Raw genomic sequence first — 67,510 nt, 5'->3', positions numbered from 1 at the left:
TTTTTTTTTTTTTTTTCTATATAGCAATGCTTTTTTCCAAAGTTAATGCAATTTAATAACTAGATCAAGATTTTTCTTGACTGTAAATCATTTGTAATAGTGAATTTTAGAAGAACATATGGTTTAAAAGTATAGAAAAGTTTTTAGTATATATATAAGATATTTTATTATGTGGATGTGTGATTAAAAATAATCCGGTAGAAAAGTATAAAATAAAGTAATGTATGTCAAACAGGCACGTGTAGTTGTGTCTGGCTCGGTGAAGCACGTGTCACCTACAATATCGAGACACCATGACTTATTCTTACTTGGATCTCTATTTAGATTCCGAGCAATTATCTCTGTGTCACTATCTTTTTATAGAGAAACAACATTACAAGAATGATGAATACTTGGATACTGTGAATGACTTGAAAATCTGAATAGACGATTTTGTTTGATTTGAAATTGCCATGACATAATTTGCTAGCGGAGCCATAAAAAATGACAAATGATTGTGGATAGAGTTATGCTACATTACGAAAGAAGTTGACAAAATTGGATGATAAAATTACATCCACACCAATCATTTCAAAAATAAATTTTTAAATAATTTGAAATCAATGGCCTGGATTTTGTCAACACACTTTGTAATCCAACTTTGTACAAATAACTTTATTGTTGTAGATATACATGTCCAAAATGAAAACAAGCTTTCCATTAGATATAAGTTTTAAGGTTTGAGATCACGTGAATGCTCCAACATGGCTGCAAGAATGGACAAAAACAGTTTTGCAAAGTGATTTCTTCAATTTCACAAATAAGATTGAAAGAAAGAGCTAAGGATATTAGGATTCAAAACACGACAAATTTACCAACCGGCAAAATATTCGAGTTACTTTTAGTTTATTTGTTTGAAAAGTTGAAGCTCAATATTAATTAGAAACTACTTTTACATTTTCAAAGGTTTAAGAGTTTTCAAAAGTTTTGATTTTTGACAAGGTATTAGAAACACGAATACTAGCATTTTAAAGGTTGACAAGGCAATGGAGTCGGCTACCGAAGTTTATCAAGGTACGAGAAAGCCGGGCTCTATAAGCAAAGCCCAGCCACAAGAAGGGTCGATAAGAGGCCAAGCTAAAGAGCTCGATCGCGTTAGAAGATTACTAGCGACTGGATATGCTGTCTAATTTTCAGCTGTTATATCATAGACATGTCCAATAAACAAGAGTTATACAATTTATTTTTCTCTTTTGCGTATATTCGAATATGTATTGTAATAAATATTTATTTATTTTACTTGCAACTATTAAGTCGAACAAAAGTAAAAAGAAAAAAGAAATGCTACAATGCCGGGGGAAAATTTCACAGGCTTCTTACAGGCCTTTCACAAACAGGTGGATCCCACCTCATTAAAAAAATACCCCAAAAATCATGGGACCCTCGTGTTTGTGAGAGGCCTGTATTCTCCCTGTGAAATTTTCCCCTGGTATTGTGGCATTTCTTATCCAAATTTGAGTCTCAAATCATACTCAAAGTCTGCCATTTTGAGGCAAATTCTTGTTTCTTGGATGGCTATGATGGCATGTTGATGCATGGTACTAACGCAAAATGTGCTTTTGAAGCCATAATCAATTTTGGTGACTCGAATTCTGATACGGGTGGTCTTTATGCATCCTTTCCTGCGCAGAAGCCTCCCAATGGCATGGCCTACTTTAAGAAACCAACTTGTCGACCCACAGATGGGTCACTCTACATCGTATTCTTGGATAACTTCTTAGAATAATTCCATAGGTACAGAAAACTATTGACAAAAATGATATAGGTGTTGTACTGGCAACATCTGTATGATGCAATTTCTGTGTTTGTTGTGTCAAGAACCAATGAAAATCTGCCAAGTGTTTTTCTGTACTTGTAGCAAAATTGTACTTCTTACTCTTACCATGTCTCAATGAATCCATGAAAGGGTTCGACTAGGTCCCTGGACATTCTTTCATAACGTAATGTTAAAGATCTTTATCTGACAGACTGTTTACAAGTTTCTTCCATTGACATTTCTTAGCACTTATCTCCAATCGATTGAATCTGATTCTAGACATGGTGCGAACTTCGCCACATCAGGATCCTCAGTACTGCTGCCTAATACTTCTGTATTTGTAAGTAGAACTAGTCCATTCTCTTTGGCTATTCAACTCAATCAAATGAGGCAATTGAGTCAGAGTTGATGAACTCAACTCCAGTGGTAATCGAGTTACTCCTCATCGACACACTCATTTTTTTCTTTCATGGACCTAAGTAAATGACTGATTTTTTTCCAAATACTCATGGAGTCTGTTGGGTTTTTTTGATGTGGAATTTTGTTCTAGACGTAACAATCTTCCTCCACTGGACATATTCTGAAAAGCCCTCTAAACAATCTACATTGGTCATAATGACTTCACCTCAAGCTTATCAGCTATTGGAATCAGTGGAGTTAAGCAAATGCCATTCTCAATGGCTCATATTTTGATCCTCCTTTCAGCTTAATAAGTTTTTTGATATTCAATCTATTGGTTGGGACGATCCTATCGTTGTAATGAGCGAAGAAGAAATCAAGAGGAAAACAAACAAACACTTGGTGACGCCACTTTTGACTTTCATAATTGAGTTTTTTTGTCTTAAATTCTAAAAAATGTATATGCTGATGACACTTGACAAGGCGTGAGAATATTTGTGGTTGTTTTGTGACTTTTGCATGCAATGGACGTTCAAATTAATTGGATACGAGAGAAAAATTAAGTAGAGTAATTAAATTTAGTCCATGACTTCCACACTTAAAATTACGTAATTTCTTGTCCAACACGTAATCCTTGGCCATTCTCTCCTTGAATTTTGTTGCCTATATGTCACATGGTAGATCTTATTTTCGCCTTACAGTGCATTCTTGTTTAATTTAACTTATAGATCGCTTTGGTGATTCATCTAATCTTAAAATAAAAAGTGCCTCTCCAATCTCCTTTTTTCACCGAAGGTTTGATGTGGAGGATTTACACTCAGGATACCAGCTACTCCTATACCATGTTCAATGAACACCTTCGTTGAAAAACTTAAGTGATTTAACTATTTGGCTCTTGTTAGTAAACACTCGAGCTTAATTTTTATTCACACGTGTCGAGGGACTTACATGTATTACCCTTTTATTTACCACTCATTTTTATTTATTTATAATTTAAAACGTTTGTAAATACTTTCTAAATATGCTCTCTAAGTAAAAAATAATATTTATTTTATATTATAGCACATGACATTCTAAAAGATTCTTATTTTGAAATTTTCTATCCTTGTTTCTCACTTCATAATTTGTCATGTTTTGTTGACATTTTCTTTCTTTCTATCAATTTTTTGTTGACATAACCTTTCTTTGAGCCAATTACGGCACATGCCATTCACAAGGATTCTTATTGTAGACATTTTTATTCTGCATAGCTACATGAAAAGTATCAAAATTCATCGTCGAGGGAATCATAGAAACATTTGCTGGACCATGCAAAATCAAATCATACTATACGTTTATGACTAATTCTTCACAGAACACTTTTAAAATACTCACATGAGTGGACCCCATTTGAGTAGAATATTGCAAATCACCCCCCCTCCCCCCCACATTGTGAGTATTTCGTAGGCCCTGTACATCAAGCATTTTTCATACACTTATTCCCACACAATGGAGCCCACAAGAAATTTTTTGAAGGATTTTATTTTGGGTATTTCATATGTATTTTAGATTGTCATAATATTCATATTTCCTACTGTATGAGGGTATACATTTGTTCTCCAATCTGCAACATCAAGCAAGCAGGCGTAACACTTATATTGATAACGAACAATTACAAATCTGTGTTTATTATTTTCACATTTCATTCAATTTATTATTGCTCTTGTAAAAAGAGTATGTGGATTAATCTCGAATGGTATATCCATTATTCATAAACAACAAGATGAGACCAGAGCAGTCTAGCAGTGTTTTGGTGAAGTGACTTCCCTGTCGATACTGTTGAATTCGTCAATTTCCGCTTATAATTAATTATTTATTGTTTTGTTCACAATGGTCATTCACATGGTTTGTATTGACACAGAAGACTAATAAATTAACATATGAATTTTTATTTTTTTCGATATTTTTTGCTTCGAATCAATAGCAACAAACTATGTCTTAGTTTCATAAATTTGAAAGTTAGCTACATGAATACTTTTTCATCATTTCATATGATTCCTTTCTTCAATCTTGAATAAAGTACAAGGATTGCAGTCAATAGTTAGTGCAAAATTTGTCATATTTTACGATATGCATCTTATACGAATAATTAAGAACTCCACATGTTTTCATAGTCGGCCCATTCTTGAATAAAAGGTTTGATAAGTTGACAGTCAAGATAGAATTCTGTTACATCTTATGACATGAATCTTTACCGTATTTATATTTTCATAGTCCATCGCAAATTCGAAAAAATTTAACGAGTGTGACACGTAAACAACCAGGTTAAAACTTTATCATATACTATATAAGATCAATCCCTTTTTGGCAGTTTTCATCCAATTATAGAAGAGAAAACCTTTAAACATACACTAATTGGTAGTTCAAGTGGGAATCTTTTCATATCTAATCATCTACACATTATTTTTTCAAGAAAGCAATATCTTAACCAACAAATTGAACTACTGACTTTTTTTTTTTTGAAGTTGATTATTTAATTTGTTTTCTACTTATGCGAACCCAATCATAGAGGTTAAGTTTTCTAGTCAATCAATTTAGATTATTGTGTATTAGCAGGCTTGCAATTTCTGTTGTTTTCCACTGGACAAAGTTTATTCAAGTTGGACCAACTGGCTGGCTACCTTTAAATTAGAAAATTAATTTTCTAGAGCATATTTGATACACATTATTAAATTGTACTAAAAGAAGATAATATGTCGATCAGGGTAGAGAACGGAAAATTCCGTATGACTCGATATATTGTGCATAATCTCAAATATTATTGCTTTAAGTGAACATTATAATTTTATTCTTATTTAATGTTGTCGTGAATAATCTATACCACTTTACAGAATATGTAGCTAAAATACAACGACGGTAAATATAATCTTTGGCTATACAATTCACGTACTATGTAATCTTAATGATCGAATAAATACACGAAATTTAGAATGCATGACCAAAAAATATTCATTTTCTCACAACTTCTGTTGCACCCTACGTATAATCTTAGATCGTAGTTTGGTAATGTCTAATTAATCCACAGTTACTAAAGAAAAGCAATGGCAAGAGATAATCTTTGTTTAAACAATTCAGATACTATGTAATCCTAATAATCGAATAAATACATGAAATTTAAAACTTACGATAAAAAAATATGTTCAATTTTTCAATAAAATGAATCAAGAACCATTATCAATGTGAAAAAGAAAAAAAGAGGAAAAGAGGAAATCCAGGCTAAGGAATATAAGAACTTTCAAGTTCTGGTTGAGTTCTGATACCTGAAGCTGAAGGCATTCTACTTCTCCCAATCCAAATAGTATCCAAAACCTCATTTCTTTCAGATTGTCTCTCCATTTTCTTGATTTTTCCCCCTTTAATCAATTTGTATACCATAATCACAACCACAAGAAGCAAGATCAATCCCACAATTCCTCCTGCAAATCCAATCACCCACCACCTCCAAACGCGCTCTTTCGTCATTTCATCAGATGGTCGAGATGGAACGACAATAGAGAAATGCCCGTGTCCACGAGCCATACATGAATTATTCCCGGTAACATTGCTTAATTGCACCGTGCCATTAGTACTAAACCGAACGCATTTCATCCCCACACTTAAAGAAACATTAGGAAAACGAACTACGATTGGATTATCCCCCATGAGATTTAGCTCTATCAGGTCATAATGTGGTGACCTAGTACTCGAATCATAGGCCAACAACCCCAACACAGGAGCAACAAAAGTATAATTCGACACGTTATAATACAAAGTCGACCAATTACCTAGATTTTGATAGACTAAATCAACTCTCCTAGAAAATGGCCATGGTAAAATCCTTGTTGGGATATCAAAAAAACTGAAATTAGCTCCCTTCATCCATAAACTGCGAGTTCTTGTACGAAGAATTGAAACTTTCATGCCCGAATAATTCAAAGGAAGAGAAATATCATACAATTTTCCAGTACGAAACCTTGAAATTTTCTTGAATGAATAATCATAAACAAAAGAATTCAATGAATCCCTGCTATAAACTTTTGATCCTTGAACATTTTGCAGTAAACAAGAACAACAAAACATTATTAAAATGATATCCCAAATTCTTTGAGAACCCATCAAACACTTACAGTATTGCCTCTTCTGTCTTTCATTCGACCTCGAAAATCTTGTACATTAAGATCTGATTTTTAAAACAGTTTGATATTTGGACTTGATCTTCTCGGAGAAAAACAAAACCCTTTCAGTGATTAATCTAGCAATGCCACGGGGTTGAATGACAGTTTTTCCTAATTATTATGCAAACTGGGATGTCATTAAAAAGAGATTGCAGCAACGAATGATTCAAGATTTACACGATTTTGCGGTTGTGATCCCATTGGCATTGCCTAGAATTTGAAGGGATATGATTATAGAATGGAAAAATGGATAATATATTTGGTCATGGGAGGGGTGCTTTGGGATATTCTATAGGAAGACAGGGCGCCACCTTAACGTGGCACAAGGAGCTCTTTTGAGTTGTACTAAGTTTGTTTAATCACAATTCACATATAGCCTGTGTTGGCTATGTCGTTGAATAATATATGTATAAATTTATATATAAATTCTTGAAAAAATTGGCACGAAAATAGGCCCATCAATACAATTCTTATCCAGGTATATATATATATATATATATATATATATATATATATATGCACGCGCGCGCGCACGTGCGTGTGGATCCTCAATACAATATGATAAGTCTGATCAAACCTTGAGTTTCAATTTAGATTCTTAAATAAATGTCATAAAAGTAGGCTCCTTAATATGCCGAGTTTAAACTCTAACCTCACTATGGTCTTTGGACATTGTGATTGGTTAGGGAATAGGGATAGTGTTTGATAAATCTAGACAAGCTCTTGCTTAATTCAATTAGGATAGAAAGAGTTGAATTTAGATCCAAACGATATTTTGTGTTCAATTAGTTGTTTTATTTTTCTTATTCTTGTGAGAAAAACATATGAGTCTTAGAATTTTTATTTTTATTTTTTGAAATGAACATGTGCTAGCTGAAGATAAAGTTTGAAGTAGAACACTTTATCCTTTATTATCGTGAACTCATGCATGTTCCAATGGTTGATTATAGAATCTAGAGTAAGATTGCCTCCTAGAGGATGCAAGGAAGAAGTAAATGTTCTATTTTCATTTTATGTAAAAAGAAAAAAAGAAAAGAAAAGAAAAGGGTTAGTCTTGTTCAAATTCAACGTTGAATTTAGATCCAAACGATATTTTGTGTTCAATTAGTTGTTTTATTTTTTCTTATTCTTGTGAGAAAAACATATGAGTCTTAGAATTTTTATTTTTATTTTTTGAAATGAACATGTGCTGGCTGAAGATAAAGTTTGAAGTAGAACACTTTATCCTTTATTATCGTGAACTCATGCATGTTCCAATGGTTGATTATAGAATCTAGAGTAAGATTGCCTCCTAGAGGATGCACGGAAGAAGTAAATGTTCTATTTTCATTTTATGTAAAAAGAAAAAAAGAAAAGAAAAGAAAAGGGTTAGTCTTGTTCAAATTCAATAGATTTGGGACCTTTGCATATTTTCAACTTTATTTGAAGAGAAAAACAATAACAAAAAAATCATGCCCACTAGTTATAGGCTACTTCCAAGAGTAGAGAAATAGACTTATCAACAACCCCTATTGTTTCATTGAACAAGTAAAACATATTATTATAAAATTAAAATATTTCCTTCTTTTATATTTGTTTTTACAATAGAAAGTTTAATCTTTTATTAACAAATTACTATGGAGGAATTGTTGACAAGAACCTAGAGGACTTTTTAAATCATATTTCCCTTGTCATTTTGTAGGTAATTTTTATATATAAAATTGGATGTTCCAAATGGAAGTCATGTAATTAGCATTTAGGTAATGTTTTGTCCAGTTGACACGTGGAGACTATTATTGAGCTTGTTTATGTAAATATTTATTCACGCTTGACTTTCTTTAATCTATGAATATATTGATATATATTTTTTCAAGGAACATATGAAACGAAAAGCAGGCAAAGGCACCAAGTGAGCGAAGAGCCACTATGTTAGAACGCATTAGGCCTGTAATTCTATTGTATCTATAACACATCAATTTGAATGTCGTAAAGAAGTCATGAGAAAATGAATTGATACCCTCTACACGATTGATCTTTTTGAGTGTGAAACTTTAAATAAAATTTGCATCGTGTGTCCGAAATGGCTGGGGACAAAATATTGGATTGTCAATACGTAATTTTACTATAAAATGGTCGAATATAAACAATGGTAAAGTAACGATCATTTTGTGTTATGGCTAACACTTTCATTACGTATAATATATATTTGATACAAATTTTTTCTTTCCCTATTGAAACTCTCGACCTAATATCTTCCACGTTAACATAGAACAATATTCTAATAGTGACTTTCCAAATCAAAGAGCAGAAGTAACCCCTAGAAAGAACTTGTGATTTGTAGCTCTAATAATCTGAACAAGTTGACTATGATAATAATCTATAAATGCCCTTTACAAATATTATAAATTATAATGGAGAAAGAGGTCTTCAGATTTTTGTCTAATATATTTATTTTTAATGGATTATCTGCAGAATGTCAAGAACATATTTAAAAGAAATGTCTTATAGAGTTTTGTCTATAATATTTAATTTCTACGTAGTATCAAGCAGAATGTCAAAAATATATTTACTAAATAAATATTGGATCATCTATTAAATTAAGTCGACTATCTAGTATCAAGTTTAATTGAGTATTTGGCGTGTGTGATTCTTAAGTGTTTAAGATTAACCCTGTGCAAACCTCTAGAACCAATTAAGCAAAGGCTAATTTTCTTGGAGATATGCTAGAGCCCTGTTTGAATTGCAAAACTCGAAGAAAAATCCATTTTCTTGTGGTTGAACCGAACTTTATTCAAAATCCTTTTAAAGGTCAACAATCGGGTCAAGTTGACAGCTTTGCTTGAATGTGCTGGAAAAAAGGTGAAGTTGAGAAAAAGAGGATAAAATCAATCAATCTGGAATCTTCAAATTTCCACAAGTCATGCAATGAAACCATTTGGGTTCATGTGTCCAATTATTGTATTGAGTTAACAACTTTCTTGAACGCAGAGGTGTAGTGAGGCGAGTCGAGTAGCTTGACTCGTCTACTTTTGGGCTCAACTTGACTAGCCCTGCGAGTTGGCTCATCTCATGAACATTGGGGTTCAAGGGATGAGTATCGAAGCGGGAAAGACGTTGCTTTCTCAGCGAAAAAAAAAAACAAATGTCAACAGAGTGCCAAACCTTGGAACATGTTGGAATACACATGCACCATACATCAACATATTCCTTCCATCAGTTCAGTTCCAGCCAAGAATCAAGAATCTTTCAGCTCATTCCAAATTCCATCTTAACAGAACGTCAATCTCTATAGCTGTTAGTTAGTTAGATGATTAGCTTGTTAATCAATCAATTAGTTAGTTAATTACTCTAGCCATTTTACTCTATAAATACAGCACCGTGTAAGAATTTTTAGATCATTGGAGTGTAGTATCTTCCAATCCCTCCTTCCATGGAGGTTTCTCTCCTCCTTCATGGAGTGTTTTTCTTCCTCCAATTATGGAGTGTATTTCCTTCTTTAGTGGAGTGTTCCATTGTAATTCCCCTTCTCCTTTAATGAAGTTTAATAAATTGTTTTTCATTCAATGATTTCTAATATGGCATCAGAGCAGAGTGCTTCTTGTTGCTGTTTTTTTTTTTTTTTTTTCCAAGATTTAATTCCTCTCATTTTCTATGTTTTTGCTCAAGTGAAAGCAGATTTATGATCTCTTCTATTTTGGCATTTTACTGGTATAAAAGTTGATGAAATTTGAAGATAAATTTGGCTTTAGATCATCCACTAGTTCAACACATCTTCTTCAGTTTGATACCAACAACATGGTTTGCCTTCGTTGTTTCGTATTCTGGTGTTTCAGAATCCACCGAGCCATTTGTAGCGGCACCAACATCCTCGTTTGAGCTAAACTCATCTTCCGAGCCAGAATCATCACTTGACTCATTTCTCTTCTTATCTATAACATCTTCTTCATTAGAACTGCTCTCATTGTCAGAGTCAAACTTTTCTTTCTTCTTGGAAACAACAACATTACCGCTCTTAGCAGCAAATGAAGAAGGCTTCTTAAGTGCACTTGCACTTGCATCCATGTTTCACACTTTAATCTTCAAGATGGACTATTGTTGATCTTTATAGTCCATCTTCAGGAGGGGCGTGTTGGAATACATGTGCACCATACATCAGCAGAGTCCCTCCATCAGTTCAGTTCCAGCCAAGAATCCAGAAGCTTTTAGCTCATTTTAGATTCCATCTTAATAGAACGTCAATCTCCAGTTGTAGTTGTTAGCCTGTTACTTAGTTAGATGATTAGCTTGTTAATCAGTCAATTAGTTAGTTAATTAATCTAGCCATTTTACTCTATAAATACAACACCGTGTAGGCAATTTTAGATCATTGGAGTGTAGTATCTTCCAATCCCTCCTTCCATGGAGGTTTCTTTCCTCCTTCATGGAGTGTTTTCTTCCTCTAATTATGAAGTGTATTTCCTCCTTTAATAGAGTGTTCCATTGTAATTCCCCTTCTCCTTTAATGGAGTTTTATAAATTGTTTTTCATTCAATGATTTCTAATAGAATAAAAAGTAGTGGGGCTGTGGTTGGTTTGACATATTGTTTTGGCTCGGTGGAAACAAAATCCTCTTCCTTAAGATCCTCTCTAGCCAACTCAAAAGTTACTTGTGACTTGTCTTTTTTGGTCGAAAATTACATTTTGTAGCTAAATATGAATCGTTCGCTAGCGGACAAGTAGGTTGCATAAGTGATTCGCTGTTCGCTTTCCTTCGCTTTCTGCCTAGGACATGAGTCGAGCCAGTTCACCTCGTTAGTGAGACGAGTTTGCTGTTAGAATTGTGACTCAAATAGGAGTCTAATTGAATTATATATTTCTACATTTTTGGGACTTTTTTAGGGTTAGACCAAGTGTACTATAAATACAAGGCTCCTCTGTCAGTTTTATTGAAGTATCATTGCTGTCCAATTGTAATTCTCTCCATATTAATAAAATTCGTCGTTCATCTGCGTAATTCATCTTTTACTTTAATGTTGTTCGTGGTATTTTACGATCTTGTATTATACTTCAAGAAAGATTGGGACAAGTTTTAGGGTAAAGGTGATTTACATGCAAATCATGCGGGGCAATCAGGTAATTCGAATGAGACTAATATTGCTGAAAATTATTATGATGATGGAGATGTGATGTTGGCTGTGTCTGACGGGAATCCAAACCCGAGGAGTGGATTCTGGATTCTGCTTGTTCGTATCATGTGTCCCAATAAGACTTTGTTTCAAATATATGAGACGGTGAAATAAGGTGGAGTTGTCATGGGAAACAACCAATCTTGTCGGGTTGCAGAAATTGGTTGGGTTAGATTGAGGCTAAAGGATGGAATAGTGAGGACATTTGATCATGTTCGCCATGTTCCAGACTTGACAAAGAATCTCATATCACCGAATACCTTGGATGAAAAAGGGGTACAAATTTTCTGGTGGAGATGGAGTCTTGAAGGTTCGAAGGGGTGTCCGGGTTGTACTGGAGGGATGGAGAAATTCCCAGTTATACATCTTACAAGGGAGCTTAGAACCAGTTCAGAGACATTTGGACAAGTTCAGTATCGCGGTAGACATTCAATTTGATACAGTACCTCTCGGGTTTGGCTCTGGATCAGTTAAGAACTTTGCTCAAGGGAGTGTTAGTGATTCTACTTTGCCACCAATTTTAGAGGACACACTGTGTTCTTGTGATGTCAATGGACTCATGGAGCGTAGGTACAGTTTTGAAGATGTATGTAATGCTTTAGAAATCATTGAAGGTGACAATATTGGTAAGGGACCTTCTGATCCAGCATGTCGTATGGTTTCTGCTACAGGGTGTGCTTCGACCCTATTTGGTCAATAGTAATTCCTTGGTGGAATTTCGGGAACCCGGGTTTTGGGTTCGGGTGCCGCTTGTGGACATCGTGCAGCGGACGATGGTTTGGTGATGGAGAGTTTGGTTATTGCGTTGAGGAGATTGATTAGTTCATTTTGTTGCAGACGAATTTGAAATCTAGGAGTTTTGTTCGTTGTACCGAAATTTGAGTCAAGGTGGAGATTGTTAGAAGTGTGACTCAAATTGGAGTCTAATTGAATTATATATTTCTATCTTTTTGAGAATTTTTTAGGTCTAGACCACGTGTACTATAAATACAAAGTTCCTCTATCAGTTTTATTGAAGTATGTTGCTGTTCAGTTGTAATTCTCTCCATATTAATAAAATTCGTTGTTCATCTGCTTAATTCAACTTTTATTTTAATTTTGTTAGTGGTATTTTACGATCTTGTATTATACTTTAAATTGGTGTTCATTAAATCTCAATTTTTGCAGTCCGTTTCCACTGTTACTAACACTTGCAAGCCGCTCGCAGCACATGGTACCCCGTGTCGATTGTGTTCGAAATTGGGGAAGTTAAGACAAAGAAGATTATGAGGATAGAAAATCATCCAATCAAGAATCTGCAAATTTCCACATGTCACGCAACGAAATCATATGGGTATTGTATCCGGGAAAGACAGAAATCATTGTGGATAACAATAATTTACAAAGAAAATCTTTGCACCAAATGGGATTTTTGCATCAAAAGAGATAGAAAAGGAGAGGCTAAGCAAAAAAGAGAGGAGTTTCGTTGGTCGTTAGCCGTCAAATGGCAGCGGCAGCTTCCACTTCCATGGCGGCGACAGCCGTCTCGCTACATTGTCTCCCCACCAAAACCACCGTCCACAGCTCCCCCTTGCCGTGTCTGCCTCCCCGTTTCTCTTCTTCAGCTTTCTCCACTTCCTTCAGGCCAATTTCAGGTAAAGTTCGACTTTTTCTTTATTTATTCTCTTTGGGTCAATAGCTCCGGGATAATCCTTTGTTCCATAGTTCTCGGATATTTAATGTATACATTTCAATTAGGTCGTACTCTGTTCTTATAATTCTACCATATGTGTCTTTTTAATTCTGTCCAAATCGAAACATTTTCTTGTCCTAATTTGTCTGTGTGAAATCTTCTCAATAAATATGGTCGATCCCCATTGATTTCTTGAATACTGGATTTTGATCCTTAAGTTTTACGTAGTAAATTTCGGCATTGATTCTATTTTTTTGACTCATGAACTTTTATATTGTTTCTTGGTTAGGTAGAAACATTTTTGATAAATATGTCATATAATCAGCAAGAGCTAACAATCTAGACCAATAGTTCTTTATGATGGACGAGTTTTCACATTTTTGTGACAGAGGGATTTTGGATTGTTGGGGGAGTTCTAATAAAATCTTGGAGTTATTACAATTGTGCTTAAATGTGAGTGTCCAAAGCCACACTGCATAGGTTCTGAAATTGTGTTATGCTCCGCATAGTCTCGTCACTTAGGTTTCTACTTTTCAGGAATATCTTAAAAGATGAATTAGTAATAATTGTTATTGTTTCTTTAGTATATTCAGTGGTTTTTTTTTTTGTTGTTTTTTTTTTTTTTTTAATCCCTGTCAATGTTATGCTCTGCATAATCCTCTTTTCTTGTGCGTACTTGATAAACCAGCATTTATAATTGTAATAATTTCAGTGGCGTGGAAAGGGCTGATATGATGGATTGCAGAATTTGAAACCAATAAGACGAGTCTACGATAGTTATAAGTAGCAATGCACGAATTAATTCTCACAGATTCTTCTTCTCATGAACGAGATTAATTTGCCAAAGACCTTGAAGTTTTCTTTTTTGAGAGCTACATACGATAAGATAGTTCTCATATGATTCGTATTGATATTGAGAATTCAAAATGATTGACATTCACTGGCATTGAGAGAAATGAAGACTATGATCAGGATTAAGTTCTTTTGTTATAAATTATGATACTTTGGCTATTTATACAAGAGTTTTCCCTGTCGATCAAATCATAATGTGTAATTTTGATCCGAGAAATTGAAACTTTAAACTCCATTGTCCGAAGATAATTCCCTATTGGGAAGTTTCATGTGCTTTGAGTAAGAATTTTAATACTTGTTTAGGTGATTGTATACTGAGAGTTTCTCTAAACACCACTTTAGGCTCTGATCCTGCACAATCAGAGTGAAATTATTTAATAAAAAGGGAAAATTGCAGTAGAGGTACCAAACCTTTCGTTTATTAGCAGACTTTATTCAAACCTTTAGTTTGTGCCACCATGAGTGCCAAACTTTTCAAAAATATGTAGCTCAAGTCCGTACTAACGGTTTCCGTCAGTTTGAGCTTAAAAATTGTCAGCTGACTTCAAAAATTAAAAATATAATAATTTTGACCACATAAGGTAAGGGTAAAATTGTAACTCTATAATTTTAATATTAAAAAAAAATTAAAAAGGGGGAAAAAAAAAACCATCTCCTCCTTCATCTTCCCCAATCCCCTCACCCCAGAATCAAAACCATCCGCCCACACCACCACCCTCGGGTCTTACCTGATTTTCTAACAATGGCCAAAACTCAAGTGCTCGATCCTTCAATTCATTTTTAATCAACACTAGGAATTTCTTCAAATCCATTCTGTCAGAGGATTCAGATTCTCCAAAACTAAAACGCGGAAACCCCCCATGACCCGGAATTCGAATCCCCACCGCAGAGGAATAAGGATCCCGATGATGTTGATCAGGATCCAGTTCACACAGACCCGCCACCCAAAAGCCTGTCTGATTCATCTGGTAATAGTGGCGATGGGTGGAGTTTTGGGGGTCTGATCAAGACTTTTGCGACGCAATCCGAGTCGGTGCTAGAGGCATATAGGCGGGATCTTAGGGAATTCGGATTGGGTCTTAGGAAGGAGTCAGAGGTCATCCGCAAGCCGTGCTGTGAAGGAACTCCCGGCTTCGCTCGAGTCTGGTGCGTCGGCTACTCAAGGTTCGCTTGAATCCATTGGACAGGTCCTTGATGGGGTGCTCAAATCGACTGCCGATGTAATTTCACAAGGGAAAGAAAGCCCTGGCTTGGATGGGGAGTCTGAAATGGGGAAAATGAAGGAGGAGATGGTTTTTTTTTTTTTTTTCCCTTTTTAATTGTTTTTTTAATATTAAAATTATAGAGTTACAATTTTACCCTTACCTTATGTGGTCAAAATTATTATATTTTTAATTTTTGAAGTCAACTGACAATTTTTCGGGTCAAACTGACGGAAACCATTAATACGGACTTGAGCTGCATATTTTTTAAAGGTTTGGTACTCACGGTGGCACAAACTAAATGTTTGGGCAAAGTCTGCTAATAAACGAAAGGTTTGGTACCTCGGCTGCAATTTTCCCTAATAAAAATGAATGCGAATGTCTCTCCGTATTGTTCTCCTTTTCATTATCCCTTGGATTAAGATAATCAGTGAATGTCAAGTGTTTAATGTTCAAATCACATACTTCCATTTACAAAGGTCATATTTTGCTTGCTCTCTAAATAGGCCTTTCACTTCTTGATATTTCTGTGGTTATGTAGCTTAGTTTTATTTTTAAACAGAGTCGAGGAGGTCTTCTTGTCTCCTGGTCAAAGCCTCATCATCAGACGAGACATCTGCAGTTGATGCTAATGAATTACTAACAGACCTAAAAGAAAAGGTAACTACACGTCATTTTTGCAAAAACAGTTTTTTGGCTTCCTCTTCAATTTGTTTATTCTCAGATTTATGTTCCTGTTGTTCGATGACTCTTCTCTTGACATCGCGTTTTGAAGTGGGATGCTGTTGAAAACAAGTCTACAGTACTTCTTTATGGAGTAGGGGCAATTTTGGCAACTTGGTTAGCTTCCATTATTGTTGGCGCAGTTAACTCGGTCCCTTTGGTGGGTTCTTCTCCTATGTTACCATTTTAACTAGCAAAGTGATTGTATAAAAAATGGAGCATGTTATATGTATAGAAAAACTTAAGTAAATTTTGACTGAATGCTGGCATTCTGTCATTGGATGTCAGCTGCAAAAAACAGTTTTTGCTGCCACCACAGCATCTGTAAACAATTATGGCAAAAAATTCTGTACAAATAGTAAATCCGAGAAAAATTCAGTTACTTTTTGGTTGATATTCTTTTAATAATCTGAGGTATCATATTGTCTGTTAAAATTTATTTCAGCTTCCAAAGATCATGGAGTTGGTTGGTCTCGGATACACTGGATGGTTTGTGTACCGTTACCTTCTTTTCAAGGTATGATTTCTCCATTCGTGTGGGCTATAATGCATAAAAAATGCTTTTTTAGTTAGCGGCCATAAACCTTCTGCAAACTTATTGGCTTCTATGAATATAAAATAAAAACAGATATCTTTCTCGTCTCTCTCTTGTGTATCTCAAGCTGGATTCTAAGATAAAAAAGATATAGTGCATGTTCAGCTAAGCCTTAAAAAAAGTGAAAGTGCATAAAAAGTAAAGACTTCACTTTTGAAAAAGCTAGTCCTTCAACTAAACTCCCAAAGAACTTCTGTAAAACCTCAGAAATGTTGGCTAATAAAGTTGGATAAAATTAACTTTAATCTTTTTTAGGCTTAGAGCATGTTTAAATCAGCTTAAAATTTCAGTACACCCTTGTATCAGATTCCTTCCTTGCCTCCACCTCTCCCCAGATCTGTGTCCTTTCCCTGCCCTTATTTGTTTCACCTCTCCCATCCCCGTTCACCCCTCCCCTCATTGTTGCCTTAACCAGGAGCACTCGATTAGCTCTCCTGGCTGTGAGTAAGAAGCGAAAGGAGGCAGGCAGTGGAGGACGATAAAAGTGACTTTTGAAAGGAAAAAAGGGCTTTTTAGACAAAATTTGACTGGGGGGATATATTTCGCCTTGACTATTATAAAAAGGATCTTTTGAAAAATTAATAATTATCAGTTTCTGTGATCCGAAGAATTTCTTTTTGCTAACATATATTTTCATTCCCAATTTTGGCACACCATTTCCACATGGACACTTATTCTTATTCTGTAAATGCCTCTCCTCATTCAGATTCTAAATCCCATAATTTGGAAAAACGCATAGATTTCTAATGCTAATTCGTCATATTTTATTTTTGCAGTCGAGTAGAAAAGAACTGGCAGAAGACATTGAAGTTTTGAAGAAGAAGATTGCTGGAACTGAGTGATTGTATGCTATCTAGTGCCAAATTCATCATATAATCATCATTCCAACAGTTGCGTATTCTGTACAAGAGGCATGTGTTGTTGTGATGAAGTGTAGGCCTATGTATTTCTAATGCACTTGATTTTGTTTATATTTGAATAAATATTCAGTAAGTTATTCACGGTTATTTTTGGCCTTCAATGGAAACTTTTTGAAAGTATTAACATAGTGGCCACTCTTACATGTAAAATGTCAAATTTACTTAAAAAAAATGCTATATAAACCATTGGTTGTTAGGTGCACTGGACAAGCTGTCAATGAACATTCTATTATCCACATAACAAAATAAACAACAAATAATCAAATACATGCAACGTTAGATACGTCGAAACTAATCTAAAAACAATTATGCTTCCTTGTAATAAAAAGTCACAGCTCTAAAGTGTTAGTCTAGGATGGACTTTTCATACAATCTCCTAATCCCTACCTCTCATTATCTATGTCGAAGATAAGTTGCTCCGTTAGTACAAACTTCTTTATTCTTTTACTAGTCTATCGCACGGGCAGGATTATTTTGAACGTCATATTAACGTTTTTAATTTTAATATGAGTTTGGTGTTTAAAAAAGAAGCGATTCAATTAATTAAAAAAATAATCATTTGAGGTAAGCTATTTGTGATATTAATTTTGAAATTGAATGATTCAATATAGTATTGATAAAAATGAAGAGTTAAGCTTTGTGCAAAAAAAAAAAAAAAAGCAATAATTTTTACTAGTAGAAGAAAATTGAAATAATTTTAAATCATACAAATTTATATTGAAAAAATTTTAAATAGAAGAAAATTTCTCCTTTGAAGGAGAGAAAAGCAGTAATTAAAAAAATTAAATTCAATCATAAAGAGAAAAGAATTTAAAAAAAAATTTAAATAGAAAAAAATTATATATAACACCAACAAAAAAATTAAAAAATAAATTAATCAGTAATTTAAAAAATAAATAATTTTACATTGAATAAATTTATATTGAAAAAATTTTAAATAGAAAAAAATTGTCCTTTGAAAAAGAGAAAAGCAATAATTAAAAAAATTAAATTCAATAAGAGAAAATTTTTTTAAAATTTAAATAGAAAAAAATTTATCTACAATATAAACAAAAAATTTAAAAATTAAATAGACAAATAAAATAAATTTTCATCTATTGAAACACTCATTTCAAAAGGAGAGATTCCTTCGTCCACGAAGAGTTTTATTCCTTATTTTTTATTTAAATTTATTTTGTTCATATTATAATTTTTTTTAATTTTGGACTTAAAAAATTCTTTTTAATTCTTTTCTCTTTATGATAATTTTTTTTTTCAATTTTAATCAAATAATATTAATATATTCTTTGTTTCATTTTCTAACTTTAATTTGTTTAACTTTTTTTAATTACATAATTTTTTTTTTAATTTTGTTTTGTTCATATTATAAATTTCTTTTTCACTTCTTAAAGAAATTACAAATGGGCAATATATACGTCTTTAAACAACTGAACAAATCAACAATCCTTTTTATAAATGCAAACGACAACAGAACTGTAAACACTACTATCTGGACCAAAAAGATTCCAAACATACCTAAAGCAAACTCTTGTAAGCCTCATTATATGTAAAAAATAATGATAAAAAAATTTAAGCTTCTCAAGTAGATAAGTGTAAAAAAAAAAAGACCTAACTAACTTTCATGCACTCAACAAAACCAAAAAAAAAAAAAAAAAAAAAAAAAAAAAAACATATATTACATTACATAAAGCTGAAGAAAATAAGAAATAAATCCACAAGAAAGCAAACATCAAACAAAAACATAAACTTCATGGCCATATCAAAGAAAAAATAAAACTCCAGTTAAATTTTCATGTATATACAGAGACAAGAACATACCTCACATCTAGGTAGAGGAAGATGAGACAAGCTAGATTTTCATCTATACATAAAAATATAAACTACATACCTTAAATAAATCTTAAAAAACTAAAAAAAGGAAATACAAACAAAAATAATAATTTTGCAAGAACATACCCAAAGATAATCATCACAAATTCTACGATTTTCTTCCCTACAATTGAGATGAGGATTGCGCAATATTTTTTCCCACAAAAAGAAATAAGAATTTGGAGTGTTTTTTTTTTTTTTTTTTTTTTTTTTTTTTTTTTTAAAAAAAAAAAAAAAAATTTGGGGTGTTTTTTTTTTTTTTTTTTTTTTTTTTTTGTTCATGAAAACTAAACGATTGAATTGAATGATGGAGAATGAGTGACTTGAAAGAGTGATAAATGGTAAATTACTTTATATTTTTTATAATATAATAAAAAACCAAACCAATTTTACCAAATCTATTTCAAAACAGTTGAATGTGAAAACGTATGTGACAAAAATAAACAATCCAGCTTTGTGCAAAAAAATCAGTAATTTCCACCTTCACTAATAGAAAAAATTTGAAAAAATTTTAAATATAAAAAAATTAATATTGAAAAAATTTTAAATAGAAAAAAAATTCTCATTTCACAAAGAGATAAAAATAATTGAAAAAATTAACTTCAATCATAAAAAAAAGAGAAAAGAATTCATAAAAATTTTAAATAAAAAAAAATTATCTATAACATCAACAAAACAAATTACAAAATAAATAAATAAGAAAAAATTCCAAAACATAATATTTTTTTTCGCTTCACTCTATGCACGGATTTTTAAGTAAATATTTTGATGTATTTAATTTTTTTAAATTAAATATTTATAAAAAGATTACATTATCTAGAATGTAAAAAGTTACTTATAAATAAAATAATCACTTCAAATTATTTAAAAGTAATAAAAAAATTATAATTGTAAAAGCTATTTATAGATTAAAAAAATATTAACTTCAACATTTTTAAGTAAATATTTAGATATATTTAATTTTTTAAAATTAAATATTAATAAAAAATTTACTATAATTAAAAAAAGTAAAAATCAAAAATTTTATATAGACAAAATTATCTATAATATCAACAAAACAAATAAATAAGAAATTTTTTTTTTCACCTATTTGAGAGGAAACTCTATGAAAGCAGAGGTTTCACTCCTTCTAAAAGGAATGAGAGACTATCTTTTTGTGGAGAGTTTTTTTTTTTTTTTTTTTTTTTTTTTTTTTTTTTTTTTTTTTTTTTTTAGGGGGGGTTTTTTTTTTTATAGTGATTTTTTGGAGTACGTGATGTTATAAGGTAGGAAAATGTTTTGAATTTACATGCAAAAATATTTTATTACGAGAATGTTCGGTTTTTTTAATTTTTAGGAGGGATAATTTTGTTCATATTATATTTCGATATAAAATTATTCTTAATTCTTTTATGGTAAAAAAAATTAATTTTTTTCAATTTTAATAAATAATTAAATAGTATTTATATATTATTTATTTAACTTTTGTAACTTTCTTTTATTTTATTTGCTTAATTTGGTTTAATAAAATAATATTTATACATTCTTTATGATAGAACAACATTTGTTAACTTTAAATTAAATAATATTTATTTTAAATTTTATTTAAAAACTTTATAATAAATTTTTGCTATTTTTGTAATGGAAGTGACATTGTAGTGAAAGGCTTGTGAAAGTGTGATTGAATATAATAATTCACTGTTGTCAAACTAATTTAATGTAAAAAATTATGTAATAAAAATGAACAATAAACTTTACATTCTCTCTTTTAAGATAAAAAGGGATTTATTTATATTTTCCGAAACGATATACCCAAAAAATTTACCAACGGGACGGGCCGTTTTAGATTTAGGTGCAAACCCCTTTTATTCTTTTGTTTTTAAAGGATAGGCCCCCCAAAAAATAATAATAATAATAAAATAAAGAACTTTTGCTCAAGAGGATTAGAAAAGAATACTTCACACTTTTTTGAATATTACAATTTTGTGAAATATAGAGGGGGAAAAGGCAAATGTGCAAAATTAACCCTAATTCATAGAAAAACCCTGCTAGAATTGAAGTTTCACGTTTCAAAAGAGTCATCACTACACTAAAATTCGCCGCCGCCACCGGTACCGGTACCTCTGCGGCCTTCCCAGATATTGATATATATATATATATACGTATGGTCACTTCTTACATTTCTTGTTTTAGGTTTTCTGTATGATTATTTACGATTTTCTTTATATTGTCTTTTATGTTTTTTTCAGCTTTTTTGAGAAAAGGATGGATGTTTACAGCTGATATTAATTCATCTACTTGCACATGATGCTGAATATTGATATATGTATAGATACAGTTTTTGTTCCATCTATATGAAATAAATTTGTTCGTCTAATTGGAATCGGGTTCAAAATTCTACCTTTTTGTGTTGTACCAACAGAAATTTGACTACCTGCATTGTTTCTGCCCAAGAGAGAAAATAGGGGCTATAGGATTGGGTCGATTTAGTGAAAGATGATGCGAATTACTGAAATCAAGAAATTATTGCCCTTGCAATCATCTTTGGAGTCGTTAAGCTATCAATATTTTCAAAGATGCTCCGTCAGTGGAACAGCAAAGGGGAAGGGCAAAATCAAAGCCGGACAGGCATTGAAGCGATCAAAGGTCACTATTAAAAAAGGCTCAGCAGTTTCTTCTCCAACAGAAGGACCTAGAAGGAGAAGTGAATTTGACGAAATGGTTGATAAATGCTTGAGTGCAACTTCGCCAGTCAGATTCTTGAAGCCTAAAGAAAAGGCGAGGGAAACTGAGAGAGAGAAAATGGGGCTCATAAGCAAAGCCCGTGAGCAGGAGATTCAGAAGCTGAAGAAGAAAGGAAAGGATTATGATTCACCAATGATACTTGGGACTCCAGGTATGGATTTGATAACCTTAGGTGCAGTTGACGCTGATAAAATTCCAAAGTATGAGCTGACTGTTGAGGACGGGCGGAGGCTTGCAAAAGAGTATAGTAGAATTTTGATGAGGAAACACAGAGCAAGACAGGCAGCAGAGTCAACACTCTTAAGGTTGAAGAAGGAAGCAATTGAGGCATTGCCTGAGAACTTGAAGGCAGCTGCTTTGGTACCAGATTTGACACCTTTTCCTGTGAACAGGTTTATGGCGACATTGACGCCACCTATTGAAGGCTATATTGAAAAGATTAACGAGGCAGCTAGGAAGAGTGCTGGGAAAGAGAAGCTCAGATAATGCGAGGTCAGGGATTTCTATTTAACTTCTCTTTGCGCATTGAGAGTTTGTTTTTTGTTTTTTTGTTTTTTTTTTCCCAGAACGCATTTAGTATAGTGTCAATTTCAGTTGCTTTAGACCATGGTACAAGAATATTGTCACATCATAAGATTTTCCCATTTAAATATGTGTTTATTGATATCGTATTGTCCTTGACGTCCTACATTTTTTGCTGTTATTCCATTAGTTAACGGTATCAAGTCTTTTGCTTAGTGAATTGCGGAGACACGATTGAGCAATATTTTTCTCTGTGATTTGAAGCTCAACTCTTTATCATTTTCCAATTCACAGCATGCTTGGAAGCCTTGCTAACTGTATTATCTCTAAGTATAAAATTTTGCATTATCATATGCACTTCTTTTAGTTGTAAGAATATATATTTTTTTATGTTATGACATGGCAACTGTCAAGTTTTAAAGTTACATGGACCATAAATAAGACAAATCAATAAGTCTCATTTGGGTCTAAGATATTAGATGTGGTTTGTGAATCTACAATTTAAAATTTATTTACTGCTAGCCAACGTGCTGAGTGGAGTTGTACCTCGAATTGTACTTGATAATGTTTGATGTTGTGCATATATGTTCATTCCCAGCCAGTTTGAGCCCAAGTTTCAAATTTGAATCTAAATTGAAAGCTTTACCAAGGATAGGCTTGGTGTGAATCAGGCTTGTTTTTGATAATGTTGTTCTGTAATTTATATTTACGGTTGTTGAGGCTTGCACTCCCTCGTCGGGCTGTTTCTTTCTTTCATTTTCCTGAAGAAAGGAAAGGCGTAAGGGTGGGGGGTTTGAACCCTCAAAATTGATAGCAAGTGAACCTTAGAAAGGATACAGAAATGACAGTTTGGGAGTTCAATATGTTTTATGTAAATAATTCTCAAATTTACTTCAAATGATATGGTACTAATTTTAGTATAGTGATTTGTGAGTCCTCTGAAGCCTTTCGTTTGTTGGTTTAAGCAGATACTATAGGCATAACCCCCCACCCCCCTCTCTCTCTCTCTCTCTCTCTCTCTAGAGAAGCTATTAATATAAAATTCCTTTTTTGAACGGACAAAATAAGGAACTTGAGTAAGGAAATCAAAGTTGTAGTTTCAGCACGTTTTAGCTATTTTCTGATAGTTCTGAGGATTTGTAGGTCCTCTGCAATACCAAAAATCGTCATACTATTCATTGATTTGTAATGTTTAATGATAATGCGAACTGCTGAAAGTCCTGATTGTGAAGTGCCACTGGATGTGTGTTGCACAGTGCACTTCAAATTTGAGATTTTTAATGACTTCAAAGTGATAAAAGCAAAATGTTCGAGCCGCAGAATCTAAGAGTTCAGTGTGCTATTTGACAAATTGACCCTGGAGAAATAGAAGCACTTGGGACCTTCACATGAAATATACATATGCACAATATGACTTAATAGTCTATCCTAATCATCTGTATTGCTCTCGTAACTTTATACAAGAGTCATTGCATTGGAAGTCAATTTTATAGATATGCCCGTAGCTGTTTATTATACCATAAGAGCATCTCCATAGGCTTTTTGTTGGCTTAATCTCTTTATTTTAGGAAGTCAACACCTTTTTCTTGGAAGAGTCCAACAAACTCTCCAATTTTAAAATTTAAATTAGAGAGTGAATTTGACTCTTCAAATTTAGGAAGACTGTGTAATATTTTAGTGCTTTCATTTGTTATTTTTATAACTTTTCATACACTTCTTTTAAAATAAAGGAAAAATGACAAAATAAAATAGGGATAAGCTAAGTAAAAAAAGGAGGGAAAATTTATGAAAAGTTTTATGTGCTCTCAACATTTGGAGAGTCAATTCCACTCTCTAATCCTTTTTCTTCTTAACTAGACAGTTTGTAGGACTTTACAATTGAAGACCGACTCTCTGGTGCTCCTTGTCTGATGCGGGGAGTTTCTTATCAGGAATATCATCATGAGTCGTGTTGATGAGGGGACGCGTGAATGGAAATGTAACATGGAAAATTCAATACATTAACAAATTCTAATTTTTGTTGATCCACTCATGAATATCAAGAAATAGGCATTAAAAACTTTTTGTTTCACACATAATATTGGGAATACAGACTTGTTGATTGACATAGAATACCAAGAATTTGAAGACAATTGAGGAAGACAAAAATGTTTATCCAATAAGTCTCCCTCTCATCAGACCCTAGCTTTGCTTTTACAATAATACCTCAGTTTTAGTGCTTGGAAATCTTTGAAATACCATGAGAACTATAGTTCGAAAACCAAAGCTCAAGGTTCCTTTTATACAATTCTAACATGAGAAGGAAATTTCAAAACTACCATAAGAATATTCAAATCACAAAAAATTCAAAATAAAACTTGTGGGCTGCATCAACTGCAGTACAGTAGATGGCACAAGTGAAATATAGTAGTTTTCCTTGTCGTTCTTGTTTACTAGATGTATTGAAATGTGGTTATCGTACTGATATCCAGAGTTGTATAGCATCGTTCATTATGTAACGTCATTTCATTCCTACTATGTGGAGGAACACGAAGCTTTTAGAGGCCAGAGGTAGATTTTCTGGTGTTTTATGTTATATTATGTTTCTTGCTTGTTTTGTGTGCAAAGAACATGGTTAATTACTTGTTGATGATCCTCTGAGGTTCACTTTATTGATGAGTTCAATATTGGCGATGCAGATGATCTCCCGTTTCAGCAGTGCTGTTTATGAATGAACTTGAAATCTTTGCTGGGTAGTGAACGAGACCTAGTCTCCTATTTAACATACTCAACCCCCTGCTTAGATGGACAAAAGTAAACTAAGTTCTACTGAATAATGTTTGCAGCTCTGTAGAATGATATATACTCTTCAGGTTGGGTTTTGATGGCCATGGCTTGTGCATTTACGCTGTCTTCTGCCATGACTAAATGAACTAGGTGTGAGTTTGCACAAATGCATGTTTGTTATGTAGTACTAGATTGCACTAAGTTTTAAATGTCTTTTTCTTCTTTAACCGTGTTCGGTGTGGTCCAATTCACCCAAGCTCGTTTATATTCCTGTTTTAATTCTCATCCTCAACAATGTAAGCTTATAGCCGATACTGAAGCAAGTGACACAACTCATCTATACGAACTGGCGCTTCTCAAGGAAAGCAAAAGATTCTAGTCCCCAAAATCTTGTTTCTAGTCTTCACTTTTACAGTCACTACCGTTCTTGAACAAGGCATAATAGTACTCGATAAGCATGGACAGCTGCTATCCTGTGAGCGATTACACCATCTATCAGGGGCAACAGTGTTGTTTGTCCTGATGATACAAGGTCTATCTCGTTGCCTCTTTAAGGCCGGCTAAATCCTGGTCGAGTACTAGCCCTTGACAAAGCCCACAGACCTCCTTTACGTGTTGTTCTCTTCCAACAATTAGCTGTTAAGGCCAACGCAGATCTAAATTCTCACTAGCTATGACCATGTTTTGCAAAGCCAGAGACACTTGGTACAGGACATAACCATTTGTTAGTTACACAACCGACACACACATGCCGACCCACAAAAAATTCCCTAATGGGTTGGAATGCGGAGACAATCAAGACGTTTGTCCATAAGTAACCATCCTTGAAAATGTGTGTCATAGCTCACTAATCAAGTGCTCTTGTACCAAAGATGAATAGGGCTGAGCGATTTGACCAGCAATTCAAAAAACTAAACATGAAAATGAAAAAAAAAAGAAGCTCGATATTATTGCATCAATGTCACATAAATTATAATACATCACTTGAAACATTACACGTAAGATGTATATCACTCTATATTTGTATTTGGATTTTAAGCATCGAAAGTATATTATAAATTGGAAGGACAAAGTCACTAAATTTTGTCAATGTCTTCATCCTCAAATTCAATGTAATCGTCACCAGCACCATCCTCCTCCTCGTCAAGTCCACCAGCAATACCCTCGTTGAGCCTCGTGCTCTCTGGCAGCTCACCATAGGCCTTCAACAACCGGGCTTCATCTGGCATGTACTTCAGGATTACATCAGCCTTGTCGTCCTAGGGGAATCAAAGAAGTGGTTAAATAGAATGCTGTACCCAATCCTCCACCCAAATTGAAACATATAAGCCTCAGTATTTGAATTCGGAAAAATCTTTCATTCAGATTTGAAGCCATGTAACAAATTCCGACGAAAACAGTGCAGAAATACAATTAAGGAGTTGAAATATTTCTCCAGTTTCTTCAAACATGTACTTTTATTTGCATAAGTTTTTCTACTTTCCTTCTTTGATCGCTCATGGAAAAACTAAAGCAAATGGTTGCGGTATTTAGAAAATTCAGAAAATCCATTAGCAATTTTTCCCAAATATAATTTTGAACTCACAAAACAATAAAAGATTGATAACTTCATTTTGCAAAATCTATACATACAATAGAATTCCCCGATACTTTTGAACTCAGAAAACAATAATTAAAAGATTAATAAAGCTGGAATATTCCAATAAGAACACGCAGAGAAATTATATGAATTCAAAAGTGCATTTTTATTTTCACAACCACTTAACTGTTGAGCTCTATAGAAGTAGAAAACTCAGTTTGAAACTGCAAAAAAATTAATGAACAAAATGAAAAGAAAAATTGGGAAAAAAGGAAACTATATTTATGTAAATGTAAACGTGAGGCTAAGCTGACTAGGACACACACGGTCATTTTTAAAAAAAAAAATTCACCCTAACTCCACCAATTGATCCATACACAGAGCCAAAATTAAATTAACCTAAGATCTCAATTTCTTCAAAATAGAAAAATCAAAACAGTAATAATAATAATAATAATAATAATAATAATAATAATAATAATAATACCTGGTAGTCACGGAGGCCGACAAGAATGATATCACCGGCGGCGATCCAGACCTTTTTATGCATTTTACCACGGATATGGCAGAGACGCTTGACGCCGTCGATGCACATGGCTTCACATCGGCCATTCCCCAACATCCTCAAAACCTGAGCGTATTCCTGACCATCTTCTTTGAACACAAGTTCACGCTTCTCATCATCAGCCTCGTTCTTCCCTCTCTTGCGATTCTTACCTCCCTTTCCCTTGTTCTTCGGCATCTCGTATGAACCCTAAATCGTACGGCTCTGGTTCGTTTCGCTTTTTGCCTCTTTTCCGTTTGATGAATTTTTTTCAGAGAGAGAAAGGAGAGTACGTATTCTTTGTTTATTCAACTTACGTGATTTGCAAGACCTTGAGATATGGTCTCAATTGGGCCTGAGTGGTCAGTTTTAACCCTCTCTTGGGATTTCTTTCGGTTTTGGATACATATTTGTGAAACTACACCCATCACTACAATTTTCATTTCAACTTTTTTAATTTCAAAATTACTATTATATATATAGTAATACTACTCATTCACTTGATGTCAATATATGCAATTTCATTAATTTCTTCCATTATCATACACATGCATCACAATAGGGATGACATCAGAATTTTGTAATTTAGTGTTGTTCAATGAATTTGAATATGGCTGACTTGATCCCAACATACCGCTATCTATTATCTAACAATAGCATGTGTTGATCATTGGAGGCATAGCACTACATGGTCGTGTGATTTCATAATATTCGGATTCAATTTGTATGCAGGCACGACTACAATTTATTTATGAAAAACACAGATCATTCGTTCTAGATACTGCCAGAACGCACATGGTGTGCCAGCTGTACAAATTTGGAAATGAAAAAAGATCCAAAAATTATGAAATGGATTCAGATCTCGTCAAGGAACTTGAGAAAGAAAGGAAGAGGAAGTAATGGATAATGCATAGGAGTAGAACAAGGACCCAAATTATTACGTTTAGATGTCATCCAAATGTTTACCACCGGTTTTTACACACTATTTGTAGTAATTCTGGAAAATTTTAGTATTCTGGGTTGGCTAATTCATTAAATAACAAGGGCCCCAGACACAGTTTCGTAATGCCTTTTTGGAAGATTTCTTTTTAAAATTGAATGTTGAATCTGTTTTCTTATGATATGTCAATGTTTGATTTGTTCTTGTTCAGTAGGTGTTATTCTTTAAATTGCAAGTTGTTCACATTAGACTTTTCAAATTTATTTTTTTGCTTCATAACGTTACAGTAATATAATAACAATACCAAAACTTTCAACTGTTTCTTTTTTGTGACAAAGATCAACTTATTTCATGTACGCCATGCAAGAGTTCTGTTGTATGCAATAACATCATATTCTGTGTCATACTCTACACGTGCATCCCTATGCCATTTCATACTTTTGTATCACCAGAACTTAAATGCAAATCGGGATATTGCCCAGAAATAAATTTCATCACCAACCCCATCTGCAATATAAAAGCCAACTTTGATCAAATATAAAAGATTAGTAGCTGACGTAGTACAGCATTCAACTGGGAAACCTGTTTCTCAAACAATAAACATAAAGTTCAGAGAACAAAAATATAGTAAAAGACTATGCAATTCAATATTGGATTGAATTCCATCTGTTTGGGTTGTGATGCCAATTTTGGTTGAACCCAAAAACAATTCAATCTTACTACATGTACACTTTTTTGACATTAAGTTTGACATTGTGCCACTTCTTGTAACACGAATGACCAGTTTTGAAATGAAAAATACTTTTCCACTCATTCAATTTTGAATTTGCAAGCAATGTCAAACTCCATGTACAACATGGAGTGTACAAGGAGCATTATTCAAAACAATTTGGGCTATGATGAAAAATTGGGTTAGACCCAAATTTTAGATACTACACCCCATTGCTCGATAACGCATTTGTTGAAGCCCAAAAACCCGAGCCCAACTATAGGCCACGTGTACTGCACCGAGGCCGTTGGATCCTCTAAATGATATCAACGGTTGATGAGCTTTTATATATGTGTGTGTATGTGTCTTATGGGTTGCCCTAGCTGATCTATTCATTTTTTCTTCCGTCTCTTGAACTCTCTAGAACCCAGACTTTCTGGTTGCTTTCTTCTTCGTCTTCTTCGTGTCTTCCTTGAAGTCTTCTATGATTTGGGGCTATTCTTTCTGTGTGATTGAATGATTCTTTGAGAGGGAAAAAGGTTGATATATGTTTTGGGGTTTTCTATTTGGTCCCGTCGAAGTAGTTGCGTCCGATTTTCCTTTTTGGGTCTTGGGGTTTCTTGGGTGCTTTACAAATGTACAGAAGGGTACAATGAGTTTTCTGAGCCCAAGAGTTGATGAAATCTTGTGTCAGATGTTTGATTTATTTCTGTAATATTTCACAGTGAAATCTCGTTTATACTTTGTGTATCTTCAGTTTCTTAGTATAATAGTGGTATCAGAGCCCTCAGTGGCGTTAGGGCTTCGTTCGACGGTGACTTAGTTGTGAGAAATCCATTCTTACAGTCAGATATGAAGAGTTCATTTATGTTCGATTTTTTTGGAGAAACCCTAGATCTGTTCTTTGTCAACGGATCTTACATACTTTTGTTCATATTTTGTGTTGATGTTACACTAACGATTGGTTATTTTGGATGACTGGTTAGTTTCTCACAGGGCTGTTTTTTTTTATGCAAACTAAGTGTTCGAGACTTGATTCTTGGGTGACCAACATCATTCTTGAGGCTTTCTTGGTTATTGGTAACCTTAACTCACGACTACTACTTTGGTTTGACACTAGTTTTCCTTTATTACATCCAATATGTTTTCAGTTGTATATGTTACATGTATATTGTTGTTGCTGTAAATTGCTATACAACTTGATAGATCTTCCTGTGTATTATAATATACGTCTGTAGTTAAAATTTTGTGAACTGCATTCGTTTATTGGTTCAGTGTGATACACTCATAATATCCCTCTTTGCTTCTGGTTTTGATGTCCCAAATTGAGCCTTGACCTGAAGGCATGATCTTCACGAAAGAATTTGGGCATTTAGGGCCTGAAGTGTATTGCATTGATCATATTGTCATTTCTTGATATTTTGAATACTTTGTGTGTTATTATTTTCTTGATTCTTGAAACTTCTTGATACTGAATAACTTGTCTGAGTCTTAGTGTTGTCAAATTTTATTCTGTATCCACCTTTTTAGTTGAACATTGAACCTCAAATAACTTTCTTGTGTTGATTAAGAACTCCCAGTGTCAACTACTAAGTTTGAACTTGGGATTTTTAATGGAAAATGGGACTTCCCCATTTGACAGCAAAAAATGAAAGGCGTCCTTGTTCAACAGAAAGTCTCAAAAGCTATTACTACTGAATTTCCTACTACTATGACTAAAGAACAAAAAACTGAAATTGATGAACGTGCTTATACCTCTATCATATTGCATTTATCTGACCAAGTGTTGAGAAGGTTGGGAAACTTAGTAATGCAAAAGTTTTGTGGGATAAACTAAAAGAACTTTATCTAGTAAAGTCAATACCAAATAAAATATTTTTTCTGGAAAGACTCTTCAGTTTTAAATTAGACCATTCCAATGATTTAGAAGATAACCTTGACGTTTTTAATAAATTAGTTCAAGATATAACCATCGATGGAGAGAAAGTCTCTAAGGAGTACAAGGCTATCATTCTTCTAAACTCACCACCTGAAGATTATAAAGATGTTAAAACTGCCATTATGGTAGGGATGCCTTGACCCCTGAGTTCTTGTAGATTCTTTAAGAAGTAAAGAATTATAACTTAAATTTGAAAGGCAGGGAAGGGAATCTGAGAATCTGTAGATCTCTTACTAGGCAAAGTAATAGTCATGAAAATCAGAGTTATTAAGGAAATAACAATAACAAGAAGAGGGGGAAAGGAAGACCCAGATCAAATTCTAGGACTGACAATAGGAAGTGCTATGGATGTGGAAAACTGGTCACTTTATTAAAGATTGCTACAAGAAAAAGAATGAAGATAGAGATAAGAAGGTGGACGAGGGTAACGTAGTAAAGCCCCTAGGAGATAAAACTGTGGATGTTTATGTTGTTACATAACCCATTACTGACCTTAATACTGTTAATTTTTCTGAAAATAATGACCAGAGTCAAGAGTGGATACTTGACTCTGGCTGCACTTTTCATTTGACTTCAAAAAGTTCTTGGTTAGAAAATTTTAGAGAAATAAATAGTGGTAAGGTAATAATGGGTAATAATACAGCCTGTAGAGTTTTAGAAATTGGTGGTATGACTTTGAAATTTGAAAATAGATATATCTTTACCTTAGAAAGAGTAAGATATGTCCCTGATTTAAATAGAAATTTAATTTCAATAGGAAATCTAGATGACATTGGCCTACAAACTAAGCTTGGTAATGGACTGTTAAAAGTAATTAAAGGTTCACTTGTAATATTCAAGGGTGCCAGAGCTAAGGTAATTTCAAGTCACACTGATGAGTCCTCAACTGCTGAAGTTGATGCCACCTTAAAATGGCATGACAGGTTAGCACATGTAAGTGAAAAAGGTCTGCACATTTTAAGTAAAAAAAGTGTTTTTGGAAAAGATAATATTTCAAAAATCCCATTTTGTGAGCATTGTACTCTAGGTAAATAACATAGAGTTCACTTTAATACTAGAAAGCATGAGACTACTTCTGTGTTAGAGTATGTACATGCTGACTTGTGTAGACCCTCATCTACCATTCCTCAAGGAAGAAAATAAATTTTTTCTATCTTTTATTGATGATTTTTCAAGGAAGGTTTGGATTTTTTTTGTTAAAACAAAAGTTAGATACTTTTGAAAAATTTAAAGCTTGGAAAACCTTGATGGAAAATCAGACTAGGAAGAAAATCAAAATATTAAGAACTGATAACGGTCTAGAATTCTGTAATACTGATTTTGATCAATTATACAAGGCTAGTGGGTCCTTAGGCATAAAAATGTTCCCTATACCCCTCAGTAAAATGGAGTTGCTGAGAGGATGAATATGATCATTCTAGACAAGGTTAGATGCATGATGATCAATTTCAGTGTCCCTAAAGTGTTGTGGGGAGAAGCTACTATGACAGCAGTATATCATAAATAGAACACCGTTTAGTGCCTTAGATGGTAGAACCCCTGAGAAGGTGTGGTCTGGAAAAATCCTAGATTATGTTCACCTTAAAACTTTTGGTTGTGCAGCATTTTCCCATCAAAATATTGGTAAACTTGAACCTAGATCCATAAAATGTGTTTTTATGGGGTATCCTGAGGGTGTAAAAGGCTATTGTGGGATAGGAGTGTCAAGGGGTTTAGAATGATGAATAAGACCATTCTAGACAAGATTAGATGTATGATGATCAGTTCTGGTGTCCTTAGAGTGCAGTGGGGAGAAGCTAATATGACAGGAGTGTATATCATAAATAGAACCCCTTCTAGTGCCTTAGATGGTAGAATCCCTGAAGAGGTGTGGTCCGGAAAAATCCCAGATTATGTTCACCTTAAAACTTTTGGTTATGCAGCCTTTTCCCATTAAAGTGTTGGTAAACTTGAACCTAGATCCATAAAATGTGTTCTTATGGGGTATCCTGAGGGTGTAAAAGGCTACATGTTGTGGGATAGGAATGTCAAGGGGTTTAGAATGATCACAACTAGGAATGTGACCTTTAATAAGTGTGACATGCCCTGCATGTCTGAGAAACATCAAGAAACTGAATGTGTGAGAGATAAAAATGAAGAGACTAGGCTGCATGTGGAGCTTAGAACACCCGCTGAACCTACTGATGAAGTTCAGACTGAAAATGAAGATGTTTCAAAAGCTGAAATAGAGGAAGAAATGCCTGTTCAAGAAGTGGGTTGGGTAGAAAATCCTTTAAAATACTATCAATTAGCTAGGGATAGAGTTAAAAGAGATATAAGGGAACCTCTTAGGATGGGAGACTACCTGTCTCTTGCCTTATTGTCATTTCAAGATCTGGCCTTTAAAGAACCTAAAACATATAAAGAGGCTATGAATTGTCGGTTGTCAAAAGAGTGGCCATTAGCTATGGACGAAGAAATGAACTTTTTGTTGAAAAATGACGCTTTGACTTTGGTTCCTAAGCCTAAAGATAAATTCATAGTTGACTGTAAGTGGATTTATAACATAAAAGAGAGAAATAATTTGAAACAGCCTATCAGGTATAAAGCTAGATTAGTGGCAAAGGGATTTACACAAAACCTAGGGTTGATTATAATGAAATTTTCCTACCTGTGGTTAAATATACAACCATAAGAGTCATGCTTGCTTTAGTGGCACATTTTGACTTAGAACTTGAACAAATGAATGTAAAAACTGCATTTTTACATGGAGACTTGGATAAAACCATTTATATGTGTCAGCCACATGGTTTTTATTGATGCTTAAAAATCTGAATATGCGTGCCTGTTAAAAAGATCTTTGTATGGGCTTAAACAATCACCAAGACACTGGTATAAATATTTTGATAACTTTATGTCATCAGTTGGTTTTCTTAGAACCTCATTTGATCATTGTTTGTACTTTAAAAGAATTAAAATGAATTTGTGATTGTTTACATGCTTATGTATGTGGATGATATGCTATTTATAGGCCAACATATGAGTGATATTAATGACATTAAAAGTTCTTTATGCTCTGAATTTGAGATCAAAGACTTGGGCCATGTTAGAAGAATTTTAGGTATGGATATTAAGAGAAATAGATCCCAACAAGTTCTTTTTCTTTCACAATTTGCCTATGTGGAAAAAGTGTTATCTAAATTTGTTATGCATGAATCAAAGTCTGTCACTATACTACTTGCAAGTCATTTTAACTTGAGTAAAGATCAGTTCCCTGTTAATGAACCTGATGTGGAATATATGCAAAAGTCCCTTATGCTAATGTTGTGGGGTCTGTTATGTACACTATAGTGTGTACCAGACCTGATGTTGCTCATGCTATCAATACCTTAAGTAGATTTATGGCCAATCCTGACCTGAACACTGGACTGCCTTAAAATGGTTACTTAGATATTTAAAGGGGTCCTCTAACACGGGTTCTTGTTTTAATCTCTGTAAGAAAGGTATTATGTTAAAGGGTTTTGTTGATTCTGATTATGTGGGAGACAAGGACAATAGAAAATCAACCATATCTTACATGTTTACTTTATTATAGTCTATTGTTGCATTATCTACTATTGAAGCAGAATATGTGGCTGCCACTGAAGCCATAAAAGAAGCATTATGGCTTAAAGGTTTGTTATGTGAATTAAATGTCCTTTCACTCACATTAGTTGTTTACTTAGATAGCCAGAGTGCTATACATTTGTGTAAAAATCCTGTATTTCATGAAAGGACTAAGCATATAAATGTTAGAATGCATTTTATTTGAGATATAATTCACAAAAATACTATTATACTTGAAAAGATCCCAATTGAATTTAATCCAGCAAATATGGGAACCAAGGTACTCCCTCTTAACAAGTTTAAATCTTGTTTGAAAATTCTAAAAACTGATACTGGGTAATTCCGTGTGAATTGCAGGTGCTATTTGGTCCATCTTGATACAGTGAACTAAGGAACCTAAATGAAAGATGTGCTGAAATTATTATTTTTCTTTATTTTGGGCCATGTTTGTGTCTTTGGCATCAAGGTGAAGATTGTTCGGATTGTGATGCCAATTTTGGTTGAACCCAAAACAATTTGAGCTATGATGAAAAATTGGGTTAGGCCCTAATTTTAGATACTACACCCAATGCCTGATGACGCATTCATTGAAACCCAAGAATCTAAGCCCAACTATAGGCCATGTGTGCTGCTCCGAGGCCGTTGGATCCTCTAAATTATATCGACGGTTAATGAGATTTTATAGATATGTGTGTCTTATCAATTGCCCTAGCTGATCGATTCATTTTTTTCTTCCGTCTCTTGAACTCTCTAGAACCCAGACTTTCTGGTTGCTTTCTCCTTCGTCTTCTTCGTGTCTCCCTTGAAGTCTTCTGTGATTTGGAGCTATTCTTTCTGTGTGATTGAGTGATTCTTTGAATGAAGATATAGTTGATATATGTTTTGGGTTTTTCTATTCGGTCTCGTCGAAGTAGCTGCATCCGAGTTTCCTTTGTGGGTCTTGGGGTTTCTTGGGTGCTTTACAAATGTACAAAAGGGTACAATGAATTTTCTGAGCCCAAGAGTCAATGAAATCTTGTGTCAAATATTCAATTTGTTTCTGTAACATTTCACAGTGAAATCTCGTTTATGCTTTGTGTATTTTCAATTTCTTGGTATAATACCATCAATACATAATCTCAAAAATACTTACACATTCTATTTCTGATGGTTCAAAATTCTATATTTTCCTCAAACAAAGCTGTGTAATTTACAATATATAATGATTTTTTAGTTCACTCTCCTAATCGGGCAAATAGTGATAAATTCAATCATCTGTGGATGTGTCGTTAGCGTTTAGCAATCAATATTGATTGACTGCAATAAGTATTTTTCAGGTACTAAAGGGCCATCTTCATGTTCAATTTTGCTAACCTTGTTCGAGACGTCAACTTCATCTCGAAAAATGAGAGTAAGTTTAGGGCAGTAAAATATGCTTCATTTCCAAGAGAATACCTTAAAATTCACACATGTTAGCCACATGTTCAAAAACTTAAATTACAGAGCTTATAACAACAGTTAGTTCGAATGACTTAGCGGGACTGATAAAAATTGCATACAAAGCCATACGTAGATTCCAACTTCAGTAAAGAAGAAAACCTACTTGCATGTTTGGCTAACTTGGAAAAATAAAAAGGAAAAGAATGACTGTATGAAATAATTTTCATTCCATTCAAGATTCTCATTTTTGAAAATTTTTAGCCCTTTTAGAAGTTGCAGCATACGTTAATTGTTACCCACTATATTCTAGGAGCTCCTCCACGTGTATTTCAAAAACTAATGTAGAACTAATTTTACGCTGTAAATTAGTATAGTGGATTCACATAAAATGGATGAATCAATCATTTCACACAAAGAAGATCATATTCAAAAAATAGTATGCTATAATTTCACACCAAGAAGTTGATATCCAATTACGGTAAGGACTATTTGATGATTCATAAGACTCTTACATAGAAAAACATCGCAACTTCTTCAAATTACAAAACCCTCATCGAAGTTATTGCATAGAAAAATTAAAATGATTGTGTAAGATAACACGAAATCTACTTAGTACACACATTCATATATCATAACTGACCATAGTACATACAAATCTGCAGCAAATTGATATCATGCTCGGGGACGTGATATTACCTTGAAATGTTTGAAAACAAGCCGAAATCCCTAATATGAAACAAGATCAACTGGTGGCTGATTTACTATTTACATTATTGTTGCAAAGCCCTGCATTGTTGGGACTACTGTACCTGAAGGATGCATATGTATACACAATAGATGAGGTTCCCATCGAGGATAGGGCATGGGCGTTGAACTTCATCCGAATTTTAGTTCGACATTTTCACTACTTCAACGTGTAGTGCATATGCGGTAATACGAGGATCCTTCTTCTTTAGCTCCATATACAACATAAGTGAATTGTCATTTGTTATATTCACAGGAGCCATGTTATCACCCACATCATAAACTATCTTCAAGCAAGAAGTCTTTCTATCGACTTTAATCTCGTCGGTCAAAAACTCGACAAGATCCGCATACTTAATTCCATTAGCTAATAGAAGATCAAATTCCTTGCCATTAAATGTTCCGAAGACGTTCATATATTCCTTATCTGAATAAAAAAAGAGAATTAAATTAAAATATGCGTACTGTGTTTACAGAACTTCCATTCATTGTGAACACAAACTTAACTTTTATTTTGATTGGGAACCCGTACTCGAAAATACAGAACATCTTCGTAAACCGAAATTGATTTTTGAGGAATTCAGCAACATCAACCAAAACAGATCATTGGAAAAATTCTCCGTAAGATTACATAAACAAGGGAAATACAGTGTAGCAATTAAGAGTTCGAATAAATTACCTATACTCATTGAATACCAATTTTCTCAAATGATGTTCTTCTGAGAATCGATTCGATGAAAGTCCGCAATCTATATTTAACACAAGATAAAACTCCACCAGTGCCGAATTCAGCACAGACCCGAAGTTGGATTCGTCACTGCCACCGTTGTTGCTCATATCGTATCATTAATTTCTCAATTTGAATTTATTTTCTCACGTATTCAGAATTCACATTTAAGTCCATTAGTTTCCAATTTGTGTGGTCGTCTTTAGTTATGGGTAAAAATATGGAAAGCTTTGGTCACAGTAATTCTGGTTTTATTTTCGAGTGATGCAGTAATTTCAATATTTATTTTAGTAAAGTAGTAAAAAGTGAATTTTTATATATATATGTAAGGTGTTTATGATTTTTTTTTTCATTACAATTTTTTGGGCAATTTATACCAATAGCGGAAAAGTATGGGAAGATTTCATATCTAAGAGCTTAAGTTATGCCTATTTCAAAATTAAGAAACAATATTTAAAATTTCAAAAATCAGATATTAATTAAATTTTTTTATAATTAAAAATATATTTTGTTAATAAAATATATTAAGATAACAATTCTATATTATTTGGTCACAGATTATCGAATTAATTGGTTACGAATTATTTCTTGATCACGAATAAAAAATTTTATAAGTCACAAATCAAAAATTTTACATGTCACAATTTCTTAATGGGTAGCAAATCATAATTTTTATAACCCACAAGTTATTTCTCGGTCAAAACTTATTAAATTGTGGGTCTCGATCACATTCTTCAACTCTTAAAACTAACCGATATAAAAAGCTAATTAGATACATTATTATATAGTATTAATAAATTATGGTCCATGTATTGAATTCGCTTTGTTTTCATAAAAAAAGATAAATTATTTTTTAAAAGGAACCACAAACTCAAGAAAATAAAAAAGGTACATCACAGCCCAAGCTATGAACATATCAAGTACAATTGCCACGCATTATAAGAAAAATAAAAAATAAAAACCACTTAAGTTTGTGAATAGTGATGGCAACAGGGCTGGGTGGCCCCAAATCCCGCCCTGCCCAGCCTTAGATGGGGCGGGGGTTGGGCAACTTTTTGCTCCGTTTAATTTATTTTTTATTTTTTGTTTTTACATTTTCAAATATTCAAGTTATGTTATTATTAGGGAATAAAATAAAAATTCAAAATGAGTTTTTAATGGGTGAATTGTCTAAAAATAAAATTATTTTTAATCCTCTTAATTTTTCCTTCACGGGGCTGGGTTCGGGACGGGGCAATTTTATTGCCATCCCTATTTGTGAATAATGCAAAAAAAAAAAAAAAGTAAAGAAAAAAGTAAAAAGCTAGAACTAAAAAAAAATGAACGCTTTGATACATCAATTTGCACCTCAACCTAGCTTGAACTTTATGATTCATAGAAAACTCAAATTGTAAAGATTAACATGTATAAACTTTTGAAATGCAACAATTTCATGTTAGGCGAGAGACAAAAAGTAGGAGCTAGTCTTGATTTTTTAAAATTAGAATTTTAGGCAAATTACTGCCAAAATTTGGATTTTTAAGTTAATATATTTTTTTATTTTTTTTACCCAGTCTAAAAATTAAATTATATAAAAAAATCGATTCCATTCAAATATCCATGATTTTGGTTCAGGAACCAATAATCGACTTGGATCCCATCGGTCCTTGATTCCAATTTTTTTTTTTTTTTAACCAAATGTGAATCTCTGGTTCTCGTTCAGAGATTCATTTTGGTTAAAATGCCCAGGCTTAATTTAAACCATCATTTAATGTAGAGATATATCAGAAAAAAGTGTGAGAAAAAAAATTATATTTTCAACTATATTAATTATATATTTTTTTTAATCTGTGTGAAAATGAAAACAAATCTTTCTTTGTAGAACGTATATATTATATATTTTATTTGGTCCAATTCACCCAAGCTCGTTTATGTTCCTATTTTATTTCTCATCCTCAACAATGATGTATGTTTTATCTAGTCGTCTATACGAACTGGAACTCCTTAAGGAAAGCAAAAAATTTCTAGCCCCCAAAATCTTGTTTCTAGTCTTCAATTTTAAAGTCATTACCGTTCTTGAACAAGGTTGATAAGCATCAACTGAGCACAAATAGTGTTGCTTGTCCTGATGTCTATCTCGTCTCCTCTTTAAGGTCGGCTAAAGACTGGTCGAGTACTAGCCTTTAACATTTAGCCGCAGAGGCCAATGCAGAACCAAATTCTCACTCGCTATCACCATGTTTTGCAAATGGGTTACACATAAGATATATATATTCGGATTTTGAACATACTTTTATTATCGGTCGGCTTTTTAGTTGTAGCGAAGGGAAAGTATTATAAATTGGGAGGGAACAAAGAGTGACAAACCTCTTACGTACGAAGTCTCCGGATTTTCAAACTCAATGTAATCACCATTATCCTCATTGATCATCGTGCTATCCGGCAGCTCACCAGCAATACCCTCATTGATCCTTATGCTATTCGGCAGCTCGCCATAGGCCTTCAACAACCGGGCTTCATATGCGAAGTACCTCAGGATTACATCAGCCTTTTTGTCCTATGGGAAACAAACAAGTGAATCTTCAGAATTTGAATTCGGAAAATTCTTTCATTTATATTCGACCAAAACAAGAAATTCAATTAAGGGGCTGATATATTTCTCCAGTTTCTTTAAACGCGTACTTTTATTTGCTAATATCCTTCTTTGATCATTAATGGAAAAACTAAAACTGATGGTTGCAGTATTTAGAAAACTCAGAAAATCCTTCCCTGATAAAAGATTGATTTCATTTCGCAAAATCTATATAAAAAAAAAAAATCCCAGATACTTAAAAGATTTATAAAGCTAGAATATTCAATAACCACAAGCAGAGAAGTTATATTATATATGAATTCAAAAGTGCAATTTGTTTACTTCATGGTAGCCGTTGAGCTCCATAGAAGTAAAAAACTCAGTTTGAGACTGCATAAAAATTAATGAACAACTTGAAAAGAGAAAACGCAAAAAAGGACACCATATTGATCCATAAATTCACCAAATACTACACACAGCCAAAACTAATTTAACCTAAGATCTCAATTTCTTCAAAATAGAAAAATCAAAACACTAATTCACACAAATAATAATATATTAATACCTGGTAGTCACGGAGACCGACGAGGATGATATCACCGGCGGCGATCCAGACCGTTTTATGCAATTTACCACGGATATGGCAGAGACGCTGGACGCCGTCGATGCACATGGCTTCACATCGGCCATTCCCCAACATCCTCAAAACCTGAGCATATTCCTGCCCATCTTCTTTGAACACGAGGTCACGCTTCTCATCAAAAACAGCATCGTTCTTCCCTCTAAAGAAGTAAAGAAAAAAGTAAAAAGCTAGAACTAAAAAAAAATGAACGCTTTGATACATGAATTTGCACCTCAACCTAGCTTGAACTTTATGATTCATAGAAAACTCAAATTGTAAAGATTAACATGTATAAACTTTTGAAATGCAACAATTTCATGTTAGGCGAGAGACAAAAAGTAGGAGCTAGTCTTGATTTCTTAAAATTAGAAATTTAGGCAAATTACTGCCAAAGTTTGGATTTTTAAGTTAATATATTTTTTATTTTTTTTTACCCAATCTAAAAATTAAATTATATAAAAAAATCGATTCCATTCAAATATCCATGATTTTGGTTCAGGGACCAATAATCGACTCGGACCCCATCGGTCCTCGATTCCGATTTTTTTTTTTTTTTTAACCAAACCTGAATCTTTGGTTCTCGTTCGGAGATTCATTTTGGTTAAAATGCCCAGGCTTAATTTAAACCATCATCTAATAGAGAGATATATTAGAAAAAAGTGTGAGAAAAAATTTATATTTTCAACCATGTTAATTATATATTTTCTTAATCTCTGGGGAAATGAAAACAAATCTATTTTTGTGGAACGTATATATTATATATTTTATTTGGTCCAATTCACCCGAGCTCGTTTATGTTCCTGTTTTATTTCTCATCCTCAACAATGATGTATGTTTTATCTAGTCGTCTATACGAACTGGAACTCCTTAAGGAAAGCAAAAAATTTCTAGCCCCCAAAATCTTGTTTCTAGCCATCACTTTTAAAGTCATTACCGTTCTTGAACAAGGTTGATAAGCATCAACTGAGCACAAATAGTGTTGCTTCTCCTGATGTCTATCTCGTCTCCTCTTTAAGGTCGGCTAAAGACTGGTCGAGTACTAGCCTTTAACATTTAGCCGCAGAGGCCAATGCAGAACCAAATTCTCACTCGCTATCACCATGTTTTGCAAATGGGTTACACATAAGATGTATATATTCGGATTTTAAACATACTTTTATTATCGGTCGGCTTTTTACTTGTAGCGAAGGGAAAGTATTATAAATTGGGAGGGAACAAAGAGTGACAAACCTCTTACGTACGAAGTCTCCGGATTTTCAAACTCAATGTAATCACCATTATCCTCATTGATCATCGTGCTATCCGGCAGCTCACCAGCAATACCCTCATTGATCCTTATGCTATTCGGCAGCTCGCCATAGGCCTTCAACAACCGGGCTTCATATGCGAAGTACCTCAGGATTACATCAGCCTTTTTGTCCTATGGGAAACAAACAAGTGAATCTTCAGAATTTGAATTCGGAAAATTCTTTCATTTATATTCGACCAAAACAAGAAATTCAATTAAGGGGCTGATATATTTCTCCAGTTTCTTTAAACGCGTACTTTTATTTGCTAATATCCTTCTTTGATCATTAATGGAAAAACTAAAACTGATGGTTGCAGTATTTAGAAAACTCAGAAAATCCTTCCCTGATAAAAGATTGATTTCATTTCGCAAAATCTATATAAAAAAAAAAAATCCCAGATACTTAAAAGATTTATAAAGCTAGAATATTCAATAACCACAAGCAGAGAAGTTATATTATATATGAATTCAAAAGTGCAATTTGTTTACTTCATGGTAGCCGTTGAGCTCCATAGAAGTAAAAAACTCAGTTTGAGACTGCATAAAAATTAATGAACAACTTGAAAAGAGAAAACGCAAAAAAGGACACCATATTGATCCATAAATTCACCAAATACTACACACAGCCAAAACTAATTTAACCTAAGATCTCAATTTCTTCAAAATAGAAAAATCAAAACACTAATTCACACAAATAATAATATATTAATACCTGGTAGTCACGGAGACCGACGAGGATGATATCACCGGCGGCGATCCAGACCGTTTTATGCAATTTACCACGGATATGGCAGAGACGCTGGACGCCGTCGATGCACATGGCTTCACATCGGCCATTCCCCAACATCCTCAAAACCTGAGCATATTCCTGCCCATCTTCTTTGAACACGAGGTCACGCTTCTCATCAAAAACAGCATCGTTCTTCCCTCTCTTGCGATTCTTACCGCCCTTTCCCTTGTTCTTCGGCATCTCGTACGCGTTAGAAAATTTAAATCCGTACAACTTTATATAAAAAATCTTATATACATTCCTAAATCCTTCATGTCAAATCACGAAGTAAATAAGAACAAAAGTGTACCTTGATCCATGGAAACAAAGATTATTGTGAGTTCTTGATCTTTCTCTTCAATATGATTTCTCATGTAGAGAAGCCTCTTTATTCGTTTTGATGTATGAATTAGGGACAATAACCATCTTTTCATATGTTTTCCGACCATCATAAAATGTTGGAATTTGGTTTAAAGTAAGTTGCAATTGGTTAAGTAAAACCCTGAAAAATTGATTTCTATCAACTTCGGTTAAGTATTCGGACATAATTCAATAGTCGAATCATAAAATTGAATGGAATAACTTGTTTTATTCGTCGAGTAGATAACCATAATATATCTTCATCCTCATATTTTCCTTTAGGGTACGTTTGAGCTCCTTATAAAGGGGGGGGGGGGTGGAAAACATCGAGTTCTATTTTTATTTTTTATTTTTTATTTTGTGTGCTTGCTCACATAAAAAAATTAAAAAATCAAAATAAAAAAAAAATTATTTTCAATTTTGTTATTACTTTGTGTGCTTGTGTAGGTTATATAAATTTGTCTAATATGATGCATATATTTGGAACCATTTATTGGATTATAAATTGTTGAAAAGTTGCATGTTATGGTTAATCTATACTTATTCATAAATTTAATGTTTTTGGGCACAAGATTTATGTTTTGAATCATGAATGATTAATTTGATATAAAGTTTGAATATGTTAAAAAAAAATAGTGAACCTCGAATGCTAAATTCTAAAAACCACTTTATTATACATTTTTAAACCAATTCTAGGATATTTTTGGAGAAATTGAGCCATTGTAGGAAGACAACGAGATAAATGTAGATTCCATAAAAAAAAAATTTGTCTCATTGTGAAGCTTCTATTCATAGCCTTTATTATTCGAGTGGTTAAGCTTTAAAGGCCATCTAAAACTTGGTACCCTATAGTTATTTGACTTTGGAGTTATTGACCAAAAGATCACTACAATGATCATTTAGAAGATGCACTACATTCTTTGATTAAATATCAAACATTTATTTTAGAGAATTAGACCTTTGACAAGGGGTTGTTAGTTTAGTTGGTTTTTAGAAGTTAACACAATAAAAAAATACTGAGAATCATCATTTGTTGATGTGTTGAGCTATAATTAGTAAGATCTAATTGAACTAGAGATGGTGATAATTAGTATATAAATTCAACTTTAGATCGCACCTTGAGAAAGAGTTAAAAAAAAATAAGTTTGGGATGTGAATCGCACGAGAGAATGATAAATTTGACTATTGAGGCTCAAAGCTTAAATCGCTTTATAAATTTATGATGCTTGGCCTGAATTTTCATACAAACACGTCGATTTTGCATTGGATAAGTAAAAATTAAATTTTAGCATTGTGATTTTGTAGTATTTTATAATTTTCATACATAAATTATTCAATTATGTTTGGTTAAAAAAATTATTTTAGTCTATGTCTATTTTGCTTGACGAAAACAACTGTTCAAATTTGGGGATGTTTGATAAGTATACATTTATTTGGATCTTTAAATAAATGTGATTAATTGTTGTTAATTTTGTTGACTTTAGGCTTTGTTTATTGTCAATTTTGTTTGTTATTCAAAACTTGAGAAAAATTAGGTGAATCGGAAGAAATGAAGGGAAAATGGGCAAAAATGAAAGAAATTCAAAGTTCAAGGGCCAAAGTGTAAATATTCAATAATTGATTTGACAATAAAATGATGATTGAAGATTACATATGATCAATTGGAGGTCAAAGAAGTGAAATATAATTGAAAATATTTCATAAATCAATTTTCAGTCGAAAAAGTTATGCTCCGTAATTTAAGGGCTGGTTTCACACCCGTCTCGATCTCCATCTCCATTGCAGCACATTCATTGATTCCAACCGAACCTTTACTATCTTCTCTCTTTCTGCCCTATTGAGAACCTCTACCTCTTTACGGGACCATCTTTATCCGCCAACTCCCTTGTTTTCATCATTCATTTTAGAGTTTACCATCTTTCAACACTTCTTAGGACTCCTTCCCATCTATCTTGACTAGGAAGGAGAAATACGTGAAAATGGCCCATAGAAAGGGGCCATTTTTCCAAAATGACTTTTGGTCAATTTATATACCTAAAATACCCTTCATTTAAATATTACATAACAAGTCAGTGAGTCACTATAATATAAAAATCTTGCATTTTAGTCCTTAAAATTAAATATTACTTGATTTTTGATAGATTTATTGTTTATAGATTTATTTGATTTTTGTTTGCTCTAATAGCACCCCCTAATTGGTATCAGAGTCATAGAGATCATGAGGAAACCCATAAAAAATAGATTATATGAAGAAATAAAAAATTTTAGATTTAGGTTAACACTTAGATTTTATGTAAATTTAATAAATAATAGATTAATTATTATAAATTTAAAGAAATATTTAGATTATACATCTTTAAAATAATAATTAATTATAATATACAAATATTTATATTTACATCTTGATAAAAGTATAGAGATCATGGAAATTAAAATAAGAAAAATAGATAATTATTATAAATTAGAAGAAGAAAGAGGAAGTTATATATTTTTAAAACCTATTTCTAATAAATTAAAAATAATGACATTAACAATAGTTGAAGATTTATCTAAAAAAATAAAAGAACAAATATTAGAAAAATTAATAGTAGGATTGATAAAAGAACTATATATGTATGAAAAAATTATTAAAGAATATGAAGATGAAGAGATTAATTTATATTATAAAGAGAAATATGAATAATAATAATACAAATTTGAAATTAAATAAGTTACTTATAAAAATGAAAAAAATACAGGAAGAAATACAAGATATAATGCTAATACCAGAAGGAATAAGAGTGTCAAATAAAAACAATTAAAAAAATTAAAATGTGAAAGATTAAGACTTGAGAGTAAATATTTTAGTATATTAAAAGAAGATTTAATAGATCCAGTTATAGACAACAAAAAATTTGGAAAAAATAATAGAGAAAAAAGAAGATAAAAGATGTAAGTTAACGTATATGTTAGAAAAATGATTTTAATATGTCAATAAGTGAATATATGGAAGAATTAAAGTCATAAATAAAAATGTTAATAAATGATATACAAGATTTAAGAAATGAAGTAAGAGAAACAAGAAACAATATAAATATGCTAAAGATTTAAATTAGACAATTAAAAATAATAATAAAAATAAAGAGAAGAAAATAGATAAAAAAATTAATAGAAAAAAAAATGACTCGAATAGGGAAAAAATATATTGAGAAAGAGAGTGTAATAATAGGAACATGAAGTATGGATGATAAATTTAGAAAAAATATATTACCAAAAATATTAGAAGAAAAAGAATCTAGAGAAAAAATATTAGAAAAATTAAAAGTAGAAGAAAAAGAAGATAAAGATTAATGAAGAATTAGACTTACTTATAGAAAATTTTGATCAATTAAGTTTAACTGATATAAGTGACTACCAAGTTTTAATGAATATTAGAGGAAGACATAATCCAATAGAAACTTCTAAACAAGAATTACAAGATTTAGATGAAAGTTATGCACCTATATATAATAAATTATATGGACAATTTTATGATAAAATAAGAGATAGACAACCACCTAAGGGAAATAATATAGAGACAAGTTTGAATAAAATGATAATTATGATAAACCTCTTAACCATGGAAGAACAAAATTAGATTTAAATTGTAAAATAGATACTAAAAAAGCCTTATTAACTTGGACAGATTCAATGATATTATTCTTTTTATTTAATAAAGATGACATATGAGAAAATGCTGAAAAAATAATAAATTTCTTAATAGTATCCTTTGAATGAGATTTTAGAAATTGGTGGGAATGAATAAGTAATGATACAAAAATATTAATAAAAAGAAATGTGCAAACGTAAATAATAAAATCAGATAAACAAGGTATAAAAAGTTAGTAGAATATATTTCAGATGAATTTTTAGAAGAAAATTGGATAAAAAATGCTGAAAGAGGAGAAATAAGAGAAAAAGATAATGCTAGAATTAAACTAATAAATTTAATAATATATGATATGTGTAAAATTAAATAATATACTTGTGAATTTAGAAATTATTATTATGTTCAATTTTATAGTAATGAAAACTAAGAAGTATACCAAGATATGTATTATAATAAATTAGCAGGTTCATGGGGAATATATTTTAAAATAGAATTTGAAAAATAAGTTAGAGATAATGTTGGAATACCTAGAACTTTAGGTTCAAGAATAAAATTTTTATTTGAAAGACTTGTATATATATGTCAACAAAGACAATCAATGAAAAAATCAGGAAAACTAACTAGAATATTTTATGAAGATATGAAAAATTCTATACAATGGGGATGTAATCATGAAAGAATGGTTAATAAAAGAAAATATAAAAATTTAAAATTTAAAAAATTTAGAAATTTTAATAAAAAAATATATAAAGCCTTGAAGAAGATATTATTAAAAAAAATCTCGTATGGTCAACAGAAATATAAAAGTTATAAGAAAAATAAAAGTCAATGTAAATGTTGGAATTGTGGAGAAATATGTTATATAAGTCCTGATTGTGATAAAAAAAAGTTAAAATATTACAAAAAGAATATTTGAAAATAAAAGATGAATTGAGTGAAATATCAAACATTGAAGAATATTATAATCAAGAAATTTATATAAGTGAAACAGATGATGATGAATCGGAATCTGAATAAGGAAATAGAGGAAATAAAAGTAATAATATAAATATATAAGAATATGAAAGAATAGAGGGATATAGATTAAAAGTTACTTTTGATAACAATAAATTTAGAAAATTACAAAAATTATCTTTAGACTTAAAAATAGGGAAATGAGAAGTTTTAGATAGAATTTGGAAAAGAGAAAGGATAGCAATAAATGAATATCACAAAATAGAAAAAATCATAGATGTAAGGACAACATATGAACAACATAAATTAAATCTTTTAAAAAAATATATGGTTGAAGAACTATTAACAAAGGTTAGTAAAAAACAAAGTGAAAAAATTCAATACGTTTATTTACTAGGAATACAAATAATGTTTAAATTATTATTCAGAGAAGGGATAGACTCACCCTTAATCATAACTTTACATGATGGAAGAATAATAAATTTAAAAGATAGTCATTTAGGAACAATAAAAAGAAATCTGGCATATCAAAAAATAATGTTTACATGTTACCCAAAATATTGTGTATCATTGAAAGATAGAAACTTTAATTAGTTTAGGATTGTATTTTAAATTACATAGAGATGATATCATGCAACCAGGTGATCAAATTATGACTATAAAGTATAGAGCTTTATACACATTTATCAATTCTAATTATGGAAACATTTATTCCAATAAACCTTATATTGAAATACATAAAGAATGTAAGGATATTAGTAAAATAATAGAATCAAATAAACAAATAAGTTTAATTACAGAAAAATATGAATTTAGTATAGTAAGAAATAAACCTAAATAAGAGAATTAAATGAAGGAGAATGTTTTAATAATATAACATTTAAGGATAAAAAATTAATCAAAAGATCAAAAAGTCTTAAAATACCTAATAAAAATCAGTTAGAAGAATTTAATAATATAAAAGAAATAAAACTTTATAAGAATGCTGGAAATATGAAAATAGAAGGAGAATATTATAATGGAAGAGAAAATATAAATGGACCAAATATATTAATAGATACAGGAGCTAGTGAATGTCATATAGCTTCAATTAGAAATAAAAGATTAATAATTCATAAAATTGATCCATATAGATATATAAATTTTGATGGACAGATACATATTACAGATTTATAAATTAAGGTACCAATAAAAATACGAGGAATAGATCTTTTAGTACCGTGTTATATAAATAAATGTATGGATATAAATCCTCATATACTTTTAGAAATGAATTTTCTAAATGGATTAGAAGATTATAGTATAAAAAGAGAAGGATAATGGACAAACTATATTATGTAAAAATAACTAAATGAATAATCAAATAAGTTTTCCATTCATTGTATATATAAAAATTACTATTATAGAAACAAACATAACAACTTGTGCTTTAATAGATACAGGAAGTGATATAACAATATTTAAAAGCTTTTTGATAAAATCATGGAATATAATAGCAACATAAAAATAACTGGAGTTACACGAGAAAGTACCCAGATAATAAATAGTGTTGTTAAGATTAATATAATTCTTGGAAGTAAACAAGTTATAATAAATAAAATTAATAAATATGATAAATTAGAGTGTGATATATTATTAGGAAATGACTTTATACAGCAATTTCAATATTATAAGCAAAATAATTAAATGATAATGCTACAAACACCTTGTGGACATTTATTAAAAATTTCAAGAGAATTTAGACATTAAAGATTTCAGCTAGCTCAGCGTGATGATAAATGAGAGAAAAAATCAATAATATTTAATGAAATAAAAAATAAAAGAATATTGTATAAAAAAAATTTGAAAACAAGAATAGAAATAAGTATAGAAAAATTATTGAACAATTAGAAAAAGTTTATGGAGAAAATTCATTGTTATTTTGGAAACCACATCACCCTAAAGCCAAAATAGAATTGACAGAAAATGTTATAATAAGAGTCAAACCAATGATGTATAATATAGAAGATACACAAGAATTCAAAAATCAAATAAAAAAATTATTAGAACAGAAATTTATTAAACCTAGCAATAGATCTCCTAGCAGTCCAATCTTTATGGTTATAAAACATTCTGAACATGTTAGAGGAAATGCTAGAATGATTATAAATTATAAAGAATTAAATAAATATACTAAATTTGATAGTGTTTTTACCAAATAAAGAAGTTTTAATAAACATTGCAAAAAGAAAACAATATTATTCTAAATTCGACTGTAAATCAAGATTTTAGCAAATAAAAATGGAAGATAATAGTATACAATATACTGTATTTAGTACACCTCAAGAAAATCTAAAAAAAAAAATTATAATAGAAAAACAAGAGATTGATTTTCTTGGATTATCAATAGATAAAAGAGGAATAAAATTGCAAACTCTTATATCTAAAAAGATAGAAAAATTTTAAGTTAAATTAGAATCCAAAGAACAAATACAAAATTTTTTAGGATGTTTAAATTATGCAGAATGTTTTATTGAAAATCTTTCTAAGAAAAGGCATAAAATACAAATTGTACTTAGAAAAATAAATACTAAATGATAGAATGACGAACATACAGAAATAGTTAAATAATTAAAAGAAGAATGTAAAAATTTACCAAAATTAAGATTATCAGATGAAAAAGATAATTTGATTGTTAATACTGATGTCTCAAATAAATATTAGGAAGTAATATTAAAAACAAATTTAAATGAAATTTGTAGATATTCAAGTGAAACTTTTAATCAAGTAGAAATAAATTATACCACTCATGAGAAAGAATTATTAGCAATTATTAGAGGAATAAAAAAGTTCTCATTATTTTTATTATCCAAGAAATTTATTATTGAAACTAATAATTCTCAAGTTGTAGGATTAGTCAGGAATAAATTATCATCAGAACCTCAACACTAAAAGCTCCATAGATGACAATCTTATTTAGTATTTTATAATTTTGATATAGATCATATTAAAGGAGTTAATAATTCTCTTGCAAACTTTCTCAGCAGAAATATAGAATTTGCTTATGGATAAAGCTAAGGTCATAGAGATATACCAATCTATCATACATATATAAAAAATGAAAAATTTTCTTCAAGAAGAATTTGAAGATATAAATATTAGAGTCGCACAAATCTCAGAAATGTTCAACTCAAATATAAAAATATTGTTGAATATCACTATTGAGCATCATAAAGAGATCATAGAACTTAAAAATCAAGTTGATGCTATTGCAGCACAACTAAAAGAAATACTATTTGAGATAGATATATCAAAGAGTTCAGAAATGAGTTTTTCAAATTAATACAAAACAGGGACAGTTTGAAGCAGCAGTGGACACAGACGTGATAATATACCAACTGATAAAAAAGGAAATTCCATTTTAGTATCATCAACCAAAAAAGTGATGATACATGGAGATAAAAGAGATTCCAAAATCTATATCATAGAACAAGAAGATAAAATCCCTTTAGATCCAAAAGAAGAAAAATATGCTGAAATAGTCAGAATTGCTTATGAAATATAAATGAGTTATTCATATTTCATCTCTCTGGGAAATAATGTTTATCCCAGAATAACAGCTATGGAAGGAGGACACCCTTCATTTCTAAAAATTATGACAAACTATGGAAAGATTTAATTGAAATTTCAAAATTTAATGATATATTCATAAAAGAAGTATCCAGATTTGCCAAAGGACGAAGGATATATTTGAAATTTTACTCAATAAGTATTGAATACGATTGAGTTGTTTATTATCCAGTGGAACATATAATATCAATTGGGTATGTAGCAGCCAACTTTCAAATAGATGTGGTGGGAAATGATAGAAAAGTTTCAACAGTGATAAAATTATGGATCGGACATAGAAGAGCATTTGGAATTAAATCCATATACAACATTACCAAAAATTTGTTTGACAAAAAATTCTCATGCCTGTACCAATATGAAAACTAGATGCTCGTATCAAATCAAGGACATGAAAAATCAGAAATATTGAAGGATTATATTACAAGATTCGAAATACATCAATTTTCATGATGCCCTACCACTATAAAAGAATTCTACCAGCTTAGGAGTGCCCCAACTACATGTGAAGGAAGAAGACAATAATAGAGCACCTTTGACAAAGCCATATGGAGGACAATAATACAGCTGCATGTAAAGACATAGAAGATAAATGACAATAATAGAGAAAGATGCTCTTTGGATAAAAATTTGAAAAAGCATGTCAAGATGTAGGCCCAAGGAGAAAAATAATAGAGAGGTAAGTGTGCCTTTGCTGATGTACTCAATGATGTAATAGAATCTCATAGACTTGTATAAATAAAGGCATTGTAATGATATAAATTATCTTGAAATCTCGAATTGTAATCAATAGCCACTCTTAAACCATCTTTAGTTTGAAAAACTAATTTTTCTGGAAATCCTTGTATACCAAATAGAAATCTTGTAAACGTTCTGATAGAAATAAAATTCCAATATTTTGATATTAATATGAGTTTCTAAATCTTTATTTCCAAATATTCTTGAAGGATCTAATAGAAAGTTTTCTTCTTATTTTAGCAAAAAGAGAGTTTTTCTTTAACAGAAGTCTAGAATTTTATTATTTAGAATTGATACAGTGAGAGCAAGAAGCTGAAATTGTAAAGGTTTCGTGAAGGTAGGAAGCCGTTGAAGGAAGCAGTTTACATATTCAGAGTTCAAAGGTTATTCAGTTCTAAGAATCAAGATCCAGATCAAACCTAAGGTAAAACTATTAATTTTTGCTAAAATTAGAATGAATTTTTTTAGATCTTAGAGATTCAAAGAGATTAATTGCATGATTTGATAATTATTTGTATGATTAAATACCAGAATATACAATTAAATGATTAGATAATTTATTAGAAAAAATGTTAGAAAAAATAAAAGATATTTATTCTCAATTAGAAAATATGGATACATCTTCTTAAGAATATAATATTTTAAATAATAAATGTGAACAGTATGTTATAGATTCTTCCAATTTATTAGATCATAGAAAGAAATTATATTAAAAAATTCAAAATAGAATATAGTTTGAGATATAAATTGCAATATAGAAAGAATCATTTCATTAAAGGCAATATAGATTTTTTCATAAAAAAAGAATAGTAATAGGCCAAATAGGAAAATCCCCCACTGGGATAAGGGGGAGACTCTTGCGGAAGTCCTACCTGCCATTCTCCATTTTGATTTTGAGGGATCCCTCATATTGAGGAGGTTTCTCGAACTCGTAATATATGAGCCAAATGCCGAACTAATAAAGATGCTTGGGGAGAGATTTTTCGATTTTTCGTTGTTGGCCATAACAAAGTCCTATCCGTGGCTCCGACAGTCTCTTCTATTCAAATTTAGAATTTTCAATATGTGATCCCTTCCTTTACTCCTATTTCGGCTCAAATTTTCAACCTTAGATTGAAACTCATTTTTTAGCATAGCAAATGTTCGAATTGGAAAATTGTTAGCTTTACAATAATTGTATCCATTTGAGTTATCTTTTTAACGCACTTCGAATTATCTCAATCGAATATTGAGAAAGAAAGTTATGACTAAGTTAATGAAAACTGTGCAGAAACAAAACGATTTGAACCTGGGCGCGTGAAGGCCATTTTGGTGCACGCAATACATTAATTTTCATGACTCTAGAGCCATTTAACTCAACGGAACACACATTGTAGTTATGCATGTGCACACGTGGGCTATTACCGCAGATGAATCGGCAGTTTTCTTTCATTATTTAAACTCTTTTCGAACCCAAATTGGAAGCAATTTTGACCTATTTTTTTTTTTTACTCTTATAGATACAAAACAAGGGGTACACATTGGGTGAACTTCTACTACCTCTTCATACACAATAATATATCAAATTCATCTCTTTTGAGAGAGAAGATCAAACCCTATCAAGGAATTAAAACCAATTACATCAAGATTTTGAAGAATTCAACCTTGGAATTGAATATCAAGATTTCTTGCATTATTTCATGATATGAGTGATGATTTTTCATTATACTTTTTATAATTTATTAAAAAGAATGCTAGGTTAGACCCCTTTCTGTATTGGATGAACATGAACCATATTATCAATTTAGTTTATTTCTTGCCGTTCTTGATTAATTTTGCATACACATTGTATTGATTACTTGATCACCAATTATATAATTAATTGCTTGTTGTGGTGTTGAGATATTCACAATAAGTTTAGAACACAACAAAATTAGCATATGTGCAATAAATGTTACTTAGGAATAACATTATCACGTGTGCAATCTATAGATATTTGAAATTTAATGTGTTCTAATCATTGAATTTAGGCTAAGAATATACTTGGGTCATAATTAGAATAGAGTTAATTTATCTTAAAAAAAGTTTTGAATACATCAGCTTAATCGGTTTTTAAGAATGCATGAATATGATTAAATTGTATAATTAAGAATTTAAATAAATAGCAATAGGCAAATTCACAATCCAATTCCAATACAATCATATATAAGTTCATAAAAACCAAAATTTTATAGCTTTCTTAGATTAATTTAGAATAAGTCACACCAAAATATCTCGTGTTATATAATTCGAATTTCATATGTAAATAGTAAATTTGAATTAAATTTTTTTTTCTATGGAACGATACTTTTAACTCACTAAATCTATTACTTATCAACGATTCTTTACGCTTGCCAAATTTTATCGAATATTTTGGTAAGTAGAAGGTTTGTTCGTTTTATGCGTATATATAGATATGTTGTAGAATGAAAAGTATGCACTTATATCAGTGTAATTTCTCTAACATAAAATACAATAACTTTGAATGAGCTTAACCTTAAGATAACATTTAGTACACACTTAATTACATATGTAGACTCACAATACGAATTATTTTTTCAACAATCTCTTACTTGGACCATGTATCTTATCTTATAAATGAGCATAATCTTATGAGCTCAAAACCTTTGTTATCATGATCAAAAGCATTTTTTAATAATCTTGTCCATTGGTTTTATAAATATAGGATAAAAGATATCTTCATTACATGTATCATAACTGAATTCATCAATGATCACGTATATCAACATGAATTTTTCGAGGATCCAAATGATTAGCAAAGCACTGAATTTAATTTCCAAAATAAACCAGGTCACTTTGGATTGAATTTGATTATAATTTCAAAGCACAGCCGACCTAAGAACCTGTTTGACAACCATACTTTTAAAACTCTCTTTTTTAATTTTTTTTTACGTACTTTTTTTTAACCATGCATTCATACAATAAAATATTTTACATGTAAACGCAAAGTTTTTTCCTACTTTTTAAGAATACATTCTCCTATGAATCATCATCCAAAACTCTTTTTTCTCAAAATTATAATCGTCAAACGGGGTTAAATAAGCTGTAGATCATTTAAATCCTTAAAAATTCACGTTAATTTTGGATTTGACTTCAAAAGCCCGTCTTCAATGCTTATTGAGATTAATTTAATTACTGAATTAATTGATATATTAGTTGTTAAATTCTCTGGTTGAGGATGTAATCTAAATAATCAATTGCATGTCATTCCTTATAATTAAGCAATCTGCAGACTTTAGGAATTTAGCATCTGATATAAGATTATACTTTGTGAATCGAAAAGAAGGAATGATAACTTCATGGGTGATAAATAGTGTGTAACTTGTACAAGTTCAATGACCATGTGAAAGCAATTTACAGTATAATGAGTAAAATGCGACAATGAAAAAAATTCAATGTGTAACGGAAGCAACTTAAGTTGTGCTTATTTGGTAAGTTTAACTCCCTCAACGTGCCACCTCAAATTCCATCAAGCCACGCAAGCTTCTCAGGTAATGGTAATTTTGTGGCTAATGGATGAAGTGCAATTTACAGTGAGTAAAATATGACGATACGCAAAGTTCAATGTGTAATGAAAGAATTAACTCTTTTGTGTGTGTGTGAGAGAGAGAGAGAGAGAGAGAGAGAGAGAGGGCTTTGAGTTATGGGCTCAATTGGGCCTGAATGGACTTTTTCCCTATTTGGAATATTTATTTTTATATTTTTATTTTTTGTTTGGGTGAAATTTTTGGGCAATTTATACCAATAGGGAAAAAATAGTGGGTCAATTAGCCCGTTTGATAGTGACTAAAATTTAAATTGAAGTTAACAATTAAGACCTTGAGAGAGAGAGAGAGAGAGAGAGAGAGAGAGAGAGAGAGAGGGCTTTGAGTTATGGGCTCAATTGGGCCTGAATGGACTTTTTCCCTATTTGGAATATTTATTTTTATATTTTTATTTTTTGTTTGGGTGAAATTTTTGGGCAATTCATACCAATAGGGAAAAAATAGTGGGTCAATTAGCCCGTTTGATAGTGACTAAAATTTAAATTGAAGTTAACAATTAAGACCTTGTTTGAGCTCCAATCTTTTACATTCTTGTCTATTATTTTTTTTACAATAGTCAGTTTTAACTACACATTTTTCATTAAAATAATATTATACACAAACTAAAAATTTCTTCTTCTTTAACCACACATTCTCATTAATCACTATTTCTTAATACATTACTTCAAATTAATGGGGCTCAAACGAATCTAATCTTAACCATATATTTAATGGGTTTTATAACTTTTGACCACATATTTCATTAATTTTTATCAAAATTTACTAAAAATTAATCTTGACCTTCGTAAATTTTTTTGGCAAATTATATATATATATAAGATACTTTCGTTTACAAATACTATTGCAACAACATGCTTTTCAACTAAAGCCTTAACATATTGAAGCATACAAACTAAACAACATTTATAACTCCAAGAATACATTTAAATTCGAACCGAAGTTGAATAAACTCATAGTCAAGTTTCGATCATAACATTTGAAAACCTAGTTACACTTACACATCAATAATAAAGTCGAACCAAGAAGCATCAGTATCATTATTTTCCCCTTTAATGCTATCTCTTAACCACTATACTTCATTCCAACTAGAGGAGTCAGGACCAATTTTGCAAACGTACCCTATTCTTGCAGGCTGCAAGTTATGAAAAACTCAATATATCTTTATTTTTTTTCTGAAATTTTCGAGCTTCAATTCCGAAGAATAATAAATAGACAAACTCCGAGTACTCTTCGACAAACAAAACATACATCCATTATAATTTTGAGATTTCATTACAGCAGCATTTTCATAATCTCAATGTATCAATTACATGCGAGTCACACGTCTTCTGATTCATTACACAGAACACACAAAATGCAGCTTCGATATTTAAGCAGGACATCTGATAATCTCAACATAATGTAAACTACAAAGTTAGCTCTAGCACCTGATGGTAAGCTCGGCCCTGAGGTGGAGTATGCCATTGATAAAGTAAAGACTGTCGTCAGCCATGAAAGAAGTCCATGGAATGCTAAATAAATTGCGATATCCAACTGCCTTCCCCCCTGTGAAAGTGTAATTGCCCTTGTATTTGCTAATGAACTCCTCTGTGGGTTTAGATCTGGCAGCAAATTCATAGTCAACGGAAAATGTCACGGAACCCTTTTCTTGCATCCCGAGGAAAAGACCAAAACAATGGAAAGAGCTTTGTTGATCCATATTGCAATGCGCGGAGAGGAAAAACCCTTGTCCACCTAAGTGGAAAGCCTGAGAATACACCCGTCCAGATGGGAACAAATTGGCACATTCCTCCCGCTTGAGATCCAAGTAGACCACACACTGTTGGTGTGGAAGTTCAAACTCAACCACCTTAATGGGCCGATACTTGTAGGCCCGTTCCACATAGCGATGGTTTGTAGAGGTCAAATCCTCCAAGGAATGAAGTCGTTGGCGATGTGGGGGCTCAGTCTTGAAAAATAGGGCTTCAAGGACAGCTTTGGTTGCAAATTCATGATCAAAGTCATTGCATGTAAGAACCTTCTTCAATTTCCGAGGAGTCATGTAAGGAAAACGTATGTATTGACCTAAATGAGTACCAAGGATCTCCCGCCTCTCCTCCAGCTTTTGATAATGCGACCTAGTCCACTTCAATGCAAAATCATACACTGCATCCTCTGATGCCACCTGGAGGTCGTCACTAGACAAAATTGCCTCAATTCCAGCAAGAGGAAGATTCATAATCTCCTCTTGATACCTGCCCGCAGTAATATATACTGATAAATAAGCATCAAATGCTATGGAAGGATTGGAATACTGGTTTAATAAACTAAAATGATAATTAAATTAGTAACTTTGCTCATGAGATATAAAAGCAAAATTGTTTTTCACCTATGCAAGTAAGATAACAGAGAGACAAAAGCAAAGGGCACTATATATATATATAGTGCATCAAGCACGAGAAGAAAAGGATAAGATGAGTGATAAATCAATCCAAAAAATTTGGAGAAAAAAGCAGAGACCGGAGTGGCTTGTGGGCCAGACTGGTTGCTTTATTTAGATATTTTTGCAATTGAACCACTCCAAGCAGTCAAAACTGCCCATTTTTAAGAAATCTGGAGACACAGTTCAATTAAACCAGCTGGTTTTTTTCATTTAAGACCCAAAACAAGCTCAGGAAGTTTAGATCCCAAAACCTTGTGGGTATAATGTCCAGCATTTTACCAGGCAAACCTTCTAAGTGCTTAATATTCCCACTTTTAACACATAACTATGAATAACTCTGACTCTAGGTGGAAAGTAATACATTTTAATGTTGGAATATTCCACCAATCAGCTACAAAGAGGAAATACTTCCCTAGGTTTAAGTATGAATTAACTATCATAAGAGTTTCCATCACTTTCTACTCGAAGAACTTATCAAAGTATTAAGCTATGCTTATAGTATCAAAGATATCAATATTATGCCTCTACTACAAGGAAAATAATGACATGCAAAATAAATAATAAATTCATTTAAAGACAAGTACTATATGTATTTTCCTTCCATGAAAGTGTAATATATAGTTTAACTTAAAGTTATTTTAATATAACAAATAGGTAAACATTCGATTTAAAAGATTTCATGTACAAAAATAAAAAATAAGAAAATAATTGATTTTAGTAAAAGATAAAGTATGGTATGGAATATATAAATCTACAATTTTAAAGAATTTAAAGTAACATGTCTCTGATGCATTCAAGTCCTAAGGTTTTTAAAAATAACGTATTGTTGTGTCCGTGTTCGGTGTGACATGGCTGATAACTATGGGAAAAATGTCTTCCACATAATAAGTACACAAAATTAGGTAATAAAGTTCTTTTACTTTCACATTTCTGTAAACCAAGGAAGAACAAAGTAACATACTTTGATATATCTTTATAACGATCAGCTAAGAACTGTTTTGCTGCATCAGTTAATGGTTGCACCGCATCAGCCATTAGGACACTAGAAGGAAGATCCAGATATAACAATGCAGATTCTGGGGTCATGGGCAAGTTCCGCAGTAAGCGGCTACAATATCTCATGCACGAAGCAACTTGAAATTTATCAGCAGCCATAAGTACATCCAGTAAAGCAGGAGCTGTAGCTATAGTTAAAGTATTACTATACATAAAATTCAGGAGCTCCATCAGGGCAGCTTCCTCTGTTCCAAAAAACAAAAAATAAAAAAAAATGTAGTATTAGTCGTAATCCACATAGTAAGATAATAAAATATTTGTCTAGTAGAAAATAGAACACCGAAGAGAAAAGTTGTGATGAAAGAATAAAACGGAAATTGAAGAGGAAAGAATTGCAACCTATACACAAGCTATGTACGGATGGGAGCTATATGTACAATTACACTATGCAAAATGCAATTAATAATGCATAAGTGACAATGTCGCAGAAACAACGACCCAAACACGGAAAAAAGAGTTTGGACTAAAAGAAAGTCGAAGGTATTTACTAGAAGAAAAAGCTAAGGCCCTGTTTGATTGGTTGTGCTTTTCCACGGAAAATGGAATTTGATCCCCATTTTCCAACTTTTGCATGTTTGATTTCCTAAATTTTCTAGGAAAAACATTTTCTTGGGTTGGAATTGACGCGCCCCATTTCTTGGTTTTTGAGGAATTCATTTTCCAGGCTGATGTAATTTTATTTTATTTTATTATTATTATTATTATTATTTTTTATGATGGTAAAAAAAGATATCCCTTAAATTGACAATTTACATATAAAATAAAGTCAAACGAACACCAAAAAATACTTTCATTTCAATATTTTCCACGTGGAAAATTATACCAATCAAACACAATAATTTACAATTTTCAGGAAAATAATTTCTAGACATTCAATTTCCTGGAATTCGATTTCTTTCCACCCAAATTCCATCTTTGCAATCAAACGGACCCTAAAAGATATTGAAGCGAACATGACCTAAACATTCATCACGACCATAAAATGTATGAAAGAAATATTTGCTGGGTTTCTTTCCACAATGCAACTGACTACAAATGATTAGCAAAATTTGGGAATTTGAGATTACAAACAAATAAAATTAGCCACAATTACTTCCTCGAAGAGAAGAGGATTAAAAAAAAATAATAAGAGATTGAGAAGCAGAGCTGGAAAAACACAAGTTAGTGCAACGTGCTACGCACCAGAGGCATTAATTCTTAGGGTTACATGTCTCTGCTCTGACTCCATCATTCCATTTGAGAATAGCTGCACGGAAAGGAGCAAGAAATTCATACAAAATCTACCTGGAGAGACAAACAATAGAAATTCTCAAATTACCTTAAAGAAGAATGGACTCTTTGCCGCTAAAATTGGAGAGCTAATATGTAATGTTTTAACTCTTAGAACTCTTGACATATCGTCAGACCAATTTGAATCATCACTACTTGCATCTTCATCTCCTGCAGCAGCAATTTGGTAGCTTTAATTTTGAGGAGACAGATTTTTGTAAAGAAAGATACAGGCACTCCATATGTGGATCCCAGATTGTGCACATCAAAATATGTTGAAGTATAAAATAACTATGATGGAAATATGCAAATAAAATTTTTGCCAGTTATTGGCATAAATATATACTTGATTCTTCATTTTCCAACTATTTAGGTTACTATATATCCACTAACTGTGGAATATTACTTAATTTTTTCTTCACTAGAGAACTTTTAATTTCAACAAAGTAATCTCTGACCAGCTACTGGCTCTTGTTTTATCTGCAGTCCCCAAATTATAACATTCTTCATAGGTAATCTATTCGCATATAATCATTACCAAGCAAACCCCTTGATCCCACAGCCCATTGGCAATAAATCTCCCGTGCACAAAAGTAAACCTCTGGTATCTAAAACACAGAGTAAATCTTCTGAGTCTTCCATCTTGATGTCATCGAACATATAGGATGACATTGAGAAACAGAACATTGAAGGTTTTTATTTTCAAATGTCTTCCAATTTTAAATCTAGACTTTCAAAACCTAATAAAGTTTGTCAGTTTCTCCAGAGCTACTAAAAGAACTGTGTGGATTCTTAGACCTGTTATAAAGATAATGCCCAAAGATGAGTAGGAAAGTGATGATAAATCTTTTTCTTTTAATACCTGGAGGCAATCCTTTGATCATTGGAATTTCTTCTTCGTCGTGATTGTCGTCATCCACACAAACTTCAATATCAGGCTGCTGACAATCAAGAGTCTGCTCCTCTGGGCAAACGTTGATATCCAAAGCTGCAAACGAGTGGCACATGTCTGATTAACATCAGCACAACCCATACCAGCATAAGAATGAGAAGAGGTTTTAAAAACTATGCAAAATTGCAGCAATGAAGCATCCATGCAACATAATATCTGGAAAAGATAGTTAAATTCCAATCCATAACTTCTATAGGAGCAACAAACTAGGGTTAAATCCAAACCAAAAAAGGATAGTTTTAGGAGAAGCATAGCTTCTCACAATTTCTTAATAAAAAACAAAAATGAGGTTAATGTTGCGATATGATAAACACTGAGAAAAGAAGTCAAGGAAAAAGAAAAGAAAACAAAGCAAACCCAGTGACAAACTTGGTGGCATGGAACAAGGTATTGAAATTGGAATTAGAAATGGAAAGTTCACTTTTTTAACAAAATCCAAACTGTCAATCAAGGCAGCCTAACTACACATTATTTTGATGCACCATCATACTGAAAAAGTTCAAATATGGGAAAACCCATAGACAAAAAGTTGAGAATTATATTTATTTAATCAAAATTTCCCACTTATTTTCCCTAAATTGCAACTACATGACTGGTATCTACACACTGGCAATATAGACAGGGAAACAGTCTAAAATTAGGTTTTCCAAGCAGGGTGTTCCTTTTTAGCTAACTTCAGAATCCGAGTCCAATGATCGACTCACTTCTCAGCGAGCCAAGCCCAATTAACTACACTTCGATTTCATATATTTATTTTACTTGATAATTCACCAAGCAAAGAACAAGTTAAGAAATTTCTTATATCCTCAGCTATATTCCTTTGAATTATGTTTTCTTTTTATCTAGCTCTACTTTCAAAAGAAACGTAATTGACAAGATTTTATTTAATTTTTTTCCAATCCAATCCAACACATAAACAGTAACACGTACATCAAAAACTATCACAAGAAGAAACAATTACCAAATAACCAAAATTGTCAATGGTCACATATTTGACTGCAAGGTGGACTTACCATTTTCCTTCTCGACGATATCTTCACGGCGGCGCTTGCTCCTGCGGGTCGTCCAATCAGCCAGGGTTTGGCAACCCTCCGAGTCGGGTGGGGTGTCTGGGGAATCGGGCATGATCTCAATTCGGAGGACTCGGTCCGAGAAGTTGCTGTCATTGAACGCGAACCCGAAATCCTCCTGTTCACGTCCGTTTGACGGTGAAAGGTTGCAGTCGGAGTCCATCACGGCCGTCCTCGGATCAAATAGATCCAGACCCGCATGCCTCATTTTCTCTCTCTAGCCACTCGTAGTCCCTTGATGATTCAACTAAACAGACAAACCCTAGAGTTTGGATTGAGTTGGTCAAATTACTAAATTTCTGGGTTGTGTTGCATCCATAAATGCCTGTAATAATTTGTTGCGATTATGTGAATTGTAATTATATCTGAACAGATTTCAACCACGGTCACTCAAGTGGGTGAGAAATTTAAAAATGATAGTTAAAGTAATTTTATTTATAATAAATTTATTTATGGAGGATTAATAGACATTATTTTGTATGTTTAAAAAATCACACGTGTCAAAAACTATTTATGGTTCCATGTAATGTAGGGACACTAAGATGTTTAGCGGCGTAAAGTTGGACCTGAGTTTCATTTACAAAACACTAAAAATAATTTTTAATTCGATTCGATTATCTTTAAAACAAAATCGAATCAAAGCATATCCACATTAGAGTTTAATAAAGATGGACTTTTGAGTTAGTTCTCTACACGGATATGGCAAAATTTATGTTCTCGAAATGCATTGTCTTGATACAAATGAGACTGAAATTCTCTCCCGAATTTCTTGAATCCGCCCCAATTCCTTTTATTTTATTACATTTAATATTAAAATTTATGCTTTCAATTTAAATTGCATTAAAGATTTATTTAATTAAATATTACAATAAGTAAGGAATTTTGAATCCACACTGCCCTCTCCATTGTCTTTCTTAACATCTTATATTGCACTAAACCAATCAACCATAGAATAGTGAACCCCTACATTCCATTTTTCTCTCTCCTATTTGTAATTCGCAATCTTCCATAAAATAATATTATATATGAATCAAAAAAATTTCCTTCTTTTTCAACCACCCATTTTTCAAAAAAAATTATTTCACCCATTTTCATTTCCAAAAAATCGGAGCCAAACGAGGGATATCCTTGTAGGAAAATCTAGTACAACGTGTGTACCATACTCATTAGTTCTTCAAAAGCTTTTGGTCGTCTTATAATCCTGAACCACGAAAATAGGTCCAAAATGACGAGCAAATTAGATTAGTTTGTTAATATAGGACCAAATATAGTTGGATCTCTTTTGTTTTATCTATTATAATATTTGTTGAGTTCTTAACTGCTAGAGATTAGAGGCCATTTTGAGGTGCAACGGAAGCAATTTCCAACATCATATGTATTGTAAAATGAGCCCTGCTCCCTGTCCCGAGTTGGGGACAGGGTCAGGGACAGGGGCGCCTGCCCCTGGCCGGCTCCCCTCCAATAGGGGGGCACCATGTGGTGCCCTTGTCTTTCTTCCTGTCCCCGGGACAGGGAGAATTATTCTTGTAAAATAGAATGATTATCTGTCATCGTGATGACAAATAATCATTATTTAACAAATATTGTCCATGTCAGCCCTGCTGCCAATGATAGGCCCACAAAAATCAGGATAGAATTCGATCAGTCAAAAATTGCCTACCTCCTAAAGATGAAGGTGTTATATTTTGACCAAATCAAGTAGAAAAGGTTAACAATATACCCCACCCACACTAGCCTTATTCCTCTATATAATAAGATATTTATATCAGATTTATTTATTGTTAATTACATTATAGAGACCAAATAATGCCTAACCTATTAGAATTGGGTCCAGACTGCATTTACATCGGTTGATTATATATCATAGTAGACTCAGAAGTAAACTTTATTAAAGTAAAAATCACACTACGATGCACCCCATGCCGATGATACCCCCTCGTCCCAAGTTATTGTACAAATTTTATCGTACGGGCAGGATTAATAAATAGGGATAAATGAGTGATGCAAAAGTGTATAGTACTTGTCGATTCTACAAAAGTGTTTTTAGACCAACGTTTTCTTATGAGCTGAAAATATCCACAACAAATTATGACCAGATTGGTATAAATCATGTTGTGCAAAACTTTACCTCACAAGGAACTTCACTTAACAATCATGATCCCTTGAATCTTCAAAATAGCACAGCTCATGCATCCTGGACATATTCCTCTCACTGCCTCGAAATTTCAAATTTTGAACAGTATACAGGGTTTTTTGATGTGTGCCCTACTTCTGTGAAATAATCTCGTCCTTTAGCAGGCATATTTAAAAGAGGTAAACGTTCCAAATTCTTGTAATCATACATGCTCTTCTTGGCAACTTCTAAGCAGGCTCGTAGAGACCTACGACATGGCCATCAACACACCTCATGGCCACAACCTGGTAAAAGCCATGACAAGAATCAAGATCAAGTTTTCATAATTTGGACACAGAGGAATGGAAACACAAATCTTTCCGAGTAATCTGTGATTATGAATTTAGTGTTAGCAGGACCTATATGTGACATCTTTGCCCATTGATCATGTTTGGCTAAGCTTAAAAAAGTCAACTTACAAGTAAATAAGCAAGCTTTAAGATATTAGTTTTACTCGAAAGTAAAAACATGTTAGTTGTCCAGATATGTTTGAGAACAAGAAGTAACCTTTACTTATTTTTAAGCTTAGCAAAAGAAAAAAATAACTAGCCAAACATATTTGGATTCTAATGTAAAAAGTGATTCCAAAAATCTACAATTTTATTGCTTGAGAGATACCTTTCCATGGACCTCGTATTTGATTGGACCATCCATCTCTGCACCCAAAGCCATCAGTTTTGTCACCGTACTATTGATATCAGTCACTGTAAAGGATAGGAGTGACGAGGATCCTTTTTGCCCAACATAGTCACTGAATAAACAAGAAAAAGAAAATAAAAATGACAGTCACCCTTGAAGAAAGAAAAAGATGGGATCAATCAAATCCTGCAAATATAAATGAAGATAAAGCATGTTTGGCTAAGCTTAAAAGCTACTGAAAATACTTAAATGTTCCCATATCTGTTTGGATAAATTACATTCTTACTACAAATAAAAGAATTACATATTTTGACTGTCAGGTCTTCTTTCGTTGCCTTCTGACTTTCACCACACCAACAAAAGGTTATTTATTTTAAAATTTACTTACTAACATATACGTAAACCTTCTAGCATAGATGGAGAAGAGTCAGAAGCACTGTCTCTATAGCACGTGTAACTGATGAGTGTAACACAGCTCAGAAGAAAAACAGCTGTAAATGTTTTATTCCTCTCTCATGAAGCAAATATGCAATCTGAGAAACTACAGAACCTGTTAACATAAAATTAAAGCTTCACATATTGATATGATTCATAAATTATTGGTTGTTAATTTTTGATGTGGCTTAGTACAAAGCCATAGATGTCATAAGTTTTCTTCCAGACTAACAATATCTAAGATAAGAATCTGAGACAGGAGAAGGTTCACACTGGTGCCACCCACTGCTCCTCATGAGAGAGACTCCCAAGATAGCAAGATCATCAAATCTCTTCAACCAAAATCTAACCGTAAAAGTACCAGATACTAAAGTCTACAAGAGCCATCTCAATTCCGCCTACAACTTTTAATGGAAAAAAGAAGTCTAAATATGCGACAAATAACATTACTCTACTATGCACAGCAGAATTAGTCATGACTACTAGAACATTGCAGAGCAACATTCAAAATAAACGTGGAAAGCGGTCTCATAATTTGATCAGAAATGCTTCATCCTCTGGACTTTATCCAAGAGACCTCAATATTTATATCAGATAACAAACATAGAACAGAAAGAGCATTGATAGTGTTAAGAGTGGCACGTTGAACCATCTAAACACCCACTACATTAAAAATAGGATGTTGGTGAACTATGAGCATGCCGTCAAGTAAATTCGGAGACTTAAACCAGTACCTTCATTAAAACAGAATCACCTACTTACCTAGCAAAATTTATATAATAATTTGAATAAAAGATTTCTACAAGAATCATATCCTTAAACATTAAGCTATGAGCATGCTCCTAGTAAATTGCACTAAAAATCATACTCTTATAATTCAACTTTTTGCATAAATAACAACCTTTTGCACTTGCACTTGCACTTGCACCTTATAAAATTTGAGAATTGGCTGAAAATGCAAGAGTAACGCAATTTCACCCGATAGAACTCGGAAATGCGTAATCCTTTCACCTTTAGCGAGTTGAACTCATCACAGTATAAGAATTCTCATCACCCATCCATTCCATTTGGCCATTAATTTAAAACGACTTAATTTTTTTGGGGAAAACATCTGTGGGCATCGCTAGTTATAAATGCAAGTTTAAGAAACAATCCAGAATCTCGGTATTACTTTTCCTTAATTTTTTTTAATTCATGAGTTGCAGATAGATTTGAAGCCGGGTCTTTTACCTTAATCTCGTCTAAGAGCTCAACTACATGTATACATTGAAATCTTACTTTCAATGTTCATAAACTATATGAAAAAAATAAAAATTGGGTAAAATTTCTAGATAGAAATGAGTAAAATCCTAGAAAAAGACAATGAAACCAGAAAAGAGTCGAAACAGACATGGGGGAGTGCAAGAGGCCCAGCTTGAGCGGGCCGGAATGGAGCTCGGCCCACCGGATAGTGCAGACATTAATGGTTAATCCCAATCCTTCCGAGTAAAATCTAGCCGCTTTTGGCATACTTGTGTAGCTGCACTATATATCTGAACGCTGCTGCCGCCATTTCTCTCTCCTCTTTCTCTCTCTACAGTTCTGCTTGGGCGAACAGGTAGTTATAAATAGAGTTCAAGGACCTAAACGACGTCGTAAAAATGGTGAATCTCAAGCAATTTTGGGTTAAAATTGAGTGGGCTTAGTTAATGGGCTGAGCCCGTTAGTAAACAGAACTTTGGGCTTTTCTCTTGACTCTCTTGTATTTTTCCCACTTTTCTTTACTAAAGTAACAGAGTTTTTTTTTGTCTTTTGTCCCCCTCCCCCCCCCCCCCCCCCCCCCCCCCTTTTTT

General features: G+C 32.3%; 5 protein-coding genes and 2 pseudogenes across 13 annotated transcripts; 3 read left to right on the top strand and 4 right to left on the bottom strand.

The window, feature by feature from the left end:
- The first annotated feature begins 1,564 nt into the window (after positions 1 to 1,564).
- On the top strand, positions 1,565 to 2,505 carry LOC111380106 (annotated as a pseudogene).
- Positions 2,506 to 12,877: 10,372 nt separating this feature from the next.
- LOC111390476 (protein CURVATURE THYLAKOID 1A, chloroplastic-like) lies at positions 12,878 to 17,619 on the top strand. Its single transcript, XM_023015527.1, has 5 exons — positions 12,878 to 13,165; positions 15,820 to 15,917; positions 16,033 to 16,140; positions 16,426 to 16,497; positions 17,352 to 17,619. The coding sequence occupies exons 1-5, from the start codon at positions 13,015 to 13,017 to the stop codon at positions 17,415 to 17,417; spliced, it is 495 nt and encodes a 164-aa protein (XP_022871295.1). The 5' UTR covers positions 12,878 to 13,014; the 3' UTR covers positions 17,418 to 17,619.
- A 3,709-nt stretch (positions 17,620 to 21,328) lies between these two features.
- LOC111390430 lies at positions 21,329 to 25,603 on the top strand. 6 transcript variants are annotated; one of them, XM_023015502.1, is made up of 4 exons: positions 21,329 to 21,460; positions 21,593 to 21,669; positions 21,766 to 22,580; positions 25,289 to 25,603. In XM_023015502.1, exon 3 carries the CDS (start codon positions 21,840 to 21,842, stop codon positions 22,572 to 22,574), a length of 735 nt encoding a protein of 244 aa, XP_022871270.1. In that variant the 5' UTR covers positions 21,329 to 21,460; positions 21,593 to 21,669; positions 21,766 to 21,839; the 3' UTR covers positions 22,575 to 22,580; positions 25,289 to 25,603. The 6 variants fall into 6 exon arrangements, with proteins under 6 accessions (XP_022871270.1, XP_022871261.1, XP_022871275.1 ...); XM_023015493.1 differs by having other exon boundaries at positions 21,329 to 21,505; XM_023015507.1 differs by lacking the exon at positions 21,593 to 21,669.
- A 697-nt stretch (positions 25,604 to 26,300) lies between these two features.
- LOC111390466 (eukaryotic translation initiation factor 1A-like) lies at positions 26,301 to 27,848 on the bottom strand. The gene is made up of 2 exons (XM_023015516.1): positions 27,443 to 27,848; positions 26,301 to 26,635 (listed from the first exon to the last, which is right to left on the bottom strand). The coding sequence occupies exons 1-2, from the start codon at positions 27,695 to 27,697 to the stop codon at positions 26,453 to 26,455; spliced, it is 438 nt and encodes a 145-aa protein (XP_022871284.1). The 5' UTR covers positions 27,698 to 27,848; the 3' UTR covers positions 26,301 to 26,452.
- An 8,900-nt stretch (positions 27,849 to 36,748) lies between these two features.
- On the bottom strand, positions 36,749 to 43,182 carry LOC111390410 (eukaryotic translation initiation factor 1A-like). 3 transcript variants are annotated; one of them, XM_023015456.1, is made up of 5 exons: positions 43,103 to 43,178; positions 42,900 to 42,984; positions 40,679 to 40,842; positions 39,909 to 40,098; positions 36,749 to 37,262 (listed from the first exon to the last, which is right to left on the bottom strand). In XM_023015456.1, exons 3-5 carry the CDS (start codon positions 40,811 to 40,813, stop codon positions 36,979 to 36,981), a joined length of 609 nt encoding a protein of 202 aa, XP_022871224.1. In that variant the 5' UTR covers positions 40,814 to 40,842; positions 42,900 to 42,984; positions 43,103 to 43,178; the 3' UTR covers positions 36,749 to 36,978. The 3 variants fall into 3 exon arrangements, with proteins under 3 accessions (XP_022871224.1, XP_022871232.1, XP_022871216.1); XM_023015464.1 differs by lacking the exons at positions 39,909 to 40,098; positions 40,679 to 40,842 and adding an exon at positions 41,966 to 42,155 and having other exon boundaries at positions 42,736 to 42,984; positions 43,103 to 43,182; XM_023015448.1 differs by lacking the exons at positions 39,909 to 40,098; positions 40,679 to 40,842; positions 43,103 to 43,178 and adding an exon at positions 41,966 to 42,155 and having other exon boundaries at positions 42,736 to 43,051.
- Positions 43,183 to 56,889: 13,707 nt separating this feature from the next.
- On the bottom strand, positions 56,890 to 62,814 carry LOC111390395 (BTB/POZ domain-containing protein POB1-like). Of its 2 annotated transcripts, none has more exons than XM_023015435.1 (6): positions 62,375 to 62,814; positions 61,272 to 61,418; positions 60,459 to 60,580; positions 60,323 to 60,386; positions 59,046 to 59,325; positions 56,890 to 57,896 (listed from the first exon to the last, which is right to left on the bottom strand). In XM_023015435.1, exons 1-6 carry the CDS (start codon positions 62,637 to 62,639, stop codon positions 57,083 to 57,085), a joined length of 1,692 nt encoding a protein of 563 aa, XP_022871203.1. In that variant the 5' UTR covers positions 62,640 to 62,814; the 3' UTR covers positions 56,890 to 57,082. The 2 variants fall into 2 exon arrangements, with proteins under 2 accessions (XP_022871203.1, XP_022871207.1); XM_023015439.1 differs by having other exon boundaries at positions 61,272 to 61,397; positions 62,375 to 62,813.
- Positions 62,815 to 64,310: 1,496 nt separating this feature from the next.
- LOC111390387 lies at positions 64,311 to 67,264 on the bottom strand (annotated as a pseudogene).
- Positions 67,265 to 67,510: the final 246 nt, after the last annotated feature.

Source organism: Olea europaea, chromosome 3 (genome assembly GCF_002742605.1).
Source record: "Olea europaea var. sylvestris chromosome 3, O_europaea_v1, whole genome shotgun sequence".
Classification (NCBI taxonomy): domain Eukaryota; kingdom Viridiplantae; phylum Streptophyta; class Magnoliopsida; order Lamiales; family Oleaceae; genus Olea; species Olea europaea.
The sequence above is the reverse complement of the archived record's forward strand: the minus strand, read 5'-3'. Positions and strand labels throughout refer to the sequence as shown.

What these genes read in the sequence shown, in the direction of transcription:
- LOC111390476 (XM_023015527.1), top strand. Translation starts at nt 13,015, where the DNA reads ATGGCAGCGGCAGCTTCCACTTCCATGGCGGCGACAGCCGTCTCGCTA. An exon ending in TAACAGACCTAAAAGAAAAG is followed by an intron (nt 15,918 to 16,032) that starts GTAACTACACGT and finishes CGCGTTTTGAAG; the next exon opens with TGGGATGCTGTTGAAAACAA. An exon ending in ACCGTTACCTTCTTTTCAAG is followed by an intron (nt 16,498 to 17,351) that starts GTATGATTTCTC and finishes TTATTTTTGCAG; the next exon opens with TCGAGTAGAAAAGAACTGGC.
- LOC111390410 (XM_023015448.1), bottom strand. Translation starts at nt 42,993, where the DNA reads ATGCCGAAGAACAAGGGAAAGGGCGGTAAGAATCGCAAGAGAGGGAAG. An exon ending in TCGGTCTCCGTGACTACCAG is followed by an intron (nt 42,156 to 42,735) that starts GTATTAATATAT and finishes TGTTTCCCATAG; the next exon opens with GACAAAAAGGCTGATGTAAT. An exon ending in GGAGACTTCGTACGTAAGAG is followed by an intron (nt 37,263 to 41,965) that starts GTTTGTCACTCT and finishes TTTTTTATTCAG; the next exon opens with ATAAGGAATATATGAACGTC.
- LOC111390395 (XM_023015435.1), bottom strand. Translation starts at nt 62,639, where the DNA reads ATGAGGCATGCGGGTCTGGATCTATTTGATCCGAGGACGGCCGTGATG. An exon ending in GATCAAAGGATTGCCTCCAG is followed by an intron (nt 60,581 to 61,271) that starts GTATTAAAAGAA and finishes TTGCTGCTGCAG; the next exon opens with GAGATGAAGATGCAAGTAGT. An exon ending in CGTTATAAAGATATATCAAA is followed by an intron (nt 57,897 to 59,045) that starts GTATGTTACTTT and finishes TACTGCGGGCAG; the next exon opens with GTATCAAGAGGAGATTATGA.
- LOC111390466 (XM_023015516.1), bottom strand. Translation starts at nt 27,697, where the DNA reads ATGCCGAAGAACAAGGGAAAGGGAGGTAAGAATCGCAAGAGAGGGAAG. An exon ending in TCGGCCTCCGTGACTACCAG is followed by an intron (nt 26,636 to 27,442) that starts GTATTATTATTA and finishes TGATTCCCCTAG; the next exon opens with GACGACAAGGCTGATGTAAT.
- LOC111390430 (XM_023015507.1), top strand. Translation starts at nt 21,840, where the DNA reads ATGATGCGAATTACTGAAATCAAGAAATTATTGCCCTTGCAATCATCT.